Below are 66,412 nucleotides of genomic sequence, written 5' to 3' on the forward strand. Positions count from 1 at the left end.
TTGTTCACATGTCCAAGTCAAGTCTCAAATCTCCTATGTTGTAATGAGCATTCTGTTTTACTGACTGGTCATATATGGTCTCCTTCAGTCCAAAATGGTGGAGGCAAATAAGACCCACTAGCTTTCACTTCTTATCAATTTATGTTCTTCAGCTATATTCATAAAGGTAAATTAATAACCTTTGACCTAGAAAAAAAAATGCAGTTACTGTTGTTCACCTTTTTTGGAGCAGTGTTGTGTTTTGCTGTATTATAACGTCCAGGCCTCGTTAACCAAACAATTATTAATATTACTGTAGAAATAAGGCTCAGTGTTGCCCTTAAAGTGAGCTGCTATAGATGAATTAATTTAAAGATAATGTAAGTAAGGGATACAAGCAGCATTTTACTCGGGAGGAAAGGGTGCTTTAATAATTCAATATAAAAAAATAAATCACAAGCTCTTGACCAATATGTGTTTAGCATCCATGGTTATGCTCATTGTTTGTGTTTTGAATTACTGTTGGACTTCAGCAATTTCCTGATGGATAACATTGGAGATTATTGTCTTGATGAATCTCTTGTTATAAAAGGTCGGATAAAAAAGGCCCAACAGTGCTCAAGTTGATTTAATTAAATTGGTTGTTTGGTTCAACCAACACTAAAAAACAAAATATATTCAAGTTTACTGTCACAGAAGATGAAGAAAACCAGCGCTTTTGCATTAAGAAATAGCATTGCTTGTATATATATATTTGTATTATATATATTTTTATTTTATATATATATGTATATATATAAAATAAATAAAGAATATATACATATAAATATATTTATTTTTGTATTTATAAAAAAATATATAAAATAAAAAAATAAATAAGAAAAAAAAAAAATATATATATATATGTATATATATATATATATATATATATATATATATATATATATATATATATATATATATATATATATATATATGTATATATATAAAGTGGTCTGGTTTAAGTCAAGTTTGGATAAAAGCGTCAGCTAAATGTAATATAAAATAAATATAAATGAAAAAATATATGAACAAATATATATATATTTTTCAAAAGCAAATCCCACTGAGCCGCTTTCCGGACTCAGCCCGTCTCTCCCCTGCGGCCCGTCTGCCATGGGTGACCCTGCCAGGCGACTCCAGGCAGCGTGGCTTGCGGGATCGCTGGGCCGCTGCTTCCACGCCCAGTTGGGGGTATTCTTCTTAACCAGGTGCTGCTTCGTAGCTTAGAGCTCCTTGCCGCTACAGTTATATAATATGGCTATCTGTTGTCACATTTCAAAACGCTGTATTTTTAAAGCCATTGCCTTTAATATGGCTCAGGCAGGTGCCCCAGGGAATTGTGGGAAATATTAATGACCAATCAGGTTAGGGCTTTGTAAATATGGACGTATGAAGAATTATCGTAACATATTCATAAACAAGTAACTTCAATCCAGAGATTCATGAGATGGGCCACACACTAAATCAACCACAGCTGCCACTACAGTGCTGTTGATTTTCAGTTTTCATTTCTGTTCCTGTTGAGGTGTGTTTAGGTGAGCGTTGATGCCAATCTGTCAGACCGCTTGACAGATTGGCATCTCAGGACGCACAAAGCCTTCACCGGCCAATCAGAGGTGACTTTTGTGTTGTGACATTATTCAAACGTTAAGACCTGTGAAAGCAGAAGGAGGGGAGTCGCTGTTGGCTGTTGGGACCCAAACAGCTTCATCTGACTCCCCGCAACCTCATAAAGGACAAGTCACGACCTGCCCGGCTGACAGCTGAGAGCGGAGATCTAACTGACTGATAAGTTCTGGTGATCAACTTAACCCTTAAGTATTTTTTTCAAGCAAAAGTGGAAGAAAGTCATTGGTTTGATCTTATCTAAAGTGAATATTTGCTGTTTTGGAGCCTTCTTCTATTCTAGTAAACTGAATAGCTTTGGGGTTTCATTCAATGTCCTCTCACCAATGTCGCTGCTGGTCTCGAGAAGCTGCAGAAGAAATTAAAGCCTCTCGTTCTAGCTGTATACACAGATGTATTTATAGATCATATTCAACACAGCGCATTGATCAAATAAAAGAAGGGATAACAAAGTGCTGATGGCTCTGTGTGTTTTGTTGTGTGATGTAGGGTGTTTTACTAAATTATCCTTGATCTCTTGATAAATGTATGTTTTAAAGAGTTGGAGGTCAAATGTTTTCCATTCTTTTAAAAACCTGAATAAAGTTAAGTTTTTACTACCCGTTCTACTCATCCACCCACCTATGAACTCAATACAAAAGCCATTACATTTCCGTTCGTAGTTTGAGTCCATCAACCAATCACATTTGAGAAGGTTTTGGTAAAATGTAAGCAAACAGTCCATGTGGAGAGCAAAAGAGGTGGAGCCTCGCCTCTTTTGAAAATGAACAAATCACAGACTGCTCAGCAGACTCTTGTTCTATTTCTACAAGGTCCGTCATGAAGGTTGTGGCACCATCTGGAACACAGAAGGACACCGTAAGTTGGGGGAGAGTTGAGGATGATGGAGGAGAAGCTAACCTGCTGTAGCTCACACGGTCACCAGTGAGACGGATGCAGTGAGACACCAACCAAAAACCATGTCCATTTCATACATAATGTGTGATGGTGTTGAGCAGGAAATTAAAAAAGCAGCATTTATCATCTGTTGTACATCATGTAAAAGTCAACCCACCTTACCTGGCAATGTATTAACGGGACTTTTAAAAGTGAATTTGTGAAAATAGTCTTTTCAACAAGAATGTGTGACAGGAACGTGCAACTGTCTGCACCTGGCAGGCTAACTTCAGATTGTGTCTGAAGCCTTTACCAAAGGCCAATGTCAGGTGTATTTCAGATGTTGTCAATTGTCGGCACTGAGCTCAGTGAGAATCCTAACAATTTTCCAGCAGAGCAGTCTGAGAAAAGGTCAGCCAGAGAAATAGAGGCAAAACCCAACTAGTGTTGAAGTCATATGAGTTCAAAAGGAAGTGAAAAGTGAAAAGGGCAGAGAAAGAGAGACGAGTGAAGAAGGCAGCAGGAGCAGAAAGAGCCTTAGTGATGTAACATTTACCAGAATGCCTTGCATAGACGAACCCCAGAGACCAGGCCTGGAGCCAATTAGCACAGAAGCACGTCAAGCAGGGACAACTTAGAATATCAGGTAGAAGTCTCAATTTTCAGCTCATTACAAAAAAAGGCAATGCATCACACAATACATTTACGAGAGCATCAGTGCTCATTTAAAGTAATATTTGCAGAGTAGTAGTTTGGTTCACAGTCAGCAGTGTTCTGGCCCCAAAAACACTATGCTACTAATGTTTGCTCTTGTTTATTTCACAATGGACAGAAACATTGAAAACTACAGCGGTCAATATCAAGCTCTACAACCATCACTTGTGTGCAGTGAGATAACACAGTATAGACTATTTTGAACCACTGACAGCCATACTATACTTTGGATTTAATACCGAGCTACTCATAAAATATACTGTCACAAATTATTCTCTGTGAATGTATATGCATAACAAATATTGTTCTGCCTTTGCAGTGCTGAATAGGACATAAAGGATAGTGTAAACAATGACCTGTGGACAAAAGGGCAAAGTTACATAGTTATGTTTTCCAGATTACATGTACGAGATAAGGACTATACAGTGAACTTCAATCTAGTGGCCTCCTTCATGTGTTGAGAACTACAGTTATTGATGAATTGTGCACAAAAAAATCCATACAGGTGCGGACAATATGTAGAATTGGAAACCCCTCAATAGCTGTCATAAAGTAACATGCATGCATGCTTTTTTTTTTTTTTTTTTACAATAACGTGCAGTGAGAAGGTGTCCACTTTAACATGATTGTAGACCACTATGTGTCGTCATATCTCTAATGGTAGCACAGATTTATTGTTTCCCTCCTTCTTCACTGGCTCAGATTTGAAGAGCATTTGGCGGCAGGTTTAGTGTATTGTGGGCTATTATGTAAGACATCGGGGCTGTTCCTCAGACAGCCTCTTTGCATGCAGGGCGGGACCCTGTCTGCGCCCCAAAAAAGACCACGCCCCCTCCACAACTTTTCGCGCTGTGCCGCAGGTGATATTAGCGCCACTGGTGTTCTCCCCCGCCTCCCATCTGTCTGTTTCAACCGCAGAGCTAATTACAGCCAGACAAACGCCTGAGTACTTAGGGTGAAAAGGTAATAATAATGGGTTTCTAGGTGAGGGGCCCTAGTTGCCGCTTGTGTCACTGTGGGAGCGGAAGCAGGGGAGATGCAGAAACGGTCAGCTGAAAGTCAAAGATCGTCTTATGAAGAAAACGAGTCACTCGCTTCAGAAAATAAATCGGCGTTAAAAGACGTAAAGTTGTATAATTTCCTTGTAGTATGGCAGATACTTTAGGGTTTCACGGTATTCAGAATACTTGTGTTGTTTCCACTTGTCCAGAAGTGGACAGCATGAAGATTCATGGAAGTTGTACATGAACATGTCAGTCATTTCAATTAAATGTTGTTCCTGTGTCTCTGGCGCCTCCCTGTGTCTCCCGTGCTTGCTCACCCCTGCTGATTAGAACTGGACATTCATTTTTCTAATTCGTTTTATACTGGAAACGTGCTGGATAAAATAAAAAACAAACGACGGGCGATTTCTGGTGCTGCACTTGAAATAGTTACAGAGTGAGACCTCTTTTTTCTTTCTTTTTTTAAACTCCCCTCTGGTTTGGACAGAGCGCGCCGGTTGCCCCGCCAACACAACTCTGGAGGCGCGGCCGTTGTGCACGCCCCTTGCGTCTCAACGACGCTGAATGGCTGGGGATGAATGACGCGCCCATTCGCCTGGGCGCTGATTGGCTGGAGTGAGCCAGATGCCGGAGAGCGCCAGAAAACAAGCTTGAGCGGGGGATGCTGGAGTCTCCCCGGGACAGTGCAGAGTTTCCGCGGATTGCACAGGAGAAGAAGACTGGAGGTACAGTCAGAGGACAAGCCCGCTTATTTTAAAGAGGGAAATTAATAGCTGCTATGTTAATCTGAAGAAACTACGCACTGACAAGTCGATAGACCCGGACACAGACCTCCATTGGACGATTTCATTCATTCAGCAGCAGATAAAGGTGAGACAATACTCACTGCGTTGAGGTATGCTGGTCAGCTGAGCTAGGGATGCTAGCCGAGTAGCTCGTTAAAGCTGCATGAGCATTTATGACTAACGTTATAAATATGTCACAGTAACATAACATCAAGCATCTCCTCTAACAGGCCCCGCCACGCCTCAATGTATGGACTAATGTGAGTGCATTGGCCTCCCCATGTTGAGCATGTTGAGGCTATGTTGCGTTACAACGTCGAAGTAACGTTATGTATTAATGTCATGTATACATGCAGCAGTGGAGAAGCGCTATGTGCACGTGACGTGGGCGCTAAAGCCCTGTTAAGGAGGGAACCTGCTAGTTAGGTTGCGGACATTAGCTTGCTAAGGGCTAGTTAGCTGCTGTTCTTTGCGCCAAATTCAGCTGACCACTCGTCTGAGTTTTGGCTGAACTTTTACATAGCTTCACTCATCTGCATCGGGTCTCTCACAGCCGTCTTCACGTGTGTTTGGACTGCAGGTTTCCCAGATGGAAGTTGAATGTCTTTCATTGAAAGACCTCACGAGTCCCAGGAAAAGTTTCACGGAGGAGGATGGGGGCCAAAGTGAACAAAAGGTAAGGTGACCTGCTGCTTAACCTGAGGGGTGGGAGAAGCAGTGAACCGGTCTGATGTGATGCAATCCGAGACAGATGTGGTGGCATCTTAATCAGTGAGATGAGGTTGTAAAATGGGTTTAGCTGGGGTTGCTTTTTGATTGAAACAGCTCGTTTTTTGTGAGAGAAAGTAGTTTCTAGTGTTAACATTTTAACCTCAGAAATAAAACCCCTGGAAGAAGCTTAGGGGTTTACAGGTTACATATTTTAACACGTTGTTGGAATGTCACGGTGGAGATTCACCTTGAATCCTTACTAAACAAAAACTACAACACTTGTCTCCTCAGGAAAACATCTGCGCGGAGAGGAGGAGGTCCACGCCACTGAAATCGGCAGAGTCCCCCATCCCGGCCTCGCTGATGAGCAGAAAGGGGTCCGCCCCCGACCCGGCCCACGTCGCCCACATCACCCCCATCAAACACACCGTTCTGGCCGAGCCCTGGACGCCCACGGCCAACCTCAAGATGCTGATCAGTGCGGCGAGCCCAGACATCCGGGACCGGGAGATGAAGAAGGTGCTGTTTCGACCCATCGAGAACGAGAGGGACAAGCCGGCGAGTCCGGATGCTGTGGCGGAGGATACGGAGGTGGAAGACTCTTGTCAGGTATGTGACGTTTTAGATTTCTGAAATAGTCAATGTGGCATTGAATAAGTTCTAGAAGTCTGAAAAAGTTGTATTCTTTTCTACCACTGAGGAGAAATATGTTAGATTGCTAGCCACAATTTCCAGAGTCTTAAAAGTCCCTCCATTTACTTACATTAGCAGCTGAAAGCTCAAGATAGTACAAATACAATCACTCAGTTATGCCGAATAGATAAAGTAATATTGTATGTAAAGTGGCAGCTGCAGCCTAAATCGCTGAGCTTTTGTAATGCGATTATTTCTTGGAATCCGACGTGTGTAGGTTTTTTTCCAGCCTTATCGCAGGATTTCATTCTTATCTCAAATATATGCCCTTGAAGACAAGTTACAAAAAAAGCTCTGGACCGGGACATGTCCCACTCTAACCCTGGAGAACGAAGCGTACAGGTGGCCGTCCCCTTAACCGGTGTAACGCTAGTGGCAGACTTAAGAATGTTTCTCATTCATCTCTTTACCCGTCTGTCCAGTTTGAAGCTGCGGACGAAGAGGATGACGCCGACAAAAAGCCGAGCAGGAAGCAGAAGAGTCTGGGTCTGCTGTGCCAGAAGTTCCTGGCCCTCTACCCCGACTACCCGCCGCTGCACAGCCCCATCTGGATCTCTCTGGATGAGGTGGCGACCAGCCTCGGTAAGCAATGGGGGTCAGACGTGTCCACGCCACTAGGTTATTGGATTTATGGGCTTTTTTCTTCTTCATACAAACAACTGGAGCAATGCATTAATTTAATCGAAACACTGGCCATTTGGGGAGTGTTTATTCAAACGTGAGCGCATTTCTTCCAAGAACAAGCGGATCATTTCTCTTCTCTTCCCTTGAAATAATCAGGAGTGGAGCGGCGACGCATCTACGACATCGTCAACGTGCTGGAGTCCCTCATGATCGTGGGTCGGATCGCCAAGAACAGCTACACCTGGTACGGCCGCCTGCGGCTGGAGGCCACGCTGGAGGAGCTGCAGCGGCGGGGCCGGCAGCAGGGCTACCACCTCCAGATGGACCTGGCCACCGAGAGGAGGGAGGCCGGACCGGGGCGCGAGGACGACGGGGCGGAAGGAGACGCCGGAAACGGTAATGAACTGAGAGATTAAAACGTTTTAGTCAAGGGATTCTGCAACAAAAAGAAGATTTCCTACATTTCCACCAGCTAATTCCCTCATTTTCTTCTCCTGGCACCGTTGCGTCTTTACCATTGGCTGCTTTGATGGCTGTTGTAGTTGCACTTATAGGAAAAGACCATCAGAGACCATCAGTTTAATGCAGCACATTTACAATCTTAGGTGCAGCTTCCTCCAAACTAACACTTTGGCTAAACGATCACTACCTTCAAACCCACATTAACGATTACGAGCCTGGTTTCCATTGCGATCCCTCAAGCAGTGCACGTTCACCTCAGCCTCTCATTAAGGCGGCGTGTGTGTGTGTGTGTGTGTGTTGACTTGGCTGGGTAAGAATATAATAGGGAGTTAACAAAAGGTACATGGCATCCATTGAGTGGCTTAATGTTGTGGCTGGATGATATAATAATATTAATACAGAGCTCTCAACACGGGTGAACACACCCACAGCTGAAAATAGGTTCTCACTACGGTGTTAATATATCAACTGCACATTTAAGCATCTCATGGTTTATGATCAGATCGTCAATCCTTGGTGCTTTAATGACAAGATTCTTACTGGTCATCTTGTATAAAGTAGAGACCTGTGACTGCAGTAGTCTGACACATTTGCATGTTTCCTTATTGTTATTTATAGCTGGCGGCAACCGGAAAGACAAATCTCTGCGCATCATGAGTCAGAAGTTCGTCATGCTCTTCCTGGTGTCCAAGACTCAGACGGTCACTCTGGACGCAGCGGCAAAGATCCTCATCGAGGAGAGCCAGGACTCGTCCAGTCACAGCAAGTACAAAAGTAAGAAAGTGCAAAAGATTGTGTCTCGTAATACAAGTCCTGTTTGTTCGGATTCATCCAAACTGAACGTCCTCCCCGTATGTTCAGCTAAGGTGCGGCGGCTGTACGACATCGCAAATGTGCTGACCAGCCTGGGCCTCATAAAGAAGGTCCACGTCCGCGAGGAGAGAGGCAGGAAGCCGGCCTTCAAGTGGCTCGGCCCCGTCGACTTCAAAAGCTCTGGGAGTGCCGGTGAGGAACTAAAGTAGAAACGACTCTTGAGCTGAACTCACGTTTTTCTGGAGCTGTGATTGAGATGAAGGCTGTTTTTGCTGTCGTGCTAACTCAGTCTCTCTCTCTCTCCATCTCCCTCGGCCCAGATGTAGGAAATACTGTGAACGTGGCAGCCGCCACTCTGCCTGAGGCCACGCTGCCGATGGCAGGCCTGGACTTCAGAAGAGCCAAGATGGCGCGCCACACCTCCTTCAACGTCGCCCCCGCTCCTGTGGCCGTACAGCGGCGGGTCAACTCTGCGCCCAGCAGTCCGCGGCGAGACCGAACGGGTACGAGACACTCGTCAATGAATAGTTTAATACAGTAGAAAGTTTGATATCCTTGTGTGATGAATTGTTTCCCCCCCCCCTCTTTAACCACAGGTCTGCCAACCCAGCCTGTGGATTATTCCAGAAAGACAACGAGCAACAGCGCAGTGTGTCGACTGCAGTTCGGAAACAGCACAGAGTGAGTTAATGCCAACACACGCAGATACCCAACCCGCTGTGTGACCCCTTATCGTGCTCTCAGTTCAGATTTATCTGCAGTCTAGCAACGCGGATTCACTGCCGAACAGTTTACTGCCCCCAGTCGCTCTTTGCTAACCTTCCCCGGGACAGTCTATCAGATTTACTGGAGAGAATCCACATCAGCTGCCCGGGAACAAGGACACATGTTGGGCGGTAAAGTCAAAATGAAGGAGACTGCAGAATATTTCACACTCACTGCCAGTGTTTGTAGCTCCGGGCTACGTGTAAGCTGCCACTGTGGATCGTTTTCATCTCCTATGAATGTGTGCTTTGGCTCCGTAGAAACAGTTCATGTAGTTTCTATGGTTGGGCTGCTCGTGGCCCAACCACAGCGGCCTCAAGGGTTTTTCGGGGGAGCAAAATAGTACGACATAGAAGTGTGTGTGTGTGTGTGTGTGTGTGTGTGTGTGTGTGTGTGTGTGTGTTGAAAAATAAAGGAATATTCTTGGCGCTGAAACGAGAGCCACTCGAATCCGGTTGAAGCCGACGATTCAAGCTTGACTTCTAATCAGTTCCTGCTTCCGTTCTCTCTCTCTCTCTGCAGTAACCGTCCCGCCGACAGCCCGCTGCCTCCGTCCTCCGCCCGCCCCGCCCCGCCGGCGCCACCGCTCCACCCGGAGCACCTCTTCGCCACGTCCTCCCCGCAACACTGCTTGGCCTACCTGCCCAGCCTGTCCCAGCCCTCGGTGGTCATGCTGTACCGGGCGCCTGAAGGTCCGAGGTCGCCTGGGGCGGAGTCTGACGAGGGGAGGAGGAAGAGGAGGAGGGAAGACGGGGAAGAGGAGGGGACGGTGGTGAAAAGGAAGTGGGCGTCCGGGTCGGAGCGATGTGACGAGGTGAGGCGCTTTTGGCCTGTCGAATGAAAGTGATCTGTTCTCGTCTCCGTTGAGCCGGGAACGGCTTTGCTTTCGGTTCAGTGGAATACGATGCTTCTTTATTCCAGTGCAGTTTTGGCTGGTATTTCTGGATAGTAAATTGAAAATATGAGTTACTACACGCTCGCTGATGAGGATAAGTCATTCCTGGTGTAATTAAATAAGTATAGTTGTAATGTATAGGATATTATGATTGAAGAACCCTCGCCATTAATCAGGCTACACTATCCTAGTAATTGGAAAAGTCCCATTTTTCTTGATAAATGGTCCTAACATGGTAGGTTCAGAGAGTGGACTAGGAAAATGACTTGGCAGAAGGTCATTTAATGTTGTTAGAAGAGTGTTAATCACTGCGGTGGTTTTTATTTGCTGGGTCATAAATTATCATATTTAGTGCATACAACTGTCCTTTTAAGATAGGTTGTAGACTTCATTTTGCCCCGTGTCTCGGTCCCATGCATACAGCTCTAGATGGATGGTCCGTGGTGATTTATACTGTTCTCCTTCTAGGTGAACGGCAAACCTCACAGGGAAGCAGCCGAGTGTTCGCCAACGGGTCGCGCCAGGACTTCCCCCGGTCGCCCCGCAGGCCTCTGCAGAGAGCGAGACCTCGACGAGAGCGAAGCCGCCCAGCCGTCGCACTACCTCTACGTTCCCAACAATGCAGGTAATAAAGCCCAGGGACCGCTGAGAGGTGTGCTTTCTTTGTCCGCTCTACTACTATACTGTATGTCGAAACTAGGCAGCAAACGTGTGCAAATGCGTGTGGCCTTGTTGCCGCAGCATGGGAATGACATCAGCTGACGGGAAGTACAACGTGGGCACAAGCTGTTGAAACTGTCTATATTATCTAGAAGCGGATGAATCCACAGAGCTCATGCATGTACCCTGTCAGTTTCATAAAGAAAGAGCTGGGATTTGTTCTCAGGTGTTTGGCTACAGCGTTCTTACGGTCATGGAAAACCTGGAAAAGTCATGGAATTTTAAAATGGTTATTTCCAGGCCTGGAAAAGTCCTTGGAAAAAATAAAATCCCAAAAGTTTTGTAACAGTCATGTAAATGTGTTATATTCATGTGTTCATGACGTTCATTTACGCTGAGTTTGAAATAATTAATATGCTTTTAAAAGAAAGACGCTCAACATATAAGCAGGCATACATACAGGCATCTATATAAATGTTTATTCTTTTAATCAAACTATTGTCTCATTCATTTGTGTCATTTAAGGTTTACTGTATGCTTTGTATTCTCATTGTTAGTTTAAATACTACATTTACTCACTTGTTCATGTTTACACCCAGATTTCACTAAATGTTTGGTCATGGAAATCCATTGGTCAACATGTGTATGAACCCTGTGGCTACAATAGACGTAAAAGTAATGATTAATTACATTTATGTTGTAAAGTATTTTGTCACCAAAGGGATGGTTTTACGACGTAGGTAAAAAATCAAACATGGATAGCCAATTAAATGCGTGTAGATGAAAACAAAGTCATGAGAGTCAAAGAATGACGAGAAGGCTAATTAAGATCAGGTCAGGCGGCTACTTCTTAACGCGTCCATCAGATGTACAATTCTCCTCTTCTCCAGGTCTGAACAGCCTCAACTTCCTGCTCTCTGCCGGCCAGCCAGCAGGCGGTCTGGCGCTTCCCCACGGCGGCGTTCCCACCCTGGCGCTGCCCTACGTCCTGGTTCCGTCCGCGGCGCTCTCCCACTACCCGCTGGTGGCCGGCGGCCCTGAGGCCCGCAGCAAACTGAGCTTCAGCCTGCCCGCCCACTTCATGGTGGGGGCGGCGCCGTATGGGCTGGCGGCGGCAGCGGAATTCGGCGGGCCGCCGGCTCCGTCGCCGGCTACTCCGGAGCAAAGCAGGCTGTACGGGGCGGCGGCGGGAGCTCCACGTTCCCCCTCGGGACTGCACCAGACTGCCAGCATCCACACACCAGAACCACTGGTAAGAACTACTAAAGCCACACACACACACACACACACACACACACACACAGAGAGTTCTCTGCTCTAAAAACATTAACTCCGACATCATCCCCCTCCATAATGATACATGACCTTTCTGGTTCAGAATGCCACAGCTTGACAGCGGCTTGTTTTGTGCAGCGTCTCCCCTCGTTTACTCATTCAGACACTCGCTCTCATTTAGCGCTTTCAAGTTGATTAATCTCCAAGTTGTTGAATGGGGATTAATGTTCTTGTCTGCGAACATAGTCCGTCGACACTGCTCTTCTCAAACAGAGTGCTTTTTAGGCGACCCGCCGAGGCGCTGGATGGCTAATTAATGCTGCGTTACAAACCATGTGAGGAGTCACTGCCCGTGTGGTAATGAGACATAAATCACGGCCTTCCCTGCCTCTTTCACTTTAATATGGGCAGAGTGGGGCCGTCATGAAAGAGCTCCAGGTGTTAGTAACAAGAATGTTTCTTCTTATTTTGCCCACATAAAAGATTTTTTTTAATAAATTGATACTCTCATTGTCAACAAAAAAAAAATTGGTAGTTATTTCCAATTTGTCAATTCATTATTTTGTCATTTAAAACATCATCACTGTTACCAGTAGTGAACATGTGCTGCTTTATATTGTATTCTGTGATTAAATAGCTTCTTTTTTTTTTTTTTTTTTTTAGAAACCAGCAGTTAGAATAAACTGAATCGGGCTTTGGATTTGACTATTAAACCAATAATGACTATAATTGTTAACTTTGTAAGACTTGCTCGCTCATGAGCAAACACACTTAGCGGGAAGAAAAAGACCTTTTGCAAATTACGAGTACCTTTTACAAACTAGTATGAAATGCTTTTGACAAATCAATGTTTTGAGATTTTCTGTAATCTAAAATCAACAGTTGGTCTTTTTTTGTTCTCTAACACTATGTCATGTATAAATAGTGTCTCAAAAGTGGCAGTTTATTAATATATCTGAGAGGCACCTCCATCAAAACGTATCCCTACAGTCTATGGAAACAATACAAACTGCAGCAGGATTCTCTAAATGTTCTTCGATCTCACATCTCTCTCTACGTCACAGACGCCGCACACTCCGAAGGAAACCGCACTGTCGGCCTCTAAGGCTTTCTTCCAGACCCCGGGCACACTGGGAAGTGTAGTCGGCGCTGCGCCGCCCGCCCGAAAAAGAGGCTCGGCACAGAGGAGGCTGGACGTCGGCCACCCGCACACCAACCAGTTGGACGTGTGAGGAGATGGAGCGGTTGGCTAATATGCTGTTTTAACACTCGGGTGTTGAAAGTGAAAAATGTGGTTTTGAACCACTGGTGTGTTGTTAAGTTTATTAATTAATAAATTAAGGGGTTTCCTTCCAAAATGCATGAATTTAAAGTTGAGCAAAACATTGTCAGTGGAGACCTCAGATATACTTTTTCCATTCTGACGTTTTGCGAATGACTGTCAGTTTTTTACCAAACTCTTTTGTTATTGTCCTTGTCTCAATAGTCCAAATGTGCCTCATGGTTTAATTATGGGACACACGTGAATGAGTGAAACCGTACAGCCAGTGTCACAGTGCCCTCCTGTGGTGGGATTTGGCCAATGCTGTATTTTATATTTTTGCCTTAATCCCTCCTCCCAGACGTGATCACGCTTCCTAATTCCCCACACCTTGTGTATTATAGGCCAATTGCTATTTATATTTTAGCTAATATATGTTGATTACAGGGACTGTAATGGAGCATTAACTGTTTTCCTGTTTTCTTAGCACTAAGTATCTGACAGACGGTCTAATTTTGAAGTGATTGTTGTTAGCCGGCCCCTTCAGGTTTTGTTGCATTATCAAGGTATAATTGAAATTATATTAGCTGCAGATCACCAGTTTGTACATGGTCAGTAGCAGATCATCCCCTCTTGGCTCATTTCAGACATTACTGTGAGGAGAGAAATCCCTAAAGCCTTAAATGTTTACAGCCAGCCAACCATCTCCAGGAACAGTTGTTGGCGTGTGCATCCATTACCCGTCAGGAAGACACGTTTTACTGGTGCCATGTATGTTTTCTGCAACCGGAGTGCTTAAAAGGTTGAACACCAAACCCTTTAGCCACTGTTACTGACGACTGAGGGACAATGTGACATGCTCTCAGGTACTTGAATACTTGTGACTTTATCAGAGTACTGTAAAGATTTGTTTTTTATCCAGGGAAAGCAGACTGAGCTCAGAATCGTTCGTACAGTCCCGACACATTTGGGAGACATCCCTTTACGACCACAACCTGCTGTTGGCTGCTGATGTTGGTAGTTAAGTGCCTTACTTAAAAAGGCACCTTGGCTGAGATAAGAGAGTTGTATTACAGATTCTTAAGTTGTGCAAGGGATTTGTATCAACAGCCCTCTCTAGTCATAAGCCCACTAACTTGATATTGGTGCTTTGTACGGGAATCATTCAGGAGAGTTTAGCGGTGTCACGCCAAAGGGTGCGCAAATAATCCACTCTGACCAGTGGATGTGTATTCATGAATGTACAATCATATGTATATTTTTGTATATTTTCTTCATATTGTCAATTATTCTTCCACGTGCAGAATGTTACATGCTGCTTTACTGTGTTTGGAAATAATTATTATTGCACTGCTAGTTTTAGTAGTTGTGTCCGCTGATCCTCGTTTTACAAAACCTGGAGCTGTTCCTTCACTGTAGCTGTCTGCTCTCTTTGTAGTTAATTACGGCCAAAACTGGCTCTGTATGACTTCCACAAAATTTCATTAAAAATGTATGACTGACCTGCTTTGTCATGTGTGTGAGTTTTTGACTGTATTTTCTGGAGATATTATCCTTTTCCGTTTTATTCTACAATGGGTGAAAACAACCCCCCCGAAAAAATGGCAAGACAAATAGTGATGGATTTACAGATGGTTTCTGTTTACCTATTTACACATTTACATTTACATGCCCCCAATAACTCAAGAGTCCTTCAGAATGGCCCAGCAGATGGAGGCACGTCATGCTAAGGTGGTCAGATGACACTCTTCATCTGTAACACAATTCCTGTCACTGCAAACTGCGGTGTTGTACACAATAAACACTAAAATGGAGCTGATGACCTGTGTTATAATATGCATTATCATAAGAAATGAATCACTCCTCAAATGCCAGTGTGAAAAAGCAGAAAGGTGGTTGAGTTTCTAATTTACCATGCAGTAAAAATGCAATTGGTACGCTGAAGTTAAATTATTTATAATAAATAAAAATGTAATTGGGGAGAAACACATTCAACACATCAGTTGTGATCTCTGGGTCAAATTGGGCTGATTGAGTCAACTGTATAAACACACACGCCATCTGTGTGAGGACATAAACATCTAATCTAAGCTTTTATATCGGCACTTAAACTGAGCGGAGGGAGCTGCCAATAGATGTGTTTGGCCCTGCGAGGCATTTATGATGCTAAACCTCAGCAGATGGGACAATTAACTTTATATAGACAGATAATTTAGCCAAGTATCTGCTGTGGCCAGAAACACTACAATGAAGACACATGGATCCTATTCACTTTCAAATACACACTAATAGCTAGTGGTATTCTTAACACCATCATGCTATTGTGTTTACGACCATAACAAGTTAAACTATGATGAACACTACTACAATATATACAATTTGTTACTATTACTCAGTACTTACTTACAACCTTTCTCACTGGCTGCCTGTTCTACTTGTGCTACAACTACGACCACAAACAAAAGCTAGTTCAACAAACGTTACTCCTAGCACACCACTGACTATCGGCACTTCTACTGCTACCACTTCTACTGCTACCACTTCTACTGCTACCACTTCTACTGCTACCACTTCTACTACTACCACTTCTACTACTACCACTTCTACGACACAACTTACTATAGCTAGTTCTGCTACACCACTGACTATCGCTAGGCCTATTACTACCACTACTACACCACTGCTATAGCTAGTTCTGCTACTACCAATACTACACCACTGACGATTACTAATAATAATAATACATTTTATTTGTATAGCACTTTAAAGGGTACTCAAGGCAATTTACATGGTAAAGACAAACAATAGAAGCAGCAATAAAACAAGAAAGATGACAATAGTGAGCCACTACTACACCAATTATATTGGTAGTTCTGCTACTACCGCTACTACACCAATTATATAGCTAGTTATGCTACTACCACTACTACACCCATTATATAGCTAGTTATGCTACTATCACTACTACACCAATTTTATAGCTAGTTATGCTACTACCACTACTACACCCATTATATAGCTAGTTATGCTACTATCACTACTACACCAATTATATAGCTAGTTATGCTACTACCACTACTACACCAATTATATAGCTAGTTATGCTACTACCACTACTACACCAATTATATAGCTAGTTATGCTACTACCACTATTACACCACTGACTATCACTAGGTCTATTACTACCAATACTAAACCACTTCTATAGCTAGTCAGTCAGACCTTGTCACTACAATGTGGACGTCTTGCTAACGTTAAATACATTAATAAGATGTATTACTTTTAAATGACTAAGGTTCAGATTCAGCAGGGCTGGCTGCAATCAAACCTGGCTGTGCTCAATCAGCTGTGTGTACTTAACAATCAGGTTAATTGGAGAAAACTATTTTTACATGAGTGATGTGGGTCTAACTTTGTTGCTTAAATAAATGAGATATATAATGAGAGAATTGCAAAAATGAAAAAACCCAAATGAATGGCGTTGCGGAGACCTTTACTCTGTTTGTTTGTTTGTTTATCATATTTGAGAATTGCAGAGAGAGAGAATAGTTATTACGAGGACCAGTGCTGCATTGGTCAGAGTTGTCTCAATGCAACAGTATAGTCTGTTTATACATATACAATGTCAAACCTGACCAATATTTCAGGCTTTTCTTTGTGCTACAAACATGTCCCCTCTGGCAAGGGAAATACAAAAACGCTCTATCATTTGCACGGTGTGTCCAGCAGGGAGCAGGATAACTACAAGTTTGGACAGACTTATGCAGCAGCTGAGTTTTTAAACATTTACAATATTTGCTTTGCAAAGATACACCCAAGAAAAGCAAAGTGTAGTAATAGATGGGCTATGTCTACTGTCTCCACCTCGCTTCCGGTAATTCTGACAGGAAGCGCGTTATTTTTCCATCCATAAAGCCACATGTTCTTGAGTTTTCAACTTCACCTCCGCTTTAGATCTCTTGTGTTTTCAGGGCCTTTTTGGTACAGGAGTAACACACCATATATTCATCATAGGTTTCTGTTACTTCTTCAATCCCGGCACACAGTGTAGACGGAGAATCATTCATCGCTCCACACATGTTCTGCTAATATGGATCCTTGGGGGGAAATCATATCAAATGTGCCTTGTCTGTGTTTAATGATCTGTCAAATAGAACTGTTTTGATAACCCCTTTATGGCTGCCATTGTACATATGTTTCTCTTTCAAATATCTCTTCTTTTTTTTTTTAAGATTTTCCTTTTGAATGATAGTTGATGATGCTAGATGTATAAATCAGATGTATGTTATTAGTGAATGGTTGTTATTCTGTTGTGTATTTTTCTTTACAAAGTCTAGATGTTTTTTCCAGACAAAGGTAAGTCAACACTTAATACCAGCAATAACACAAGTCTCCTGAAAGTGTCACTTAACACTAAGGAAGCCTGTGCAAAGACCTCAGAACTGGAGTGATGTAATCCACTTCCCTGGTCTTAGTGAGGACTTGGGCTGCAGCGTTCTGTATCAGCTGCAGCTTTCTGGTTGACTTTTTACAGAGACCTGTGAACACACCATTACAGTAGTCAAGTCTACTGAAGACACATGCATGGACAACAATACAAAAACTAAATTAGAGGAGAGAAAATTAGTGCATGAATTACTCTTTCCAGGACAGAGTGTAACAGTATGGGTTTAATTATGGAGATGGTTCCTATTTGAAGAAAGCAGGACTGGACATGTTTTTAAATCTGTGTGTCAAAGCTTAGTTGTGAGTTGAAAATTACGCCCACGTTTCTGGCGACAGGCTTCACATTAGCAGACAGGGGACCAAGTTCACTCTCAATGAGACTGGTGTTAGTGTTCGGGGAAGTGAACTGACTTCTGATTATGAGGTATTAAGTGAAGAAAGTGTTGTGCCATCCAACAGTTAACCAATAGAAAACCAACCTATTTTTAGGCCTCTGCTCGAAAATTGTATACCCAAACTAAAAAGGGTGTATCTCTGCAACCACTAGGGCTATTTGAATAATTTGGGTGTGTTATAATTTGGGTGCTCTGTCAGCTAGTGCAGAAATAATTGACGGATGTCGAATGAAAATGGAAATCAGGTTGTTGTGTTTTACAGCAAAGCTGGAGGAATACTGTACATGAGTTGGGGAAAAAAGATCATTCTGAATATTCACTTTGGTTGTCAATTGAATTGGTAGCATCTTTCATTAAAAAATCTTTCTGCTAAACTTCCATCCAGCCATGCTAACAGCTCTGTTAGGCTGTACTTTGAGCTTTAGGCTCATTGCTCATGAAGCAGGCTAAATCACACACAAGACTTTAGGTGATATTTTGTTGTGGGATCTTCATTGTCTTCCGATTTCTTCCTGTAATCTTTGGAATATAAGAAAATAAAAACGTGGCTTCCAGTGAAGGAAATGGTTTTCAATTTGCCTAAATAAACTGGTCTCAATATTGTACCAGTTTGGCACCAATATAGCATCATTATGGCACCAACATGGCACCAATATGGCACCAATATGGCAGTATCCGTGAGCAGGACTGCTGCTCCAAACTAACCTGAGCTGTCCCTCTGACTCATTCTCAATTCTGTCCATCCGTGTCACTCCCAACTAAAATCTAAGCATCTTTAAACTTGGTAGTCCCTCCAATTGTCAAGACATTTCACTCAAAATCACAAATGTCAACCTCATGGCGGCATTCTAGGAAAAATCTGGGGATCATCAAAGTCATTATAAAACCCTACCTAGGCACCATGAATGTACTAAATATGTTGCCAATCCATCACGCATCTGAAACGATACTTCAATTCATGGCAAAAGTCAATGTGGATTCTAGGAGCAGTGTTAAGGTCACGTGCTGTTTTACAGGCCTGATGAAACAGTGAGTAATCACACAATGTTGTGACAAGAGTGGGCGTTGACTGTATCGGAAGTCAACAACACAGCAGGTATTTCTTGTTTGAGTCCGCCTCAGACTTTTGTTTAAAGTAAGAAGAGGACTGGGTCTGTTGTCCGACAAGACGTGGTTTTTCCAGCACACAGGTCAGTGCTAGAAAGAACGATTGCATTACTATGAGCTAATAATGTCAGTGTTTCATCCCCTGGTTTCGTGAAAGTGAACAAAGGCTGACAGACAGCTGTTTTAACATTTATGAAATGTTTTAAAAAGTGATTCTCTTTTAAACGCAGGTCAAAATGAAGAGTCTGGTCGGGTATTGTGTGCTCATCTCGGTGTTTCTTTCGAGCTGCACTGGACAGGCTGAGGTAATACAACTACATGATATCTCTTCCTCTCTGCATTGTCTTCCTCCTCTTTTGTCTTTAATATGTTTCAGACAAGCTGCTCAATTCTCACGCTCTGGCTTTACCTTCCCTATTTTTAAGTCTCACAATAAAACTGTTTCTCTGATATTGATAGGATCCCCAGGAGTGTACTTCGCCTCTAGGTACGGTGAATGTTATACTCGCCTCACAATTTCATGCAATGAACACATTTTGGAAGATTGTGTATATTCAGATTTCATGACGTTCCTCCTCTTGTTTTTCTCTTGTGGCTCTAACCTCAGGCACAGACTGCTCACAGATTAAGACTCTCTCACCACAAGCGTCCAGTGGGGTTTATTGGATCCAGCCTTCTGGAGTCAACGACCCGTTCAAGGTATAAAGTGGGGCGACTGTGGATAAGTGGTTAGTATGCCCGTCTTTCAATCAGAGGGTTGGTGGCTCGCGCCCTGGCCTCGCCAGTGTACCTGAGCAAGACACCCAACCCCTAATTGCTCCCTGTTGCTGTGTCTACGGTGTATAGAACAAACATGTAAGTCGCCTTGGATAAAAGTGTTAGCTAAATGAAATGTAATAACAAAAGAACCTGAGATGTAATTAACATAGCTAGGCTTGACTGTCATTGACCATTCGCTAAGCCACACCCCCTTAACTACTTCCTTGTAGCAACGCCTGTCCTTACCAATACAGAATCTTAAATTGTACAGCTCTTTTCTGTTGTGACATAAATCAATAAACATGCTATGACAGATTTTGGAAGAAAAAAAATATAGAGCATACAAAGTCTTTTTCTAAATCTCTGTGGAAGACATGTCGGTCTTTAGGTAGTGTGCAAAAAGCCTGGCACATGTTTCATTTTGTATTTCTAACATACTGCATGTTAACTGGACTACCTGCTCAGGTGTTCTGTGAAATGCGGCAAGACGGCGGCTGGACGGTGTTTCAGAGGCGCAGTGGAGCAGCGGTTTCCTTCAACAGGGAATGGGCAGCATATACAATGGGTTTCGGAAACTACTCTGGTAAGTAAAGAATATAAAACTGGTTGAACAGATGTTTTTATTCCTTATTGACATTGGCTGGAAACAGCCTCTTTTGCCACATGCTCTCCTGTGAGATTAGATTACATTTTAAACGCAATATGAACATTTTCTACCACACATACGTGTATGCAAATCAGGCTGTGGGGCCAACTACTCCTAGAGTAAAAGCATTGTGTGAACTTCAGAAATTGCAATCTTGAACTTTCAAAACCCTGCGTCCTGCAGCATTGACAACTCAAAGCAACGTTGTATTAGAAAAAACTGAATGATCTCCTTGTGCTATGCCGATTCCCTTAGAGGACCACTGGCTGGGTCTGATGATGGTTTCCTCTCTGACCAAGACCAAGACCTGGACCCTGAGGGTCGACCTCTGGGACCACGACGATGTCACTGCTTTCGCCGAGTACAGAAACTTCAAGTTGGGCAGTGAAAAAGAAGCTTTCAAACTGCATGTCGGAGACTACAATGGAGATGCAGGTACTGCCGACTTTTGGCCATCTTTTCCCTCTGCTTTTTAGTAGGGGTGGGGGAAAAAATCGATTCAGCATAGTATCGCGATAGTTTGCGTGGCGATATTGTATCGATACACGGAAGTCAAGTATCAGTCTTTTTTTTATGTAATCAATTATGGGAGGCACCGGAGAAAGAAATGCGTCGTCCGCGTGTAAATCAGACGTCTGGACTTCCTGTCACTCGTAGCGGCGCTGCTGCACAGCTGTTGCACGGCGCACAGGACAAAGTCCACGACACGCCTTTGGTCAAAGACGTTAACTCAAGCGGAAATCAAACTGGCTGCTGGTGCTCTCGTAGCGCGGGAAGCGACCGGTGTTACGGATTAACAGGCGGCCGTGTTAACTGACTTCCGGCCGTAAATCGGCAGTTAACACGGCCGCCTGTTAATCCGTAACACCGTCATCCCGACGCAGTTCCTGGAGAAGTAATATTATGAACCCAGACACGACGGGGTTTGATGCTCCGACCTCTTTGGGATTTACACAACAAGTATAACGCAGAAATAGTAGTTATTTTCATGGTGGAGGCAGAAATGAAAACTCTTTGCACGGAGATAAACCACAGAGATAAGCACCGCCCCCTTTTTGGCGCATCCAGCTCGAATGACGCAACTATGCAGACTGTAGCACAAGCAGTTCAGTTTGTCAGGTGCAACATTTATGAAAGTGTTGGTCAGTTTGTCTGCTTGACAATCACATTTTGCTGCAATAAAAATGATTGATGTGAGATGAACAGACTGAAAACGTTATCTTCTTAGATACAATATATTGACAAAGTTTTCCTTTGGGGACAATTTGCGGTGAAAAAAAAAGGGAATAAAATTGCAATACTCAATATATCGCAGAATCATGATAGTATCAAATCGGGACCCAAGTATCGTGATAAAATCGAATCGTGGGACCTCTGGTGATTCCCACCCTTACCTTTTAGGGATACACAGAGACTCGAAGAAAAAGTTCTGTATTCAGTAAGTTATAATAAAACAGATTTAATAGAAAGTTGATGATGCAGTATATACGAGGGTGCACAAAAACACAGCGTCCACAAACCACCGAATATCTAACGGTAGTTAACTGTCTTGCGTTCAAATTATGCACACCAATCGGTGTAAAACATTTGATGTTATTGATCAGTGTAATGGGCGTCGTCGCCTCTCATTGGCTTAGCATTACAGCGTGCAATTGGTTTTAAGTTTACCAGAGGTGGAGGCAGCATTGGGGTTGGTTCAGAGGTGGTATCTCAGCACGCTTTGCTTCCTGTTACTTGACGTCATCTCTCCACCCCTCTGTGTTACTGAGCACAAGTTCCCTCCCCTGGAGAAGTAGTTTTACTGTGTTGAGGGGTATCTGGCACGGCACCCATTTAGAGCAGATCTGTGAGCTCATCTTGATTTCACATTCCTGGCCTACCTACAACATCTCCTATGTGAACACACTAACTAAACTAACTGTGACTTTCCCCATGTTACAATACACAATTTCATAAGGTTCACTTCCCCTTATTGTTTATATTCTTTCTTAAGTATCGTATTTTACACATAGACATTCCTTATTTACAGTGTAAGGCATAGCAAATTGTTATAAATCTACAGTCTACACATAATATAATGTTACACATGGCAGCTTTAAAGTGAGTCAATCTATCTGTTGAAAGAGGAAACACAATTTCCTCTTTCAAAAGTGGAATTCAAATAAAATGCATGCCAATCTACCCTCAGGGGTTTTACTTGATCTGGTATAACCAGTAGCTTATGATGGCTAACGTTGGCAAACTTAAGTCTAACTATTACTGAATAGGTTCACTGCCTCCTCTGTACTCATCTTGTGTCACACATGTGGTCACAGTGGCCACTGTTCCGTAAACGTTGCATTTCAAAAGGCACCCACTGAATCCTGAACTTGCTGAACCGGTTTCCAACTTTGTCCACAGGTGATGCCATCCGTGGTGCCTATTCAGGCATCGACCAGAACGGCTTCGGCTTCAGCACCACCGACCGCGACAACGACGGCTGCTCCCCATGCATCTTTGGTGACATTATTCAAAGGGCTTGTACCTCTTCAGACGGTGGGGGCTGGTGGTACAGCAGCTGCGGCTCTGCCGGCCTGAACGGAGACTGGCATCCTAATGGTGACCACATCGGTTGGGCGTCAGGCCTCCACTGGCGTACCTGGAAAGCTCCTGCGCCGTACTCCCTGAAGGCCACCAGAATGATGATCAAGTCTGTGTGAGCGGAGCCAACCCACACTTAACTTCATACTGGCTTTTCTAGTCGCACATCTAGGCTGGTAGTACGTTTAAGCCAGAGGACTTTCTTTTCCATGTGCAAATCAGTTCTCTTTTTAAGATACTGGGCATACTGGTTATTTCACACTTCCAGGGTGTTTCTGCCTTTGTAGATTGATTATTGTTGATGGTTTTCAAATTTCTTCATGTTAACATGAGAGAAAGACATGTTAACTTGTCGATGACGTCATCATTGAGGTTTGACTGATTGTATTATTGAAAGTCCACAAACAGAGCACAGTTTGGAAAGGCTAGGCACATTTATTCTACTGTAAAACACCTGCGTATGAAGACATACATAATCAATAAACATTTGTTTGCAGAACTCTTGATCTGTCTATTTCTTTAAATGCTATTCCTGACAAAACATTGGTATGGAAAATGAACCATATCAATCTTCTCTAGAGAAAACAAATGTGATGTGAAACACTTAACTATCTTTAAGCATTTATTGAACAGATAGTTGGAATATTTCAATTGAATGGACAGAGCTCTTTTACCCTTTATATATATAAACCCATATACATATATATTCCTGTGGGAGTGGTCTGGTTTAGTGACAAGTAGTCCATATAAAAGTATTTACAATAAAGCCCCAAATCACAAATTAGCCTTACAATCTGTACACATACGACATCCCTGTCCCAGGACCTCACATCGGATTAGGAAAGATTGTCCTGAGGAGAAACAGAGCCAGTAAGCACAGAGCGCCGTGAAATATTCTATCTTCATAGTTATCATCATTATTACACATTATTGTAGTCGCAGATTCAATTACATTTATTTTGTATAGCCCAAAAATCACAAATTTGCCTCAGTGGGCTTTACAATCTCTACACATACGACATCCTATGTCCCGGGACCTCATATCGGATCAGGAAAAACTCCCCCCAAAAAAAAACTTTTTCGGGGAGAAAAAGGGAAGAGAGAGGAGGATCCCTCTCATCGGATGGACAGAAGTGCAATAGATGTCATGTGACCAGAAATACAATAGATGTCATGTGACCAGAAGGACAATAGATGTCATGTGACATATGGAATGTTTGTAGCGTTGGGCGACGAAGATCACCTGGTCAAGGATTGGAATAGCAACAACGCAACTGCTCCCAATCGGTGGAGGAGTTTGAGTGGCTCAGTGATCCTGGGAGCCATGTTGTCCTGGGCACCAGCCCCTGGCAGGGTCCCCCAAGGACACCAGGTCTCAGGGGAGAGACAGACTGAACTAAAAAAAAAAAAAATACATGTATATATATGTTTAATTTGTTTCCCCCTCTCTTGTGAGTCCCGTCCATCCATCCTGCGCCGCTTTCCTGCTCAGTCTGTCTCTCCCCTGAGACCTGGTTATATATATATATATCTATATAGATATATATATATATATATATATATATATATATATATATATCTATATAGATATATATATATATATATCTATATATATATATATATATATATATATATATATATCTATATAGATATATATATATATAAATATATATATCTATATAGATATATATATATATATATATATATATATAGATATATCTATATAGATATCTATATAGATATATATATATATATCTATATAGATATATATATATATATATATATATATATATATATATATATATATATATATATATATATATATATATATATATATATATATCATTTAAGAGCTACTGGATAAAGCCTAAATTGGGACTGCGTCATTGAGAGGTTGGTTGAATAATAACAAAAAGGTTGACATTATTTGTTTGCTTCGTTTCAGCATTAAGCTCACATCTTCATACTTTGTCGTATGTTCTGGTTCTGCAGCTGAAATTCACCTTAAACATCACAACGCAACAAACAAACAAAATGTGTATTTTTTGTTCCATAAGTGTACAAATGTATTTTACGTTGGTGACTTATCTCACTGCATTAATTTGACATTTAGTCGCTAATGGGGTGATTTTTTTAATCATATGTAACGCTCACTAACTAGTTTTGCCACTTACAGCGTTGTCCTCAGTTGTGTATAGTAACGAAGTACAAATACTTTGTTATTGTTCTTATTAAGTCGTTTTTTGGGAAATCTGTACTTTACCTTACTATTTATATTTCAGTTGACTTTCACTTTTACTTCACTACATGTTGAAAAGAAAACTTCCACTGTTTGTGGCAGCTGCCACTAGTTTTTGCAGCAGTTTCCACTGTTTTGGAGAGGTGCCGCGACAGTTTAGCCTTTCTTTCCTTTTTTTTTTACAATATGTGACAATACATTAAGGTCCTGGAAGATATGACTGTTGGTAGTTGTAAAACAAATGCTGAGTTGTAAGAGTATGGCTACTCGTTTTTACTTAAGCAAAAAGGTTCGAGAGGCAGTACTGTATCGTTAATATGTACAGTTCAAGGCCGGCAAACCCTTGAACTGTACTGCCTCTAATGCATAGCAACTGCCACACATACGGCACTATTTTCTCTAGGCTACTGAAATATTATATAGCTTAAAAACACAAATATTGACAATTTGTATAATTTATTAATATTATTATAATTGTTATAATTAATAAAATTATATATTATTATTTTTATAGCGTCCTATGCATTTTATATGGCCTAATCATGAACTATAATTTAATAAAAAACTGTATATATGTTCAACGGTTATACTAAAAAGGGAAAAAGGTTATATGTCATAATAATTAGACTTTTTACTTTCATACTGTTCCTCGATCACTCAACAAGCTCCAACAGAGAAGCCCTGATCCTCGCTCTTTTTCTGTGCTCTTTTGGCACATGGGAGTGTTTAAGAAGAGAAGGCATGACGCTGTAGGTGTGATCTCAAGTTGCAGTGCCGCTTGGGATCACTGAGAACCACATTTACTGTAACCAAGGGAGGAGCGGTGACGGATCACACTGTAATGAACGCAATCTGCAACTGAATCTCTGCTGAGGTAAGACACATGGAACTCTAAAACAAAGTAAATTTGACGTTTAATGTTACCATGAATCAGTATCAGCAAGCACTGTAATATACTGTACATGTTGGACATTGTTTTACTTCTGCTACTTCCGTTTTATGCTACTTATTACTTCTGCTTCACAACATCTCAGAGGGAAATGTGTACGTTGTACATTACATTGCATGTACTCAGTTATTAAATACTTTGTCGATCTAAGATTTGCATACAGTTAAAATTGTGTGACCAGTTCATAGAATCATGTCAGTAAAAGTATCAGCATCAAAATAGTAGTTCAGTACCTGAATCAAAAATACTCATTATGCAGAAAGCCCATTTAAGAATAATATTTTATTATATTATGTCTTCCCCGAGTCCATACTGCAGTTTCTGAAAGCTGAAGGAAAGTGATCGTCATCTGCTGTTTATTGTTCTCTTGTGTTTGCACATTACTATAGTAATACTTTTTATAATAAAATATGTCAATGTAAACACTGAGCAGTGTATTCACAATATTTGGGATCTACAAAGTCTATTAGATCAGATATAGATCATGTATCATAAGACCTGTAACCTGAGATTCAGTAGATCTGAGAAGGATTTGATTACAGGCACTGGAGAAACCAGTCTGACAGTCGGCTTGTCCTCATGAGTTATAGCTCAGAAATATTTCTGCTCTTGTTCAAACCTGTTTGTTAGGTGCATTGTACTGTTTAGAATGATGAGAACCCATAATACAGTACATATCCCAGTCAATATGTGTTATGGGTTCTCATCTTTGTATTATGGCTTCTCTGTCACGGGGTGGTTCAGAGAGAGAGGACCCAAATGCCGATGCAAAGTGAAAAGTAACTTTATTCTCAAACTGAGCTCACAACAGGGATCCAACCAGCGATCAAGGCAAGGATATACAGGAACCTAAACAGCGTTCTAAACAACAAACTAAAGAAATGAACCGACACTGGGGCAGAAGACAAACAGGGTTTAAATACACAGGGGAGGTGCAGGTGATTAGACTCAGGATACTATGACATTCCAAACAGTCTTATCTTTGTATCTCATCCATATGCTGTGACACCTCACCTAAACAGATATTTGTTTTAGTGTCTAAATGTCTTCAAATATTTTCATGATGATGCAAAGTGTACCTGATAGAATGGATCATGTTAAACAGAGAGAGGGGATGCTGTCTTTGGTTGGGGTCCTGGTTGACGGATGATCAATCTAAGCAATTCCCTGAGTGACTGGATTTAGTTTGGTCCTAAAGACTGAAAGCCGAACATGTCTCACTATTAGTATAGAGGAGGATTTCACTGGGTGTTAATTATCCATTTCTTTATTTAATATATCTATTTTTTAATCCAGTACCAGAGTAAGAGCTCCACTGAAGCTGAAGGTGAAGACTTATCACTGTTGATGAAGGTCCTATCATGTATAAGAAGGAAGTTCGGCGCCATCTTTCTCTTTCTGTCTGTCTTTGTCTTAGTCTTAGTGCTACGCAACATGGACGTTCTGGAGGTAAGAACTTGGTTTTAGCGAGATCGTGTGAAGGTTTAAATGCTTCAATGTTCTGTATTATTCAGGTTTCGGGATATTGTTTCGAAATGTGTTTCAATGTTCTTCATTGCAAATAAATATAATTTGAGTAAAATTGTATTTTTTTCTCTCAATTCAGCACCTTGATTTGCTGACAGCAGCAGATCCTGTAGTTAAAGGATAAAGCCGGCAGTATTATATTCTTTAGACCAACTCTGTCTGATTTTCCCAAAACATGAATTTAAGTGACCAACACCTTGAAAAGCACACACAAAAATAATCTTTGGATTTAACATTCACTTCATTGCCTTGTATAAAACAGAAAGTAAGATTAGTAGAATTAGTCAATGTTAAGAATATTCAAATTATCTTTTTTTTCAGTGCATATTGTTGCATCTTTATCACCATCTCTCTCTCCTCTCTCCTCTCTCCCACTCTCTCCTCTCTCTCCTCTCTCCTCTCTCCTCTCCCTCCTCTCTCTCTCCTCTATCTCTCCTCTCTCCCTCTCTCTCTCCTCTCTCTCTCCTCTCTCCCTCCTCTATCTCTCCTCTCTCCCTCCTCTCCCTCCTCTCTCTCTCTCCTCTCTCTCTCTCTCCCTCTCTCCCTCCTCTCTCTCTCCTCTCTCTCTCCTCTCTCCCTCTCTCTCTCTCCTCTCTCCCTCTCTCTCTCTCCTCTCTCTCTCCTCTCTCCCTCTCTCTCTCTCTCCTCTCTCTCTCCTCTCTCCCACTCTCTCTCTCTCCTCTCTCTCTCCTCTCTCCCACTCTCTCTCTCTCCTCTCTCTCTCCTCCTCTCTCTCCCTCTCTCTCTCTCCTCTCTCTCTCCTCCTCTCTCTCTCCTCTCTCTCTCCTCTCTCCTCTCTCCCACTCTCTCTCTCTCCTTTCTCTCTCCTCTCTCCCACTCTCTCTCTCTCCTCTCTCTCTCCTCTCTCCCTCTCTCTCTCTCCTCTCTCTCTCCTCTCTCCCTCTCTCTCTCTCCTCTCTCTCTCCTCTCTCCCTCTCTCTCCTCTCTCTCTCCTCTCTCACTCTCTCTCTCTCCTCTCTCCCACTCTCTCTCTCCTCTCTCCCACTCTCTCCCACTCTCTCTCTCCTCTCTCCCTCTCTCTCTCTCTCCTCTCTCTCTCTCTCTTTCTCTCTCTCTCTCTCTCTCTCTCTGTCAGTTTCTGCCTAAAGTCAACTTCACCATCATCGCCTCGAGAGTCTCCTCTCACCCTGACATGAGTCGCAGCTTCTGCACCTTCTACCCGCTGTCCCCTCAGGACGCTCTGGAGGAACGCCTCATACTAGACTCCACTGCTTGGCCTGAAACTCCACTTTTGCCAGCTGTTATTTCCTTGGAGCAGACCAGTGATCCAGCTCACAGCAGCTTCACCATTCTCCCAGGGAGGAGAGGAGGACAGTGGCATGTAGGGGATCAGCTGGAGGTCATGATACAAACCTCTGACTTCCAGGGTCGTCCCAAGAAGTCTGGGGGGGACTTCCTACTCGCCCGGCTGCACAACCGGAAGCTTGAAGCAGGAGTTGCTGGACAAGTGGTGGATCTTCTGAATGGGAGCTACTCTGCTGTATTCTCTTTACTCTGGGAAGGAGACGCACAGGTTGAGGTGATTGCTAAAATTTGCTAAAAAAAGAATTTAGTGACATCTAGTGGGGAGGTTGTATATTGCAATGAATACCTCTCTGCTAGATTACATGCAAAGTCAATGCACAGAAGCGAATGACGTGAAAGAGCCAACAGCGCGTTGTGAAAAATTTCCTTTTTCAACTCGGGCTAATTTTTTGCCAATGAAGCAAATTAATCACATAAACTCGAGCGAGTAAACTCAGGTGAAACGCAGCATTAGAGCTACACTGGCCTTCAGGTAATGCAAAAACATGAAAGGCCCCCTGTGTAGAGATGAAGGACTCAACTAAAACACAATGATTCTTAGTTTCAGGGGAATATACACCAATGAAAACAAAGTTATGGATATTAAATCCATTTTTGCCAATACATATGAGTAAATTAGGATATATGTGATCATGTTGTTGAATAAAACAATATTACTTAATTGAACAAATATTAAAGTGTACTCAGTTCTGCCTTACGACTGCTTTCAGGATACTACAATTCAAGAAATTGCCTGTTTGATTAGGGAAAATGATTTTCAACATTTTTATATTGAACAAACTGAACATTGAATTGTCTCTTTGTTAAGTCCCGCCCTAGAATGCAGACTGACCAGTCATTGCGTAGCAGCTCCCAGCTCCGACTACGCACTGACAACTATTTGGCTCTTATGCATATTTTTCTGATTTTCTCCATTAAAAGGCTGGTTTTATGGATATGGAGTTAGGCATGATAAAACATTTTGTAATAGTGATACTCCTTAGCCAAAGATATACATTTCTAAAATTTTATTTTTCTATGTAAACACCTGTGGAGCCTTGAGGAAGAGTGTTGTTTCCAGGTGATCTGGTGGTTATATTTTTACACAGCAAGCTTTAGCCTATCTCTTTACCTGTTTAATTTGTTTCAACTGCTTTAAAAAAAAAGTAGATATTATTTTCAAGGGAGTGCAGTCAGGGACAGTGTAGGCTCAATGGTAGATGGATTAGCAGCAGGGGGCGGGGCTAAGAAAAGCATCAAATGTACAACAAAAGGTAATGATTTAAGGCCTTTTAAAGTGCAGTTTTCTACTACTCACAGTAAATATCTACAATTTTAAAGATGTGATTATTGTACAAGTTGACATCGTGATGAGGATGAAAATCTGTACATTTAGCAGCTCTGCAATAAATTCACCTAAATCCTACACACTACATATCTTTTTAAAGATTGATCACTATTCCCGCCCTCCCGGTTGGCAGATTTACCACTCAAAAATGTTAGTCTATTTATAAACATTGGGACTTCTTCATAACAGACAAAAGTAATGTCTCATTTTTAGCCACAAATTGTAGATTCTCTTGTTCTTCATCCAATCAGGTGACGCTGGTTCACCCGAGTGAGGCCATCTCAGTGCTCGACAGGCTGACCAGAGAACAGCCAGACAGGATTTACTTCAAGAGCCTCTTCCGCTCAGGATCACTCTCTGAAACCACCGTCTGTAACGTCTGCCTACGGCCAACACAGCCGCTGTGCAACCACACTGACCTCCGTACAGGTGAGCCTTGGTTCTGCTACAAGCCGAAGAACCTGAGCTGTGATGCCAGGATCAACCACGTTAAGGGAGGATACCTACAAAACCTCAAGGCCAAGGAGGAGAAGTTCTTTCAAAGGTGAAGGAGGCAGAGAGAGAAAGAGGCATAGAAGGTTTTGACCACAGGGGGTTGACATTGATCCTGAAGAACTTTGAAATGTAAAGATAATACAAATACTACTTGACTTTCATTTCCAACATTGGTTAATATTTTATCTTATTCATTTATATTTTATCATGCAATTGTATGCATCCGTTTTCCTTGAGTGCACAATAAGCTATTAATATGATACAATAACCGTATGAAGTTGATATGGGTAAAATGTTAGCCAACACTGGACTATTTACACATCTAGAAGACATGAACAAACATTTACATTAATTTGGAGTTGTGTTAATGGCTACCTGTAAAAACGTAGAACTAAAACAATGAGCTGAGAGATGATCAGATGATAAGTATCTGTGTCTTAATCAGTGCGAGCGACATGTTGCAGATTACCCATAGTCATTGACCCATTGCTTATATAAATATATTGATACAGGCAACTTTAACTCACAAAATGAATATTGAGTTGTTGTCACATGTTTAAGACATATTTTATGTGTGCTTTTTTTCTTCAGTGGTGTCAACATGAAAGTCTCCATTCGGGCTTCAGGACCTTCCAATGTCCTTGTGTTGCCAAAAGAGAGAGGTAAGCACGGTTTCAAAACTGAATGTCCTACAGGCAATGAAAGTGTGCTGGCAGCATGGAGCATCCATAAGAGGTTCATACATTCACTTTGTATCGTATTTTGTTTTTTGAGGAGATAAACCCACTCCTGTTATTTCACTTCCTCTCAGGTCAGCTGAAGGGGAATAGCAGCACTGCGGCATCTGGACCATCTGGTTATTACTACCAGGGTTTGTGGCGAGCACTAAGTGGCACTACAGTTCGCCAATTCAACACGTCTGCCATCACTGAGTGTCTGAAAGGCAAGGCGGTCCACCTGTATGGGGACTCCACCGTCAGGCAGTGGTTTGAATTCCTCAACGCAGCTCTACCAGGTAGCTGGTCCACAGGGATTTCTGGCAACAGTTTGGTTTTGTTCCCACTGCAGCCTAATATGTTCCCCCTGTCATACTTTCAGGTCTTAAGCAGTTTGACCTGCACAGCCCAAACCAAGGTGGACCTTTTCTGGCCTTAGACTATGCAAACAACATCTTGGTGACGTTCCGCTGCCACGGTCCTCCTCTTCGTTTCGGCAACATCCCAGCTAGAGAGCTTCGTTACATTGCCAATGAGCTAGATGACTTAGTCGGAGGCCCCAACACTGTCATAGTCTTTGGCATCTGGGCTCACTTCAGCACTTTCCCCATGGAGATCTACATCAGAAGACTACAGAGCATCCGCAGGGCAGTGGTGCGGCTGCTGGACAGGGCTCCAGGCACGCTGGTCGTCATCCGGACGGGGAACCCCAAAGCTTTGACGCTTTATGAGACAATTACCAACAGCGACTGGTACTCACTGCAGCGCGATGAGGCACTCAGAGCCGTGTTCAAAGGACTGAATGTTCATCTGATCGACGCCTGGGAGATGAGCCTGGCCCACCATCTGCCGCACAACCTCCACCCACAACCTCCCATTATTAAGAATATGATAAACCATATATTGTCCTACATATGTCCTCAGAAGGCTGGCTAGTTGTGTTCTGTTTGTTGGGAGAGAGGAATGGGGATTACAGCACATGAGTTTACATGTCATCTCATCCTGTTCCAATGTCAGGTCCCGGGACAGAGGATGTTGTTTGTTTACAGATTGTAAAGCCCTCTGTGCCAAATGTATTATATTCATCAGACAATGTTGAGTGGATTGAAAGTGTCTCCAAGTCCGCGATAATATAAAAAATGATCACACTGAACACATACAACTTCATGCTCCATGACTTGGGATTGTCTCACAGAATCCAGAAGGCGGTCGTTTCCTGATGTACAGAATCGTCAACTCGTCGCACTCTGTTTCCATCTGCAGTCTGACATTGCACCTCATCTCAAATCGATTTCCATGTGGTGGGGATTTGTTTTTTGCTAACCAACCACAAGAAACCAAAGTTCTCGCCTGAATCTAACGTCTGCAGAGTTAAAAGAGAAAGCACAAAAATTGAACTAGCCTATGTCATCGGGCAACACTGAGAAGCGATGCCCGGATTGTTAATCAAGGGGGTTGTGGTTGCCTATCAATAAATACTTTATATGTCATAAGTCTATTTCTATCATAGACAAAATAAATCCTAACCCCCCTTATCACACATACAAAAACAGTTTTCTCCCGTCTATTTAGCAACACCCATTGAGTGACCCTCCCCCCCCCTGATTATATTAACCTTATTAGCCTTATGGACAGAGGCACTACGCCCCCAAGTGGTGGGAGGTTTAACAAAACAATAACAAAATGGCTCTTCCACAATGGCCCCTAATTGTGTCTGGCAGCAGAAAAAAATATTCTTTATAAGTTTTACTTACGTCAATTTCTTAGGAATTCCCTTTAATCCATAAACTGTGTTTCCTTGTCTCAGAAACATGGTTGTGGATCTTCACCATTATTCTTGAGTTGATTGACAAAGAAGACAAATCTTTGTCACTGATTATGCTGGCCTTTGTAGACAAACAGAATGCACTCGTCCTTTCCAATCAGGAAATGTCTGTAGTATCCTTCCAAGTTTTCAAGTATCCAGGATCCACGAGATGCTGTTGAATCAGCAACAACAACGATATCTCCAGGTAAAAAACTCATTCCATATTTGCCTTTCTTGCAACAATAGTATGTATTCTTGTGTGTATCTTTTACAAAAGAGATCCGTTAAATACTAAGTCTATCTCTATCTCCTTTTAATATACAGATCCAAAACTGGGTTTCCTTTCATCAAAAGAATGTGATTTGGTGATAATAGCTCAAGGTCATTAGGATCATCAGACAACTATGTAATAGGCCGATCATTCAGTATGGCTTCCGCTTCACAAAGCACACTGTGGAATCCTTCATCCTCCAAACATTGCTGACAAAGAACAGTGTTTAAAATCCTCCTGACCATACGTATGATGCGTTCCCAAATGCCACCATGATGGGATCCGACAGGAGGGTTGAAACTCCATGTAATTCCTTCCTGTGCCATAGTATTTAGTATTTTATTTTGACCTAATGAAGCTAAAGCTTCTCCAAGTTCTCTTTAAGCTCCCACAAAGTTATTTCCGTTGTCTGATCGAATCGTAGAAACTTGTCCTCTCCGGCAGATGAATCTTCTCAACGCATTGATGCACAAGTCTGTGTCAAGCGAGTAAGACTGCTCTACTTGCCATGCAAATGAAAAGTACTGCATACGACCTCTGTTCACAATTTCTTATTGACAAAGTATCAGTAGAAAACTGCAGTTTAGAAGGCTGTTAAATCCTTACTTTGCGAGGCCCCGTCCCATACTGCTACTCTATCAATCATTGAGCCTAAACTGTCACCAATTGCACTCCCTTGAAAATATTACATAAATATTATTATATTTGTTTAAGCAGTTGAAACAAATTAAACAGATAAAGAGATAGGCTAAAGCTTACTGGGCAAAATATAACCACCAGATCACCTGGCAACAACGATCTTCCTTTAAATGCTCCAATTCAACCATTCAATGTTTAGTTTCTTCAATAAAGGAATGTTGGAAATACTTTCCCTTCATTTTTTTAAATTTAACAGGTATTTTAGTATCCTGAAAGCATTAGCAAGGCAGAACTGAGTCCACTTTAATAAGTTAATTTATTGCAAGTATTATTGTTTTATTCAGCAAAATTTTGCATGTATCTTAATTTCCCCATATCGTATTATGATATTAGTATTATTAATGTATTGGAAACAATATCCATAACTTTGTTTTCATTGGTGTATATTCACCTGAAACCAGTGGCGAGCCATGCATTTTCGACTTGGGCCTTCTGGGCCGTCTGATATCGTCTACATAAATATGCGCATGATGGGACGCTGCGTCATTAACGCATGTAGTCCATATCGACAAGAACAAATTCACTAGAACCAGTCACATTTAATTATAACAAAACATGACAAAACAATCCAACAAAACTGCGGCACTAAAACACTGCACACTCAAGAGCACGAGCCACGATCAGAAGAAAGGATATTAACTGCCGTAAAATTCATGTTATAAGCAGCTACTTTTTTTTTTTCAATGACATGGTTGTTCAGTTAATCGGTGCGCTTCAAGGTGAGGATTGTCACTGCCAAACATGCCCATAACCCTCCATGAGAAAGGCGTAAAGTAAATCCGCCACCAAGTCTGTTTCTCCTGCTCCTTCAGCCATTGAGTGTTAAAACAAGCAAAATACTAAACAGGTCACACACATGTATTATGTTTCAGCCTGAACTCATCTTACTCCCACTGAATAATGCTAGCAGCTAGATAGCTTTCTGTTGAAACGCTGGCCCACTGACCAATCACAGTGCATGTTAATGGTCACAATGGCCCACTGACCAATCATAAGTCCAGGGCCATCTTGCGGGCGCTGGCACGTCAAAGAATACGCCCAGCATGTCAAACTAAAGATCTGATTGGCTGAAGACTATGACAAACACGACAACGTCCCCATGTACTTTAATCTGCAAAAGCCAGCTTGAAGCCGTTCTGCTTCCATAGAGACATAGAGGTGAAATCTGATTGGATAAGAGCTCTCCTTAAAAAAAGCTGCACTGGAAGCAGCGCTGCAGGCTGGAAGCAGAGCAACAGAGGAAGACAGGAGCTGTGCAATGAGAAAATAAGCTAATAGGGAAAACATATTATAAGACATATAGTGTATTTGTGCTTTCTGTTTTACACAAGGCAAGAAACTGAATGTTAAATTCAAAAATATTCAGGATCTCGTGGAGCCCGGGAGGGAACATGGAGGAGAAAACAAAATTGCAAGATGAAATCTCGCAAAAGATGTCAGGTAAAAAAAATGTAAACATATAACCCAGGGCTCTCAAGTGTCACGCATTGAGCGTGACTGTCACGCATTTCGGTCTTAAGTCACGCCCTCCCGCCACACATCGTATTTCTCACGCTGAAAAAAAACTCTAGGCTATTTAATGTGCCGCAGCGCGCAAACATGACCTGGTCGCGCCGCCCTCACCATGGAGGAATCAAGCACGTCTCCCCCGAATCCCCTGCCAATCAATAAAAAGAAATGGGCGACACGAATAGCCAATCAGAAAAACGCATCTGAAAAAACGCCCCCCACCCAACCCCCGGCTGCGCCTCTGTCCGGGGGGGGGGGGGGGGAGAAAGAAAGAGATGTCACTCTTACCTGTCTTAAAAACTTGAGAGCCCTGTATAACCTGTAATGCAGGCTACACGTCTGGATCAGTTGAGCACAATCGACAACAATGAAGCGCACACCTGTGGGAGTGGTGAATTGTATGGACTTATCTGCAGCCCCGCAAAGCTCTAAAACTGCTGTGCCAACAACTGTGAAACGTGAGAACGATAGCTTAGCAAAGGGGAAGCTTTACCTCATGTCTCGATGGTTCAGAGCACCACGGCATGAACACTAAAGAGGCTCTGATGCGTCCTGCTAATCGGACCAGGGCGTCACACAAAAGCAGAATGTCAATTTGTTGTAACCGGTGAGACCAGTCTGCTGTGTGTCGAGGTCTGTATGATTATAATCTACTGATCAGCCTCGCGTCGTTTTCAAGCGACTTAATGAACACAGTCATAGAACTTTTCTCTGCTCATGGATTTATCAAAAATAAGTGTGCCCTCAGATGCTGCAGGGACTTCAAGAATTGAAGTAGCTTTTCATACAGTAGCCTATGAAGAAGCTGTGGGAAATAGATACTGTATGAACCTCCTACATGCATTCATAGATTGATGCAGATTTAGTCCCTGAATGCCACACCAGATGCCACTGTTTGGGTGAGGTGCCCCGGCATATGGATAAGATGCATTCTACTGTTGAGAATGTTGAGAACCCATTATACATATTGACTTGTAATATATACAAGTCAATAGGGTTTTCATCATTCTAAACAGTACAATACACCGAACAAAAAGCTTTGAACAAGAGCAGAAATATTTCTGAAACACATCTGACCTATAACACATGAGGACAAAGAGACTGACGTCAGACTGGTTTGTCAGACTGGTTTGTCAGACTGGTTTGTCAGACTGGTTTGTCAGACTGGTTTGTCCAGTGCTTCTAGTCAAATCCCTCAGATACTGAATCTCATGTAACAGGTTCTTAAGAAAGAGCACGGAAATGGTGTAAAAGAAACCAAACAATCTGATCTAATAGACTTTGTAGATCCCAAATCTTATTAATACGCTGCTCAGTGTTTACATTGACCTATCTTGTTATAAAAAGTATTACTACAGCTATGCGCAAACACAAACAGCAGATGACGATCACTTTCGTTCAGCTTTCAGAAACTGTAGTATGGACTTGGGGGAGACATAATATAATAATATATTATTCTAAAATGTGCGTTCTGCATAATGAGTATTTTTGCTTCAGGTACTTGAGGTATTTTTTGATGGTGATACTTTTACTGACATTAAGTTCAGAATGCATGATTCTATCAACTGGTCATACGTTTTTAACTGCATGTAAATCTTAAATCAACAAAGTATATAATACCTGAGTAAATGTAATCTAATGTACAAAGTATGAATTTCCCTCTGAAATGTTGTAAAGCTGAAGTGTTAAGTAGCATAAAACAGAAGTAGTACAAGTAAAATAATGTGATTAAATCAAAAATATTTGTTGAATAACTATTATTGAGCTTTTCTTTACAGCCAGATTGTTCAACAACCACATTTAAATATCTGGCGTTTTGCAAGTTCTACAGCACCTTCACATGTTCTACAGCACCTTCACATGTTCTACAGCACCTTCACATGTTCTACAGCACCTTCACATGTTCTACAGCACCATCACACGTTCCACAGCACTTTCACAGAGCCCGTCTACCCCGGGTTTGGGATGGAGTCCGATGACAGCTCTGTAACTATTTGTGCAGTGGAGGCTTTGCAAGAACTCGTTCCTCTGTCAGCAAGTGCAGAAATAATTGACGGATGTTGAATGAAAATGGAAATTGTGTTTTTCTGCTCAAAGAGCAGCAAAGCTGAAGAATATTGTACATCTGATGAGTTGGGTAAAAAAAAGGGAATTCTGAATTTTCACTTTGGTTGTCAATTGAATTGATAGTATCTTTCATCGACTTTCATCTACTTTCTTGGCAGCCATTTCACTCAAAATCACAAATGTCATGCTCATGGTGGCGTTTAGATTAGTCATTAGAATACACCACCTGGGTACCATGAATTTACAAAATATGGTGCCAATCCATCACGCAGTGTTTGGTCCCGTGCTGTTTTACAGGGATGAGGAAACAGTGAGTGATCGCACATTGTGTCACAACATTGTGCGATTGGGAGTGTGCGATTTCCTAAGTGGCCGCTGACTGTATCGGACGTCAACAACATGACAGGTATTTCTTGTTTGAGTCTGCCTCGGAATGTTTGCCTGAAGTAACAAGATGGGCTATAAGAGGACTAGGTCTGTTGTCTCCTGCTCAGTCTGCACCAGGACGTGGTTCATCCAGCACACAGGTCAGTGCTAGAAAGAACACTTACATTACTATGGGCTAATAATGGCAGTGTTGGTCTCGTGAAAGTGAACGAAGGCTGAACAGTCCCACTGCTCAGACAGCTGTTTTAACATTTATAAAAGGTTTTAAAAAGTGATTCTCTTTTAAACGCAGGTCAAAATGAAGAGTCTGGTCGGGTATTGTGTGCTCATCTCGGTGTTTCTTTTGAGCTGCACTGGACAGGCTGAGGTAATACAACTACATGATATCTCTTCCTCTCTGCATTGTCTTCCTCCTCTCTTTTGTCTTTAATACGTTTCAGACAAGCTGCTCAATTCTCACGCTCTGGCTTTACCGTCCATATTTTTAAGTCTCACTATAAAACTGTTTCTCTGATATTGATAGGATCCCCAGGAGTGTACTTCGCCTCAAGGTACGGTGAATGTTATTCTCGCCTCACAATCTCATGCAATGCACACATTTTGGAAGATTGTGTATATTCAGATTTCATGACGTTCCTCCTCTTGTTTTTCTCTTGTGGCTCTAACCTCAGGCACAGACTGCTCACAGATTAAGACTCTCTCACCACAAGCGTCCAGTGGGGTTTATTGGATCCAGCCTTCTGGAGTCAACGACCCGTTCAAGGTATAACAAAAGAACCTGAGACGTAATGTACATAGCAAGGCTTGACTGTAATTGACCATTCGCTAAGCCACACCCCCTTAGTTATTGTTGCAACGCCTGTCCTTACCAATACAGAATCTTAAATTGTACAGCTCTTTTCTGTTGTGGCAGAAATTAATAAACAGTGCTATGACAGATTTTGGAAGAAAAAAAATATAGAGCATGCAAAGGTCTTTTCTAAACCCCTGTGGAAGACATGTCGGTCTTTAGGTAGTGTGCAAAAAGCCTGGCACATGTTTCATTTTGTATTTCTAACATACTGCATGTTAACTGGACTACCTGCTCAGGTGTTCTGTGAAATGCGGCAAGACGGCGGCTGGACGGTGTTTCAGAGGCGCAGTGGAGCAGCGGTTTCCTTCAACAGGGAATGGGCAGCATATACAATGGGTTTTGGAAAATTAACAGGTAAGTAAAGAATATAAAACTGGTTGCGTTTGTTCAGTGATGTGAGGATAAATCAAACTTGTGATGAACTGTCACACGCCTTACTTATTATACAGGGAATGTACATATCCCAGAATGCAGAATAATAAAATAAGCTGTTATTAAGGTGAAACATTTCAAGAATTAACAGATGTTTTTTTTCCTCATTGACATTGGCCGGAAACAGCCTCTTTTGCCACATGCTCTCCTGTGAGATTAGATTACAATTTAAACGCAATATGAACATTTTCTACCACACATACGTGTATGCAAATCAGGCTGTGGGGCCAACTACTCCTAGAGTAAAAGCATTGTGTGAACTTCAGAAATTGCAATCTTGAACTTTCAAAATCTTGCGTCCTGCAGCATTGACAACTCAAAGCAACGTTGTATCGGAAAAAACTGAATGATCTCCTTGTGCTCTGCCGATTCCCTTAGAGGACCACTGGCTGGGTCTGATGAGGGTTTCCTCTCTGAGCAAGACCAAGACCTGGACCCTGAGGGTCGACCTGTTCGACCACGACGATGTCACTGCTTTCGCCGAGTACAGAAACTTCAAGTTGGGCAGTGAAAAAGAAGCTTTCAAACTGCATGTCGGAGACTACAATGGAGATGCAGGTACTGCCGACTTTTGACCATCTTTTCCCGTTTAATTTTGTTATCTTGCAACCTATATCAACTGGGGTCCATGTTGCTTTTATAAGACACATAATAAAATGTTACACATGGCAGCTTTAAAGTGAGTCAATCTATCTTTTGAAAGAGGAAATACAATTTCCTCTTTCAAAAGTGGAATTCAAATAAAATGCACGCAATCTACCCTCAAGGGTTTTAATTGATCTGGTATGACTAGTAGCGTAATGTGGCTAACGTTGGCAAACTTAAGTCGAACTATTACTGAATCCTGAACTTGCTGAACCGGTTTCCAACTTTGTCCACAGGTGATGCCATCCGTGGTGCCTATTCAGGCATCGACCAGAACGGCTTCGGCTTCAGCACCACCGACCGCGACAACGACGGCTGCTCCCCATGCATCTTTGATGACATTATTCAAAGGGCTTGTACCTCTTCAGACGGTGGGGGCTGGTGGTACAGCAGCTGCGGCTCTGCCGGCCTAAACGGAGACTGGCATCCTAATGGTGAACACGTCGGTTGGGCGTCAGGCCTCCACTGGCATACCTGGAAAGCTCCTGTGCCGTACTCCCTGAAGGCCACCAGAATGATGATCAAGTCTGTGTGAGCGGAGCCAACCCACACTTAACTTCATACTGGCTTTTCTAGTCGCACATCTAGGCTGGTAATACATTTAAGCAATAGGACTTTCTTTTCCATGTGCAAATCAGTTCTCTTTTTAAGATACTGGGCATACTGGTTATTTCACACTTCCAGGGTGTTTCTGCCTTTGTAGATTGATTATTGTTGATGGTTTTCAAATTTCTTCATGTTAACACACGAGAGGAAGACATGTTAACTTGTCGATGACGTCATTATTGAGGTTTGACTGATTGTATTATTGAAAGTCCACAAACAGAGCACAGTTTGGAAAGGCTAGGCGCATTTATTCTACTGTAAAACACCTGCGTATGAAGACATACATAATCAATAAACATTTGTTTGCAGAACTTTTGATCTGTCTATTAAATGTTATTCCTGACAAAACATTGGTATGGAAAATGAACCATATCAATCTTCTCTAGAGAAAACAAATGTGATGTGAAACACTTAAATGTCTTTAAGCATTTATTGACATTTATACCTATATTATAATTGAATGGACAGAGCTCTTTCACCACAAATGGTTTGGAGGTCTGACCCAGATAAAAGGTTTAACGGAGTTCTGGTCTAAATCACACACACACACACACACACACACACACACACACACACACACACACACACACACACACACACACACACACACACGTACGTCAGGAGTGTCGCCTCTGCTGTCAAGTCGCGTGGATGAGAATATTTTAACAAGATTACTCTTCTGGTATTGCATTGGAAATAAAATCTTTAATGAAGAAAATTAGTTTGGAGCAGTTCTGATTTTAAAAGTAACGCCGTTTTAAAGAAACACTGGATAGACTGTACTAGCCGGAAATAAACATTAGCAATCCCGAAGAGGAATTAAGAACAATCAAATGTTAAAAGTAGATGAAAGATGCTACCAATTCAATTGACAACCAAAGTGAAAATTCAGAATTATCTTTTTTCCCCAACTCATCAGATGTACAGTATTCTTCAGCTCTGCTGCAACCTTCTGAGCAGAAAAAAACAATTTCCATTTTCATTCAACATCCGTCAATTATTTCTGCACTTGCTGACAGAGGAACGAGTTCTTGCAAAGCCTCCACTGCAGAAATAGTTACAGAGCTGTCATCGGACTCCATCCCAAACCCGGGGTAGACGGGCTCAGTGAAAGTGCTGTGGAACGTGTGAAGGTGACGCAGAAACTGCAAAACCCCAGATATTTAAGTGTGGTTGTTGAACGGCACAATCTGGCTTTAAAGAAAAACTCAATAATACACTGTAACAAGATTACTGTAGAATTTATAGTAACTTGCTGACAGCAATTAGCAAGTAAGTAGCTGTAGTTAATTTTACAGTATGCTTACTGCAAAATGAATCACAGTACCCATGGATTACTGTAGTCATTTCTACAGTATAATCCCAGTACCGTCATTGTTATTACAGTAGTTATCAAAATACTGTACTTTTGATCACAGTAACCGTGTACAGTTTACAGCAAATCACAATTTACTGTAACATGCATCACTGTATTCATTTTAATACTGTAAATGAATACAGTGTTATTACATGAGTCATTTCTTTTAATATTTTAACATTTTAAATACAAATTTAACATTTTGTTTTTAGTTTGAAAAGTTTTGTAAGCAACAACACTTTTTCATCAAGTTTCTTTCGTCACTTACTATGAGAATTTAAACATGTTTTAATTAAAGTAATTTGACAGTAATCAGTCAAATTCAAGCACTGGAAGCAATGAAATATTCAAGCAATGAAATATACATACAATGTCCATGACTGACTTTATTGTTACTGTATGAACTGGAATCCTCTCCCTCGGCCGTCGGCTTCTCCATGAACTGAGTCTCTTCCTGGGCAGGAGTCCTCTTCCCTGCAGTGGAAGGACAGAGAGACATTGGTTACCGATTGTTATGATGTTTTGTGTTCCGGTTTTATTTTGAAGGTCCTTGTCTCATGTGTCCTCTGTTCCTCTGCACTTCCTGTCTGGTGATTGTCTGCTGATTGTTTCTTCCTGTGTCTAATCACCCACACCTTCTCCTTGTACTTGAGCCCTCTGTGTCTTCTGTTCTCTTGTCTGGTCGTACTGTGTGATACTGTGTGTGTGCCCTTGTTCCTGCCTTTTGTTCCTGCTTTTTGTGCCGTTTGGTGTTTTTGAGAATCTTGTTTGTGAATCCTGCCTGCTCTGCAAGGAATAAAGCTATTTTATTTTTCACCACGCATCTGCATTTGGGTCCTCGCTCCGAGTCTCCCGTGACTTACCAGCATGATGAGCCTTGAGGCTCAGTAGAGACACCTGGGCCTCAACATCAGCCTGGTGGAGGTTTCCTGCAACACAAAATAAACAGACAATAGTACTGTATTTATTAGGAGAGACATGAAAGAAACCCTTACTTTGATGTTCAAGGTGTATTTAGGGGGAAAGTGAGAAGATAAGCATTGTTTAGTCTGGAAGACGTGGTTCACGTGGGGAGACGGGCACATGGAGCAGGACAGAGTTCCCATAACAAACACCTGCTTTTTTGGTTTGAAGTTTGAAATGTGTACAACTTTATATATGGGGCTGTGAACAGCTGTGTGTGTGTGTGTGTGTGTGTGTGTGTGTGTGTGTGTGTGTGTGTGTGTGTGTGTGTGTGTGTGTGTGTGTGTGTGCCATGTAGCATTAGCTCAGAAAACACATGCCATGTTGTGCTGTGTAAAAGTCTGACCTGTTGTGCTGTCTGACCTGTTGTAGCGTTCTGCTTCACTCACAACGCACGGTAGCTAGCAAGAGAGAAAAGAGTCAAAACTTCTCCAAACGGAGCGAGCCCACACACACACACACACACACACACACACACACACACACACACACATACAGCGACATCGTCACACATAAAAGATTCCAATTGATTTACAAGTTACACTAAACGCATGCCATTTATCAACTATATGAAGCCAAATGATTTATATCACAACTTAAAGTGCAAATACTATATTATGGTTGTAGCTCTAGCTCCACAATATTGTCGAGAGAAACTAATGTCCATCGGCACACAACATTGTAGTCTACTGTCGTCATTTGTGTCACGCAACAGAAGGTATACAATGCCGTTTTCCCCTCTGTCTGTGTGATAGCTAAACCTACACTGTAAAATCCAATTAGTTAACCTTACTTACAAAAAGCTTGCAAAACGATTGCCTTAAATATCAAGTAAAGGAACTTGTTACAGGAAAGTAAAATTGACTATGTATTGTATGTTGTACTAATACATGTTTATTTAGTGCAGTATACTTATACTTGAGTTTAAGTAACTAAAAATAATGAGTAAGGAGTACTCAGGCACCAAAAAGTAATGTTCCCAGCTGTGTGTGCAGCGGTCTGAGCTACTTATGTGTCAGGGTTAGAACTTTAGTCATGGTTTTAACTTTAGTCATTAAAACTTTATAACAGCAGTTAATAACCCACAACTAACGCTCTTTAACAGCGCAAAACACCGCGACACAACAGTTCGTGACAAATAAACAATTTGTACCACTAATAATTGTACATTCATAAAATTACATCACAGAACTGCATGCTGGGTACACAATACCTTACTGTTGCTGCAGCCTCTTGTAAACCTGCTACACAGTTCTCCAGGGAAACAGTTTACAAAGAGTAAATGTGACTCTTAACACGCACTGCACGTTTCAACACAACCTTGTTTAACGTCACTTCTGCAGAAAGCTCGATCATGCGGCGTTCACTTGTAACTCAAGACTTTCCGGGTGCTCAATGTTGCGCGCCCTGCAACCAAAATGCGTTCGTCAACTTTCATTATTTGACGATTAAATACATTTTCAGGTGACCTGACTAGCTCAGTGGTTGTCCTGTAGCCACAAGGTAGCCTGTTCGATCCCTGGTCTCCCCATAGTTCATATGTTGAAATGTTGAACATATGTTGAACATTAGCAGCAGTAAGAAACACTAAACAATTTACACACAGTTATTTTGCTTGATAACTTACCTTATTCTTCAAAAGAAAAAATGAGATTCAAAATCCAAGCTGTCTTTCTTGCCTAAGCTTCTGAGTCAGCTAGATCCACTGTGTCTTAGGCACGCATGGACTGAATGCTGGCTTCTGCACATGCTCAGACCCCAGCTGTTATTTTTTTCCTGGGTATATCATGTTAGCTTTACTCAAAACAATTAGTAAATTGGCTATTTTCAACCTGCAAGTAACTGTTACTTAGTACCTCACAACATGTTTTACAGACATGTAATCACTGTCACTGCCAAGACTAAACAAATTTTACAATAAATGCTTTGTTCCTTCTTATCAGTTTCCATGAGAGTGAATGTGTTTACAACAGCCAATAAAATGCATATAAATATAAATGCATATAAATGAAATATAAATGAAATGCATGATCAGTAGTGGGTATTTGAATTCAAATAATCTATCATATTTGCTCTTTACAAATCTGAGCTATCATCATTAGGGTAAATATTGTCTGTTAAATTGTGATAAATTAAAAAACATTTCAAATTATTTACAGAGTTTAACACTCAAAAACTCAGCTAATAAGCTTGTGTGTGTGGTTTTATTAAATTTGATGACAGTGTTTAATTACCCAACTGCCATCATTTGATTAAAATGTTGCACCAAAATTCACTTCAAACCAGTAAGAAACATCTCCATATATTCGCATGTTCTACAGAGATAATGCTCACTATACTGTATAAAGGTTTTAAACATAATTAATCAACACACGTTATGACAAAACCGACGTGATCTTTTATTTTCATTTCTGAGAAACTATTAGCAACAAAATACCAATCAAAGAAACAATCATTATATCTACAGTAGCTTTAAGAAATGAACGGTAATTATTTTGCTCATATTTGTGATTATTAACATATTGACCTTAGCAGTCTACGATTGTAAATAGTTGCTGCCAGTGTGTTCCCATGTTTCAGACCCAGACAGGTCACTGTGTGACTGGTCATCTGAGCCATCATACATCATCAGCAAGTTCATCGGCTTGTAGCGGTGACCATTCGGTCAAATTTGGTCCAAATCAGCTTTAGGATAACGGTGTAAGTGATACTCTTTAATGGGCATCGTGATCACATGGACACTGATCTGTGACCATACTGATAAACACTGGAACACATTGGGTCACATGACACCCTCCTCTCAGGAAGCAGGAAACAAAGTCTGAGGTGGAAGTGGAGAACAGCGGCAGTAGCAGAGGTAGCAGCACCGACAACGACAACTTGCTTGCTCTGAAAACTGAGTCCTATGTGGTCCACCTGTGGAAACAGACCTCTCTCCTTCACCTGTCCGGGAGGCTTTACGATGATCAGGTGACACAGATGCTTTGTGCCCAGACGGGAGGTTTCTTGTTGTAGGCAAGTTCCCTGCCATTCAGTGCCTTTTCTTCACATGCATGAGATCCATCCAAAGACTCCAGTCCAAATGTATCAGAATATGGTTTGTTCAGAACTTTGAGGACTCTGTTGACCTGCATGACAAAGAACAGATATGATGACTTCTATTGATCCTTGAGGCAAAAACTCACAAACTCCAATGAGACAACTCAGAAAGCTGTAGTTAGTAACCTTTCAGAAAGATGACTTAATTATTTGCTGAAACTGTCCCACGAGTAGATGGGACAGATCATTTGTTAAACTAAATCTGGTTCCTCTATCTCCTCTTCGTGCTCCTAATGGCGTTTGCAAGATTCCACAGCGCCTAAAACAACCATCAGAACCATTGAATCTCTAATGCAGATGTCAATCACTGCTCGTGCAGCACGTGATATGCTGTTAGACTGACAGACATGTATTTGAGTGAACTGTTTAGCTGCAAAATGAGAAAGTTTGTGACTCGGCCGCCATTTTGAAAACAGTCGAGCTAGCCATCGTGGAAGTGCTCCGTTATCCACATCCCTCAGTACAACATATTCCAGTGACTACAGCGACACACCACCTGCACCGAATCCTTATTGAGGCCGTCGACCCTATCGCTGTACTTTCGGAGAAAGTACTGCACTAATGTGTGCCACTGTTTGACTTTTATTCATTAATCTATAGTCACAACAGTGGATATTTTGACAAAGAAAGAAAACACTCTTATCTATCTCCTAACCTCAGAGAAGTCCCCCTTTTCTGCAGCCAGGATTGCATTCTGGGCGATGTAGTTGCGCAGGACGACATTGGGGTTGGTGCTGTTCATCACAACGAGCCTCTCCTTTTCGATTAGAGACAAGTCACTGGTGTCGTCACACTCCCTGGCTAAACGCCTCCTGGGGTTTCAGCACGAGAGAAAGTGTTTGGAAGAAGCAAGAAACTGTGGATGTGCATTTTATATGCTGGAATCACATAAATGGCTTATATCAGAATGCCAAATTGTATGCGTCCATATTCAGAATTACTTATTTATAAAAGATACAATTTCATATATGGACCAATATGTTATTTAAGCAATAAGGTACGAGAGGCAGTACTGTATCGTCAATAATGTACTGTTCAAGGGTGTTGTTAGGCTCGATCACAGATATGCTCTGAATGTCAGCCCCTTTAACATCGTATACCTACGTGAGTTAACACATGTTAACAAATGCAACGTTAAAACCCTTTAATAGAAATAATGAAAGGGTTGGAAAGCCTAGGTCTTACTTCCTTTCCATACCTGTACCGGCTAACCCAGCGAATCCAGTCATCGCGTTGCTTTTTCTGAAGCTCCTCCTGATCCGTCTGGAGCAGCTCCTTTAGCCGTCCCATCCGTTCCAGTTGCAGGGACACAGCTGGTCTGTCCGCCACCATCCCAAACATGACTGGGTTGGTTTGAGCCATGGACAGAATCATCGCCAATTCACTAGAATTGGAGAAAGAAATGCTAGTTAGATGATGTTGACCACAAATCTAGCTCTAATCCAACATAATGTTACATGTACGACTGCTACTGTCTCAATACAAATCCTTCTAAATGCTACAAAACAAACATTTAACTTACATATTGTCTTGGTAAGCTTTTTCCCCAAAATGCTAGCATGTGAAAGGACAAAGAGATGAGAGGGGGAGGGACTTTTAGTAATTTGACACCAATGAAAGTATCAACTAGTGTTAAATGCACATTCAATATTAGGAGTATATGGTGGGGCAGCTATACTTTCTTTCTTGTTATACAGTAGCTGCTCTGTGAAGAAACACACATGTATCCACCATACACTCCCTCACCGGTTCTCCATAGTTGGCTCATTTGACACCTTTAGCTCCTCGATAGAGGCGCACTGCTCGAGGACGAGGTCCACTACTGGTCCCACTGCGGCCTTCTCACTGTCGCCCTCCTCAGGCCAGGGGACACGGCTCAGCAGGCGGAAGGTGTTGGTGAAATCCGCACCTGAAAACACATGATGTCATAGTACCATGACAAGACTGCAAAAGCATAACTGTGTAACATTGTCAAGAAGTTTCTATTGCCTAACACATTATCAGAGTATCAAATGTGCCATAAATCTTCCTCATCAAAGTGTTCTGCCTTTGTACCAGTGTTATGCATGAGGCGCAATAGGTCGGATATGAGCTCGCTGTCCTCCGGCTCTTCTTTTCTCACAAGGCCCAACTTTTTCCGCATGATACTCAGGTAGAAGGCCTCGTACGTGGGCATGAATTCATCCAGAGCCGTCGCCGCATTGGCGGCATCCAACTCTGAGCCCAACGCCTCTGCCAGGCGAGCCAGGTTCCAGCGACACACAGATGGTTGGGCTTGGTATGAGTAGCGCCCTCTTTTGTCCGAGGTGTTGCAAATGAAATCTGGATCAAATCTGACACACGGGTGGGGGCGTAGAATACGTTAGGAATAGTGTCAAAACAGATTGTTATCTGATATTTAGACGCAGTTTTTCAGATAGCAATGATCCAACTAGTGAAAGCAAAAGCTAAGAAGACGCTCTGGTCAAATGAATAAGTGCCCTCACACTTTCAGCAGCCTACCTGTCCATGAAACCAAAGGGGCCATAATCCAGCGTCAGACCCAAGATGCTCATGTTGTCTGTGTTAAGGACGCCATGGCAAAAACCAACACACTGCCACTGGGCCACAAGTTTAGCGGTTCGCATCATCACCTGGTTTACACAAGTAAAATATGATCATCAAAATGAAAAAAAGACAGCACGCTTCAGGTTTTGAGTCCTCAACAGAGTTTTCCATTATTAGCCCAGCTTCGCTCAAAGAAAACCCTCTGTCCTCACCTCTCGGAAAAATGCCAGATTCCTGACTTTCCGGTTGCTGTGAGTCTTTTGGATACAAGGATGAAAAGTCTCAATGACATAATCCAGCAGCTGAGCGCGAATGTCATACCGCCCTGCACTGGGACCCCGCAGGCCTGAGAAATCATCTCCACCCAGGAAGATCTCAAAAGATCCAAATCTAAAACAAAGAGAAACACAAATATGTATCCACAGCTTTCTGGTGTATGAAAACTCGAGAGATGAAGGGAGATGACTACCTGATGAAGGAAGGTGCGAGACGCAGGACGGCTGAGCAGCGCTCAGGAATGCGCCTGCCACTGTTGAGTGGATCTCTGCTGACATAGAGGTCAGAGGTCACAAGGGAGGCTGCCCGGGTGCTGGGTATCCCCAGGGCGGCCATGGCCTCGCTGCACAGGAACTCTCTGATGCTGGAGCGAAGCACCTTCCTGCCATCGCCATCTCTGAGGAAATGTGTTTGTCACACAGACGTGTCTGATATTCAACTCTGAAAGAATCTCAATAATTAGATTAGAGCTTTATACTTCAGTTTGGCAACCAAAAAAGTATAGATATACACCCCCTCTCATGCATATATGTGTAAAAATAATACTCATAATATACAATATATGACAATCTCAAAATATTCTTCATATAACGCTCAAATATAACAGCTCAAATCGGCAGAGGAAATAAAGGTGCACTACTTTCTACTGAGCACACAGTTGTGAAGCAATGAGGGACACGTTTGATGTGTGCCAAGCAGTTAAGCTCTTAAGCAGCTCTCGTTGGGTTAATGCATTCACGTGCCTCTGGTTAAAAAGGCTTATGAAAGATTGGCTGCGTCACCTGCTATTGAAATGGTCATATTCTCACTTAATCTATCATTTAGCAGCCTATATAAACTGCTCCAGATGTGTAGTCTTAAATTAAATGATAAATGTGATCACAGTCCAGCACACAAATACACAAAAAGTAAAAATACCTGGAGTAAGGTGTGACCCCTGCACCTTTCACCTGAATCTCCCATCGCCCGTGAGTGCCCGTCTCCACCTCCCCCAGGTACATCACCGCTCCATCTCCCAGTTGTCCGGCAAACAGCCCGAACTGGTGCCCGCTGTAACAGTGCGCGGCGGGCTCAGAGCCCGGCAGCGGCGTGGAGCCGCTCAGATACTCCGGGCCCGCGGGGTCGCTCCACACGTCCCGCGCGCTCAGGTCGAGCAGAGCCAGCGCCGGCTGGGACAGGGCTACGAGGGTCGGACGAACCAGGGGCTGCAGAGACCGAATCCTGGAGAAACACGCCGCCGGGACCGCGCGGGACACCCCGGGCTCCTCTGAGTCATCCACCGGCAGCTTCTTCAGCGCGGTGTTGGTGAAAGGAAGCCGCTCCAGAGCCGTGGACACGCGGCGGGAGGGCTCCATGAAGGCGGCAGCGTGACGCGACCCGGCCGGGCATCAGCGGTGTGGTGGCGCTGCAACGTGAGGGCGCTTTGTGACCCAAAGACAGGGTGCAGGACGCATGGAGCAGGTGCAGGCAGAAATGAAATAGGAGAAGGCAGATTTAGTCCACAAATAAGATGGAAAACCCCATCCCATCACAGTAGTTTGGACAAATCTAAACTTTAAGGCTTTACAATAGAAAACTGTGTTTTCAAATGAATGTGTAAGGCAAAGAATCTCCAGCAGGTGGCGGTAACAACAACAGCAACAACAAACAATTCAGCATATGAAAGCATATTGTCATATGAGTGTTGTGTGTGCGCATACTAATAGTAACATGGCTTTTAACTTTGACCTTAACTATTTCAACCTTTTACTCCCTGATTTTAACATCTTCCAGGCTCTTTCCTCACAAGATGAGAGGTCATTTCAAATAATCTATTTACTCATTTCTTATAAAACAGCTTCAATGATAAAAAATAAATGTTAAATGAAAAAAATCTATGTAATATCGTCTCTGCTTCCTCTGATTTCATGTATTTTTATGTATCCATCTTTAACCCTTAAATGGAACATCTGAACACCCATGTGCCGACCTCTTTCTTTCCCCTTTTTTTTACGTCTCCATGCAAAGTCTGCAGAGATGCTGACTTACAGAAAGGGTTCATACAAATGTCTGCAAGAGAACCCTCAAAAACTCGACGATTTGACAGTGGGACCACCCTAAACCTCAGGGTTAGTTTTTAATACGGAAGTTTTCCTCACACCTCAGTGATCATACAACTGTCTTAATGACATATGCAGTGGGCATTATAGAGAAAAGGAGCAAATAAACTCTACTGAAATATGTATTATGCCTATTATGTCCGTGAGTGTGTAGATTGTGATTTGGCCGTAGACAGCATTTATTTTTTGTTACATAACAATTATTATTTTTGTGTCTTATCATAAATCGTTTTTCATGTATTTCTTGTATTTGTATTTCATTCTTTACTACCAGCCTGTCAAATAAACTCTATATTGTCTCTATTGCAATGTTTGGTGCAGCTCTCTTGGCACATGGGAGTGTTTCAGAAAATAAGTCACTCAACAACCCGAGTTGCAGTTTTTTTGATAAAAGCAGATTCATGGTACAGCGCAGGGTGCTCATACCCTCAAATGCAAAACCTGGAGGTTGAGAAAGAGAGCAAAGTTTCCAGGAACCAGCGGGAGATAAAGTGACAGTCAAACGAATCTCTCAACGATTCTCTGCTGAGGTAAGACACACGCAATGCTTAATAAACTACGTATATTCTAATTTAAATGTTATAATGAAAACTAAATGCTGCCAGTAACCTAATATACTACATATGTGCAGAGGTGTCAAGTAACGAAGTACAAATAATTCGTTACCTTACTTAAGTAGAAATTTTGGGTATTTATACTTTACTGGAGTATTTATTTTTCAGACGACTTTTTACTTCTACTCCTTACATTTTCACGCAAATACGTAGACTTTCTACTCCCTACATTTTAAAAATAGCCTCGTTACTATTTCACTTTGGCTTGTCATCGTTCAAAAACACACAAAAAAACCTCTCCGCCCCGTTGACCACGGATACGTGCGCGCGCACACAGGTGAGCGCTGAGCACACACACCAGCGGACAGAGAGCGTCGAAAAATATGTCGCGTGAAAAGTAGACCGCTACATCTGCGTTTTAAACGCTCCCAGGGTGAAGATGCAACAGCAGCTCTCCTGTGAGGAGCAGCGGAGTTCTCCTCGCACCGGAGCGGCTCTCTGAACCCGGAGCGGCTCTCTGAACCCGGAGCGGCTCTCTGAACCCGGAGCGGCTCTCTGAACCCGGAGCAGGAGGTGAAACGAGCCACGGTGCTCGTGTCTTCTACCAACAATGAGCTGCTGGCTTCACATATTACAAAAGTACAAAGTACACGGATATAAAACTAAGTCATTAATAAATACATGTACAAATGCCTGTACTTTCGCCGTTAACAGGTTACGCTTGCGCATGCGCGATTTGACGCGACGCCGTGATGCGTTTCTCAAAATAAAAAAACAGATCTAAGCTCAATATTGAGCATGAATTGAGAGACCAGTGATCCAGCTCACAGCAGCTTCACCATTCTCCCAGGGAGGAGAGGAGGACAGTGGCATGTAGGGGATCAGCTGGAGGTCATGATACAAACCTCTGACTTCCAGGGTCGTCCCAAGAAGTCTGGGGGGGACTTCCTACTCGTCCGGCTGCACAACCGGAAGCCTGAAGCAGGAGTTGCTGGACAAGTGGTGGATCTTCTGAATGGGAGCTACTCTGCTGTATTCTCTTTACTCTGGGAAGGAGACGCACAGGTTGAGGTGATTGCTAAAACCATTATGTTCAATGTGATGTGTTTTTAATATAATTATTCATTGTTCGCAAAGACCTGACTCCTTAATTACTGTTGCTATGCCTGTTAACTTTCACCTCTTGCACGGCACATATGCAGTTTGTGAAGCTAACAGGGACAGATTTACCACTCAAAATCTGAGTAATTTGAGACTCTTTATTTTCAGACGAAAGCAGATTCTCATGGTTGTAGATTCTTTCAGCTGCAAACTGTCACTGGTAGATTTATTTACCCGAAACTAGCTAGTTAGTCTGACCGAGTGTTAAGTATCATGGAAAAATGTATAACATAAATTTGCCTGATGTGGATGCAACGTTTCCAATGAAACAGGACAGCGCTGCCAACTTTAGTCGACTCTCTAAAAGCAGCACCTAGAAGGCTCACACATATTGGGGAAATACTACACAGTAGCTGTGCTAGTTGTGAACGTAACTTACTTTTTTTTTTTTTACCTGACCTCTATACTTCTTGGTGTTAGAAGTAAGGCTAGGTCATTACATTATGTTGGTTGTTAGGTTATGTAGGTAGCAAGTTGGTCAGCTTTTCATGCTAAAATGATCAGATTACATGAAAGCAGACAAATAGAATGGATAGACAATTCTCCAGAGTTTATCATCAGACGTCAATCTGCAGAACTTGAAGAATTCACTTCATTTGTCTTGTTTGAGATGACAGAACATGAATTAAATTCTGGTTTCTATCCAATCAGGTGACGCTGGTTCACCCTGGTGAGGCCATCTCAGTGCTGAACAGGCTGAACAGAGAAGAGCCAGACAGGATTTACTTCAAGAGCCTCTTCCGCTCAGGATCACTCTCTGAAACCACCATCTGTGAGGTCTGCCTACGTCCAACCCAGCTGCTGTGCAACCACACTGACCTCCGTACAGGTGAGCCTTGGTTCTGCTATAAGCCGAAGAAACTGAGCTGTGATGCCAGGATCAACCACGCTATGGGAGTACATAACCAACAAATCACGGACCAGGAGAAGAAGCTCTTTCAAAGGTGAAGGAGCAGAGATACTGATATTTTGTGTGACGTCTAAGTACATATATACAGTTTTACCTATGTATCTCTTTTGTGAACTTCAGAAGTTTGTAACTACAGGCAGTTAAGATTGAATATAAAGATGTTGTAAAGATGTAAGGTAATGCAAATCACATCTTTGCAATATGTGTTTGAAAGACATAACAAGATGTCAAAGTGATTCAGTAGCAGTGGCGGGCAGTGCATTTTCGATCTTGGCCTTCAGTGCCGTCTGATATTGTTTACATAAATACGCACATGACATGGTTCTGCGTCATTAACGGACAATGCATGTAGTTCACATCAACAAGAACCTTTACATTTAGTTATGTAGCCGAGGGTTTATCTTGCGCCTATACTTCACTTTATTAATAAAAACAACAACACAATGCTGCATAGTTTGCACAAGATGGCAACCACTTTTATTCTCGTTCCACACTTCACTAGAACATTTCCTCTCCTCCTCTCCATTTTTCCCTTCACAATAAAAGCCCCAGAAACGTACATCAGAACACTGCTTCCTAGAGCGCTGTTCAAATACTCAATATAATAGGTCACAGTTATAACAAAACATGACAAAACAATCCAACAAAACTGCGGCACTAAAACACCGCACACACAAGAGCAATAGCCGATCAGAATGAAGGATATTAACTACCGAAAAATGCGGGTTATAAGCAGCTATTTTAATTTTTTTTCCTCAACTTTGACCCGTGCAACTGATTTATATCTTTTTATATTTTTATCATATGACCCCACATGAGTTCTAATAGTTGTGTTATTTTATAGAATTTTTTTCAGAATTTAGTTGTAAAACTATTTTATTTTTTCAAATAATTCACTTTTATGACATTTTTTTTATCATAACTATGAACATCCAGCATGATATGAGCAAGATTTCCCAAAAATGCCTTCTCGAGCAGTCCCCAAGTTATTCCAGATGCATGCTTCATGTCACATGTGAACCATTAGTGCATCATCTATAAGTCCTTAATTGGTTTGTAATATATATTACTTAATTTACAAATGGAGAATCCATCATTTATAAAGTATGAAAACCCAATCATGAAGCGCATAATAGTCAAGCTTATTAATCAAGAATAAAACATTTATAACTGTCTTTATGAATTGCATACTAATGAGTTCCTAATGAGTGTTGGAACAATGCTTTATAAATGATGAAAAAAGTGTTTACTATTGCTTTACTAATGCTAAATAGCGTGTAGTTATTATAAAGTTTTACCAAACTTTCTAGCAGTTGTTTAAAACTTTTGTGCTAGATTTTTCTAATTTGATTAACTCATTTCAAATGTTTGTCCTCTTGTATTTATGTCCTTAATGTTAAAATGTATTTCAGAGATATATTATGTGCACTTTTCTTCAGTGGTGTTAACTTGAAAGTCTACATTCGGGCTCCAGGATCTGCTAGTGTCACCGTGTGGCCACAAAAAGAAGGTAAAGCATATCTATATATTTCATTTCATATGTATGATTACTGTTACTGCCACCACTGCCTATAATAATAATTCAAAACATAATGTGCTACAGACAATGGTCCTCATGCAAGAACCACTTGTACAAACAGATTTGTTCTTGATGTCATAAGCTTATGTAATCAGTTTGTAATGGGACATCCCAGAATAAAATGTTAGAATCATTATGTATAGTAATTTATATAGGTATGTCAGACTCAATATTGTCTGTTACGACAGATCGGGACTATTGTTGAAAATATCAAAACATTTAAATTAGAAGAAAGTTCTCCAAAATCCCTCGTACAAGCCACTTAATGAGGAAACATGAAAAATGTGTAGGGAGTTTCATGAGCATTTGAGCATTCTAAGCCACTACACAAGGAGTAATACATCATAGTATAAAACATTTCACTTTATTTTGCCAGTAGGTGGCGCTATGACAATGTGAACATACACATGCATCATGTTTCTCTACGTGAAGAGTAGTCCACGTCATGTAAATTACATGTAAATCTGATGCCGTTCACCGAAAGCACGCAATTAGCACAACTTTTCATCATAAGGGTTTGAGATCATCCTTGAACAGAATATTGTAGGATAAGTTCGTAAAAGTACAAACGCTGAAAATGGCGAGAAATGACAAAAAGGTAGAAATTGGCCGAATTACTGTAGCGCCCCCTAGTCTTTAAATTGCACAAACATTTTTGTGCATGTTACGAGATGCAATGTACACATATGCTGCACATTTGGAATCATTAGTCCAAATAGTTTGGAAGTTATGAGTATTAAAAAACAAGACACGCCCCTAAGAGATTAATTTGTCGTTACCTCTTCAACGCAATGAGATATCAAAAAGCTTAATGACCACAGCAAGTTTGATATGAATCGGACCAAGCATGTAGGACTAGTTCACAATAATGTGTTTTTCACAAAATTCAAAATGGTGGAAAATCTAAGTAGGCGGAGTTTAGTGGTCTGACAGTCTTTTTTGTAGAGCAGGTGGAGATGGACATTCTGGGTCCAACTTCTAGAGGGCGCATTTTTTTAAACACAAATATGACACCTATATCATACCTCTATTTTCACCAGGCCTGACAAGTGTGCAACATTTGGTGAGTTTTTGAGTATGGCAAATACCCCAAATATGCAACCAAAGATCTAAAATAAAACTAAGACTCCCTCCTGTTGCAGTCATCCATGGCCTCGCTGTGGGGAGATGTTTTTCATATGGAAATCTTTTTTCTTTATTTCAGTGACATTGTGAACCTCAGATGACACAGCAATAACATCAATCTTTATTCTTCACCATCCCTTGACTTTAGCAGGTCCTTTTATATCTGTTGTGGCTCACTCATACGAGTTTACATACAAAGAAAAGTAAGAGAAAGATCAGGAAAAAGCTTACTACATTCTTCCGGGTAGCATTCTTCTGAACAGTATTCAGCCCAATTTCAAAAGAGTGATAGGAACATGGAGAATGAGGCTAAAAGTTTAAGAATGTGGCTTCAGCTTTTAGCAGTGTTTCTAGTCTCTCAGGAGTAAGGATAAAACATAAGAGATTCTACTATATAGCTTGGTGTTGGTCTTATTCTTTAAACTTCCTCTCAGGTCAGGTGAAGGTGAAGAGCAGCAATGTGACATCTGGACCCTCTGGTTATTACTACCAGGGTGTGTGGCGAGCAATAAGTGGCATCACAGTTCGCCAATTCAACGAGTCTTCCATCACTGAGTGTCTGAAAGGCAAGACGGTCCACATGTATGGAGACTCCACCGTCAGGCAGTGGTTTGAATTCCTCAATGCAGCTCTACCAGGTAGCTGATCCACAGTGATTTCTAGCAACCGTTTGGTTTTGTTCCCACTGCAGCTTAATATGTTCCCCTGTCATACTTTCAGGTCTTCAGGAGTTTGACCTGCACAGCCCAAAAAAAGCTGGACCTTACATCTTATTGGACTATGCAAACAACATCTTGGTGACGTCCCGCTTCCACGGCCCTCCCATTCGGATTGTCCCCGTCTCAACCAGCGAGCTTCGTTACATTGCCAATGAGCTAGATGGCTTAATCGGAGGCCCCAACACTGTCGTAGTTTGTGGCGTCTGGGCTCACTTCGGCACTTTCCCCATGGAGATCTACATCAGGAGGCTACAGAGCATCCGCAGGGCGGTGGTGCGGCTGCTGGACAGGGCTCCAGGCACGCTGGTCGTCATCCGGACGGGAAACCCCAAAGTTTTGACGCTTCCTGTGGCGACAAGCAACAGTGACTGGCACTCACTGCAATGTAACAAGGTGCTCAGAGTCGTGTTCAAAGGACTGAATGTTCATCTGATCGATGCCTGGGAGATGACCCTGGCCCACCATCTGCCGCATGACCTCCACCCACCACCTCCCATTATTAAGAATATGGTAAACCATCTCTTGTCCTATATATGTCCCCAAAAGGGTGGCTAGATGTTTGTGTCTTGGGGGAGAGGAATGGGGAACACTTTCCTTTGATTGTTATTCAAAGACAGAAAAGAGGATATGCATGCAGTGAGTCAACTTCTGCATGAAACAGTCACATATGGCAAGCTTTGATAGTCTAGAGTACACTATTTATTTATAGGAGAATATACAATACATAATATATAAAATGTCCCATGACAAAGGGCAGGCACTTTCAAAAGGAATGAATGGGTTTTATGGTTTAAAAACAGAAACAAAGATTATTTTCATAATGTAACAATCAAATTTAACATGTCAGCTTTTGATATACAGATTATAAGGGTATTGATTTACAGAAAGGTCTTCATGTAGTAATGAAGTGTACTCATTGTTAATCAAATGGAGTGATTTTCTGTCAGGAATTTAAAGAAATAGACAGATCAAGGTTTCTGCAAACAAATATGTTTTTTGAATATGTATGTCTTCATACGCAGGTGTTTTACAATAGAATAAATGCACTTAGCCTTTCCAAACTGTGATCTGTTTGTGGACTTTCATTAACCTCAATAATGACATCATCGACCAGTTAACATGAAGAAATTTGAAAACCATCAACAATAAGCAATCTGCAAAGGCAGAAACACTCTGGAAGTGGGAAATAACCAGTAGGCCCAGGATCTTGAAAAGAGAACTGATGCACATGAAAAAGAAAGTCCTATTGCTTAAAATGTAGCCGCCCTGCGCCTCTTATCAGACACGAAAATTGCAACATTTTCTTTTACATTTCCTTAATTATCTCCGGAACCACAGCATGTTTTACTTCATTTAAAGTGCTTAAAATACCGTAAACCCTTGTGAGAAGAGAAATATGTGGTAGAAAATAATTAAAGTAACCGTTAAATTGAAGTACTTGCGTAATCTCCAATGACCCTACGTCACATGCCGCGGTGGCCAAAACAGTTTCACAAGATCCTTCATAATCTCCGTAATCGTACGGGCTTGTTCTAACACAGCAATCCATAGGCTTACAAACCACCTATAAGTACCTGAAATAACACAAAACGGCAAAAAGTAAAAAAATAAATACAAATAACGCACCATCTTGATTGTGTTGTCATTGTTGGTGATTTTAATATCCATGTTGATAATCCCCAGGACAGAGGGGCTATAGAGCTCTGTGGTGTCCTTGGTAACTATGACCTGACTCAGCATGTAACAAGTCCTACCCACAACAAGGGGCACACTCTAGACCTAATCATCACCAAAGGTCTGGACATTTCCAAGGTTGCTGTGACTGATGTTGCACTCTCTGATCATTCCTGTGTTTTCTTTGAGAGTGCAATCTCCCTGCACACAAATGTCCAAACCGAGGTTGTGACAAAGCGTTACATCACTGAAAACACCAGTGAACTATTTATTCAGAAGTTCTGCTCCACACCAGGCCTCTCTTGCATCTCAGTCAATGAGCTTGTGGATGGCTTCAATTCTAAAGTTAAAAATGTTATTGATGCCATTGCACCCACTAAGGTGAAGGTTGTCTCGGGTAAGAAAAGATCCCCTTGGAGAAATGCCACACTGGTCAGAATAGAGAAAAGAGAGTGTCGGAAAGCTGAACGCAGGTGGCAAAAAACTAATCTCCAGGTTCACTGTGGTATCTATAAAGAGAGACTTCACAATTATAATTTGGAACTTAGAAATGCAAGACAGGCCTTTTTCTCTGACATCATAACCAAAAACAATACACACGCCTTATTTGCTACCGTGGACAGGCTAACAAACCCTCTGGTGTCGGTAACGGCTAAGCTCCAAATAATGGAAAAAGTGTTTTTTCAACAGCTGAACAACTTCTTGGCCGAAAATAACTGTTTCGATGTCTTCCTGTCCGGCTTTCGTCAGCACCACAGTACTGAAACTGCTCTTGTTAAGGTTTTCAACGACATCCACAGACAGTGGCAGAACCTCAGTCTTAGTATTACTGGATCTCAGTGCTGCATTCGACACGGTCGATCATGACATGCTACTAGACAGACTGAAAGTCTGGGTAGGACTCTCTGGCGCAGCACTTAACTGGTTTGAATCCTACTTGAAGGACCGACAATACTTTATGTCGGTAGCTAATTACACATCAGAGCTGACTAGGATGACATGTGGTGGTACAAGGGCTGGCTAAATGCATTGAAGAAATCAATAACTGGATGTGCCAGAAGTAATTGTTTTTGGTCCTAAGGACGAGCGATTGAAAGTCAGCGCTCAGCTTCAATCACTAATGTTAAAAACCTCAAACAAAGCCCGAAATCTAGGTGTAGTAATGGATTCAGACCTCAACCTGAACAGCCATATAAAAACAATTACACAATCAGCCGACTATCACCTGAAGAATATATCAAGGGTTAGAGGACGTATGTCTCAACAGGATTTGGAGAAACTTGTCCATGCATTTATCTTCAGTAGACTTGACTACTGTAACGGTGTGTTCACAGGCCTCTGTAAAAAGTCAATCAGGAAGCTGCAGCTGATTCAGAACGCTGCAGCTCGAGTCCTCACTAAGACCAGGACAGTGGATCACATCACTCCAGTTCTGAGATCTTTGCACTGGCTCCCTCGTCAAAGAAAGAACAAAGAATTGCCTTAAAATCCTGCTACTGGTTTATACAGCACTGAATGGTTTAGGGCCTAAGTATGTTTGTGATCTGCTGCTACCTTATGAACCATCCCGGCCACTCAGGTGGTCTGGGACGGGTCTACTTCCTGTTCCAAGAGTCAGAACTAAACATGGAGAAGCAGCGTTCAGCTTTTCTGCTCCACATATCTGGAACAAAGTCCCTGAAAGCTGCAGGTCTGCTGAGACCCTGAGCTCCTGTAAGTCCACATTGAAGACTTTTCTGTTCGCTGCTGCCTTTAATTGAACCCGATTCAATTACTGCATCCCACTACTGCATTTTATTTCTTAAACTGCACTGCAACTTTCATTCAACCTTTATGATTTGTATTTTGCTTTTTCAACTTGTATTTTTAATTTTGCTTTTGGACTGTTTTAATGTTTTCTTAACTGTTTTTAAATCTGCATTATGTTTTGATGCTTTTAATGGTTTTATGTGAAGCACTTTTAATCGCCTTGTTGTTGAAATGTGCTATACAAATAAACTTGCCTTGCCTAGGAGTAGCAGTAGTAGTGATAGCAGTAGAAAGAAACATGCACTTTTATTAATCCCCTTGGGGAAATTCTTCTCTGCATTTGACCCATACAGCCGCCCCAAGTAGTAGTAGTAGTAGTAGTAGTAGTAGTAGTAGTAGTAGTAGTAGTAGCAGTAGCAGTAGTAGTAGTAGTAGAATAAGTACAAGTAGTAGTAGTAGTAGTAATAGTAGTAGTAGTAGTAGTAGTAGTAGTAGTAGTAGTAGTAGTAGTAGTAGTATTAATAGTAGTATAAATAATAGCAGCATCAGTAGTTGTGGTGTTTGTGTAATACTGAATGTACTTAATTATTAATACTGAACATTATTAATAATGTTTGAACCCATAGCGTTTGTAGCATTACTATTGTTTAGGAGTTAATGCAGGTATATAGACTAATATACCCTTATTAAACACACACACACACACACACACACACACACACACACACACACACACACACAACTTTTTGTTGTTCAAAATGTATTGTGTGTAGTCATATCTTATGCATATTCATGTTCTGTGTAAAAGTGTGGGAGTCTGGCTGGCAGAAGGTTGGTGGTGGCAAGTCATCTGCTTGTTTTGGTGTTTTTTTCCCTGAAATGGGAGGAAATATGTGCCATTACTAAGGCAGGCCACTGGAAGCAAGACTGCCCAAAGCTTGGGCCTAGGAGGCAATATGTTGGGGACGGAGGGGTGACACCTTCTTCTGCAAGTATTCCTGGTCCTGTTGGGGTGAGACTGGCAAGGTGGACATGCTGAATCTGGCATGGTGGGTGGCCTCAATGAGTCCCATCAGCCTGTCTTGGAAGGGTTCGTAACACAGGTTGGTAGTGAGGGATACAGGTGCCTGTTCAGATTTTGAGGGATACAGGTGCTGTCAACTCGTATGTTCGGGGCTCCATTTCGCTGTTTTCGGATGAGATGGAAACAGGGATAATATTCTGATGCGAGGAATAGTGTTGAGGGTGTTGCCTGTTCCAGTGCATAATCTGAATCTGGACTGTGCCTTGATGCAGGGCAAAATGCCTATTGGGGTGAGACCTGCGTTACCATTGGAAGGGATTGACATCATTTTGGCAACAACTTGGCTGGCAGTCGCGTTTGTGCACATATGCCTTCTCCTCCTCCTCCGATAGTCACGCCCTCTCCCTCAGACTCAGAACTGCCTGATCAGAGTTTGTTTTACTGAAGTTTTCCCTCCATGTGCGGTGACGCGGTCATTAAGTCGCGCTGAGTGAAAGGGGGTGGATGAGGATGTGGAGGAAAATGTTTTGCAATTACCAGATTTTCCTTTATCCGTGTCTCCTAGGCAGTTGTCAGAGAGCGGATCCGTCCTTGGAAGAGTTGTTTGGGTCAGTGCTGTCAGATGGTGAGGTGAGACAGGGACTACTTTCTTCAGGACGGTATTTTGGTGAGGAACTGTGTGCCCCATGGGGAGGATTTTGTCGGGGATCCCATTTTTCAAGTCGTCACTCCATCCAAGCTTTGTGATCATGTGATAAAACTTGCTTATGATGGGTGAGTACATTTGGGTTTCCGGATTTTGCGCCATTTCTTCTCGCCACGAATGAAGAGGGATGTTTCTGTGCACAATAAAACCTGTAGCACGCATCAGCTGACTGGTAAGCCAAATCAGGTCATTAAGCCGGCTCCGCTGGAGCCAATCCCAGCTATCAGTCAGCCATTTGAGTATCTAATCATTGTGTGGGCCGCTGCCCCGTGTGAGGTCTAGTAGCCAGTATTTGCTAACGTATGTGTCAAAGCACCAGGTACCGGCAGCATATCTCTTACGAACAATAACCGCAAGATCTGTTGTTAAGGCCTAGACGAATCCCAAGGGTCATAGAAAGTGACCTGGGGTCAACTTTTTCTTCTCACCTATTGGCCGAAGTGTTGACACTGTTGGGTATTTGACATAACCAGTCATCCGCATATCATGCACAGAGTCAAGGTGCTTTGGAGCGCTTTCACCAAACACTCAAGTCTCTTTTGCGCTCTTACTGCACGGAGCTAGATGGAGACTGGGAAGAGGGGCTACCGTGGATGCATGGAGGATGCTGTTCTCGAGCCTGATGAGAGGTTGCTCTCTGGGCGGCTAAAAAATTCAGCGACCCTTGAAAGATTAAGGGGGTTGTTCGGCTATTTGCCAGAAGCACATGCTGTTCAATTTGAAGAGCTGATTTTGAAATATCCCGGGTGTTTGTTTGGTGACGTGCCTTCCCGCACTGACTGGATAGAGCACGACGTTGATGTAGATGATGCGCAGCCTATTCGGCAGCACTTTTATCCAGTTTCTCTTGAGAAGCGTAAATATTTGGAGGCGGAGGTCAAATATATAGTTGATAAGGAGATTGCAGTGCCTCGGTCATCAAGCTGGGCTTCTCCATGTTTGTTGGTGCCTAAAAGTGACAAGACACCCAGGTTCTGTTCAGATTTTTGAAAAGTCAATAAGGTGACAAAGCCAGATTATGTTCCATTACCTCGTATGGATGATTGTATTGACCAGGTGGGTGCCACAAAGTATGTCAGAAAATTTGATCTGCTGAAAGGTTACTGGCAAGTGCCCTTGTTCCCTCTGCATCAGTTTTGCACGTCTAAGTGACAACGTGTCAACATATGCAGTTAGCATTCATGCTAATATTTGATCTTTATCAATTGTTGTTGTGTGGAAACCGGAGAGTTGATAAGCAGCCGTTCACAGCCGAGGCCATTTCTTATACTAATCAAATGTATCTGTTAAATCATCCTGTCTTCAGATTGAACCTGCAGATTCCAGGAGAAACAGAGAAGGACCAACAAAGCAGAAGTAAGAAAGGGAAGACGAGTTCAAAAAGAGAGAAGAGAAGGTTCCTCTTTTAAATGTTTCAAAAGATGATGAAAAAACATTTGTTTTGTAATTTCTCTCCCCCATGTATTATTCCTTCTTTTATTTTTAATATAATATTAATTCTGGTTTAACCCATAGGGTATTTATAGCATTACTATTGTTTAGGAGTTAATGCAGGTATATAGACCAATATCCCTTATTAAACACACACATGAACACACTGTCAAACACAAACGATGATTTTAATGCAGAAACGTCGACATTCAACGTATCCATGGTTTGTAGAAACATACAATGCCAAAAAAAATCCTGGCGTGTCGGTTATTTATTAATTTTCACAATATTCAGTGACAAGATCTCGTGGAAAACATGAACTTCTTGTTAATCATCACTTTGATAAATAATGGAAATAAACTCAAAGAACCTCAGTTGTCCTCAGTTGAATATAAATTTATTTAACTAAATCTGACGTCAGTGGTCATTACAGCCACACATCCTCCATGAGGTCAAAGGTGCATGCAGCTGTTGTAAAAACAACAGGAAGTTAGTTCTTGTAGTTTGTCAGCAGGTGAAGCTGCAGCAGAGACACAGATCAGGGAGGAGATTAAGATAATCCAGATGTTTCCCTCATTGATTACTTTATTTTATTTGATATGGTCAACAGAAGCATTACTTATTAGTAATTGATTGTAGCAGACATTCATGCACAAGGATCAGCTGCACCGTGTTCATTGTAACTAAACAGGTGTGATATTTGACCCCACAAATAATAAGGAAGGAAGTAAAGCAGCTATAATAAATGTTATTATAAGAACATGCTGCCCCGACATGGCCAAGCATAACTCATACAATAGGTTCAGAGATATTAGTGGAGCTTTAAATGTCACAGAAAACTGTTCATGTTTTTTTTTTCTGACACTGAAAACAAAAACAAACTGAAATTGTGAGTCATCTTCATTTTATTTAAGCTGACAACATTGTACAATAAGTCATATTTATTATCATTGTTATCAATGTTGTTGAAAGAATAAGAGACTATTATATTTGATGCCTTGTTGTTATTCAATACAATGACTAAAACATAATTAGCATGAAAGTGAAATGAATCATATAAAATAACACAAGTATTAGAACTCATTTGGGGTTCATATGACTACTTGAACACAGGGAACAAGAGGTACAGAAAGCTGCTAGGACCCCTTTTTGGGGGCTTTGGGGTTAAGGCTTGAACCTGGTTCATCACTGGCTCCCCTCTTTCGGGATTTGGGAATACCGGTCTTCTCATAGATCCAATCCAGGAACTCTCCATAACAGACGTTCATTGATACAGCTGCTCCAACACAGTCTTTGCCAGGACTGGCTGTATGGACACCATAAATCCTGCCATTGGACACCACTCCTCCACCAGAGTCACCCTGTGAGACAGAAGTATATATTTTTGGTGCAACAGACTTTGGTATTAAGTGAAATACTCATTTATTATGAATTGGTAAAACTTGTCATGACTTGTAAAAAGATACAAAGTTAAAAGCCATGTCAACTCACTACAGCGGTCTTCACGGTATCGTCTTCGTGACACAACAAGGTTTCCTCTTTCCTGAACGTTAAGGGTTCTGCGCCCTTCGCCTTCACACACGTATCGAGGGTACCACATTTGACAACGGTCATGTCTCCACATTGGAGTGGAACTGGTTTACCATATACTAGATGAGAATAGAAAAAAAAGTCTTTCTACGTTACAAAAACAACAACTATCATCATCATCTACTCAACTTGTCCACAGGAAATCCTTCCACCAATAAATAAACACAACTATTCATAGCAATACATTCTTTAATAAACATGCATCCTGGTTGGTCCCAGTGGATTCATCAGGTTGTCTACTTCCACCTGATGCCAGCATGTTCTAGCTTCATCACTGAGACATTCAGTCTCTTACACACATTCATGTTGACCAGAACATCAATAACCCACAGGTCAGAGGGTTTATGGAAATATGAGTCATCAGTGGAAACACAAATGAGCAAAAGTCATAAACATAGACAATCGTTGTAATGACAGAAACAAGATTCATCTCACGATTTTTAAAGATGTGTGCAGCTGTGGCTGAATGACCTGCAATCTGAACTTTATCACCTCTGAAAGACAAAAAAAAGAATATAAATATAAACTTATTAGCAGCTTTCTAATTAATAAAAACAACAATGTTACATTTAAAGAGTAATTAAACCCCCAAACTGCTTTCATTCAGCTGAACACTGATGTGTATATGTATTTAGTGTTGTTGATGGATTCAGGTCCTAATTCTCACTCGCTGATCTAGAGCGTGTTTTTTGTTTGACTCATTCCTGATTTAATACAGTAGATGGTATGATGAGCTATTTAACCATGAAATGATGATTATTATTATGTTAATATGTTTATATGTCAATATGTCAATATTAACACCAGCATTAATTAATTAGCATTCATAATTACAACATTCAATGAAATGATTCATAAGAGAGAAGTAATGGCA

General features: G+C 41.8%; 7 protein-coding genes across 7 annotated transcripts in view; 5 read left to right on the forward strand and 2 right to left on the reverse strand.

The window, feature by feature from the left end:
• Positions 1-5,615: 5,615 nt before the first annotated feature.
• Positions 5,616-13,156, forward strand: e2f7 (E2F transcription factor 7; the record flags this gene model as incomplete). Its single annotated transcript, XM_079236037.1, has 12 exons — positions 5,616-5,702; positions 6,029-6,346; positions 6,853-7,012; positions 7,211-7,450; positions 8,135-8,290; positions 8,378-8,521; positions 8,656-8,832; positions 8,926-9,010; positions 9,617-9,908; positions 10,458-10,614; positions 11,540-11,901; positions 12,989-13,156. The coding sequence occupies 12 exons, from the start codon at positions 5,616-5,618 to the stop codon at positions 13,154-13,156; spliced, it is 2,346 nt and encodes a 781-aa protein (XP_079092163.1).
• Positions 13,157-19,173: 6,017 nt separating this feature from the next.
• LOC306752404 (angiopoietin-4-like) lies at positions 19,174-23,618 on the forward strand. The gene is made up of 7 exons (XM_079236155.1): positions 19,174-19,218; positions 19,366-19,440; positions 19,595-19,622; positions 19,743-19,834; positions 20,360-20,477; positions 20,796-20,975; positions 22,941-23,618. Exons 2-7 carry the CDS (start codon positions 19,372-19,374, stop codon positions 23,237-23,239), a joined length of 786 nt encoding a protein of 261 aa, XP_079092281.1. The 5' UTR covers positions 19,174-19,218; positions 19,366-19,371; the 3' UTR covers positions 23,240-23,618.
• A 2,559-nt stretch (positions 23,619-26,177) lies between these two features.
• On the forward strand, positions 26,178-33,064 carry LOC306752654 (NXPE family member 3-like). The gene is made up of 7 exons (XM_079236446.1): positions 26,178-26,233; positions 27,605-27,757; positions 28,932-29,375; positions 30,740-31,032; positions 31,575-31,645; positions 31,795-31,998; positions 32,082-33,064. The coding sequence occupies exons 2-7, from the start codon at positions 27,656-27,658 to the stop codon at positions 32,633-32,635; spliced, it is 1,668 nt and encodes a 555-aa protein (XP_079092572.1). The 5' UTR covers positions 26,178-26,233; positions 27,605-27,655; the 3' UTR covers positions 32,636-33,064.
• A 5,223-nt stretch (positions 33,065-38,287) lies between these two features.
• On the forward strand, positions 38,288-41,278 carry LOC306752290 (microfibril-associated glycoprotein 4-like; the record flags this gene model as incomplete). Its single annotated transcript, XM_079236039.1, has 8 exons — positions 38,288-38,362; positions 38,547-38,579; positions 38,732-38,806; positions 38,963-38,990; positions 39,111-39,202; positions 39,529-39,646; positions 40,103-40,282; positions 40,606-41,278. 8 exons carry the CDS (start codon positions 38,288-38,290, stop codon positions 40,902-40,904), a joined length of 900 nt encoding a protein of 299 aa, XP_079092165.1. The 3' UTR covers positions 40,905-41,278.
• Positions 41,279-46,261: 4,983 nt separating this feature from the next.
• On the reverse strand, positions 46,262-50,572 carry selenoo2 (selenoprotein O2; the record flags this gene model as incomplete). Its single annotated transcript, XM_079236040.1, has 9 exons — positions 46,262-46,423; positions 47,050-47,206; positions 47,593-47,778; positions 48,141-48,303; positions 48,450-48,727; positions 48,897-49,027; positions 49,154-49,331; positions 49,411-49,614; positions 50,136-50,572. 9 exons carry the CDS (start codon positions 50,570-50,572, stop codon positions 46,262-46,264), a joined length of 1,896 nt encoding a protein of 631 aa, XP_079092166.1.
• A 1,176-nt stretch (positions 50,573-51,748) lies between these two features.
• LOC306752293 (NXPE family member 3-like) lies at positions 51,749-57,919 on the forward strand (the record flags this gene model as incomplete). The annotated part of the gene is made up of 5 exons (XM_079236042.1): positions 51,749-51,807; positions 52,686-52,941; positions 53,683-53,975; positions 55,381-55,451; positions 57,366-57,919. 5 exons carry the CDS (start codon positions 51,749-51,751, stop codon positions 57,917-57,919), a joined length of 1,233 nt encoding a protein of 410 aa, XP_079092168.1.
• Positions 57,920-64,852: 6,933 nt separating this feature from the next.
• The window catches only part of LOC306752401 (anionic trypsin-2-like), a 2,510-nt gene continuing 950 nt past the window's right edge, over positions 64,853-66,412 (reverse strand). Inside the window, exons 4-6 of the mRNA XM_079236153.1 lie at positions 65,974-66,032; positions 65,440-65,597; positions 64,853-65,309 (exon numbers count right to left, since the gene is read on the reverse strand). Coding sequence (XP_079092279.1) covers positions 65,085-65,309; positions 65,440-65,597; positions 65,974-66,032 — 442 coding nt within the window. The 3' untranslated portion in view covers positions 64,853-65,084. The remainder of the gene's footprint in view (positions 65,310-65,439; positions 65,598-65,973; positions 66,033-66,412) is intronic.

The sequence above is a fragment of the Taurulus bubalis genome (assembly GCF_910589615.1).
Source record: "Taurulus bubalis genome assembly, chromosome: 20".
Classification (NCBI taxonomy): domain Eukaryota; kingdom Metazoa; phylum Chordata; class Actinopteri; order Perciformes; family Cottidae; genus Taurulus; species Taurulus bubalis.

Excerpts from the sequence above, each read along its gene's own strand:
- LOC306752654 (XM_079236446.1), top strand. The coding sequence starts at position 27,656 with ATGAAGGTCCTATCATGTATAAGAAGGAAGTTCGGCGCCATCTTTCTC. Across the intron at positions 27,758-28,931 it reads GCAACATGGACGTTCTGGAG|TTTCTGCCTAAAGTCAACTT; the intron begins GTAAGAACTTGG and ends TCTCTCTGTCAG. Across the intron at positions 29,376-30,739 it reads AAGGAGACGCACAGGTTGAG|GTGACGCTGGTTCACCCGAG; the intron begins GTGATTGCTAAA and ends TCATCCAATCAG.
- LOC306752404 (XM_079236155.1), top strand. The coding sequence starts at position 19,372 with ATGAAGAGTCTGGTCGGGTATTGTGTGCTCATCTCGGTGTTTCTTTCG. Across the intron at positions 19,441-19,594 it reads GCTGCACTGGACAGGCTGAG|GATCCCCAGGAGTGTACTTC; the intron begins GTAATACAACTA and ends TGATATTGATAG. Across the intron at positions 20,478-20,795 it reads GGGTTTCGGAAACTACTCTG|AGGACCACTGGCTGGGTCTG; the intron begins GTAAGTAAAGAA and ends CGATTCCCTTAG.